General features: G+C 36.8%; 8 protein-coding genes across 8 annotated transcripts; 7 read left to right on the forward strand and 1 right to left on the reverse strand.

Moving 5' to 3' along the window:
* The first annotated feature begins 1022 nt into the window (after positions 1 to 1022).
* On the forward strand, positions 1023 to 3588 carry LOC149653726 (uncharacterized). Its single transcript, XM_089847149.1, has 3 exons — positions 1023 to 1158; positions 2061 to 2284; positions 3007 to 3588. Exons 2-3 carry the CDS (start codon positions 2089 to 2091, stop codon positions 3078 to 3080), a joined length of 270 nt encoding a protein of 89 aa, XP_089703275.1. The 5' UTR covers positions 1023 to 1158; positions 2061 to 2088; the 3' UTR covers positions 3081 to 3588.
* Positions 3589 to 4292: 704 nt separating this feature from the next.
* Positions 4293 to 7675, reverse strand: LOC149653727 (uncharacterized). Its single transcript, XM_089847034.1, has 5 exons — positions 7474 to 7675; positions 5613 to 5799; positions 5480 to 5539; positions 5038 to 5253; positions 4293 to 4975 (listed from the first exon to the last, which is right to left on the reverse strand). Exons 1-5 carry the CDS (start codon positions 7597 to 7599, stop codon positions 4293 to 4295), a joined length of 1272 nt encoding a protein of 423 aa, XP_089703160.1. The 5' UTR covers positions 7600 to 7675.
* Positions 7676 to 7999: 324 nt separating this feature from the next.
* LOC149653728 (uncharacterized) lies at positions 8000 to 11637 on the forward strand. Its single transcript, XM_089849004.1, has 4 exons — positions 8000 to 8269; positions 8335 to 8723; positions 8790 to 9059; positions 11329 to 11637. Exons 1-4 carry the CDS (start codon positions 8147 to 8149, stop codon positions 11615 to 11617), a joined length of 1071 nt encoding a protein of 356 aa, XP_089705130.1. The 5' UTR covers positions 8000 to 8146; the 3' UTR covers positions 11618 to 11637.
* Positions 11638 to 33327: 21690 nt separating this feature from the next.
* On the forward strand, positions 33328 to 34628 carry LOC149653729 (uncharacterized). The gene is made up of 4 exons (XM_089847151.1): positions 33328 to 33704; positions 33803 to 33881; positions 33942 to 34497; positions 34572 to 34628. Exons 2-3 carry the CDS (start codon positions 33829 to 33831, stop codon positions 34204 to 34206), a joined length of 318 nt encoding a protein of 105 aa, XP_089703277.1. The 5' UTR covers positions 33328 to 33704; positions 33803 to 33828; the 3' UTR covers positions 34207 to 34497; positions 34572 to 34628.
* On the forward strand, positions 34531 to 35492 carry LOC149653730 (uncharacterized). The gene is made up of 4 exons (XM_089847035.1): positions 34531 to 34736; positions 34805 to 34973; positions 35137 to 35351; positions 35484 to 35492. Exons 1-4 carry the CDS (start codon positions 34725 to 34727, stop codon positions 35490 to 35492), a joined length of 405 nt encoding a protein of 134 aa, XP_089703161.1. The 5' UTR covers positions 34531 to 34724.
* On the forward strand, positions 35338 to 36053 carry LOC149653731 (uncharacterized). The gene is made up of 2 exons (XM_089847150.1): positions 35338 to 35727; positions 35787 to 36053. Exons 1-2 carry the CDS (start codon positions 35570 to 35572, stop codon positions 35995 to 35997), a joined length of 369 nt encoding a protein of 122 aa, XP_089703276.1. The 5' UTR covers positions 35338 to 35569; the 3' UTR covers positions 35998 to 36053.
* Positions 36054 to 49480: 13427 nt separating this feature from the next.
* On the forward strand, positions 49481 to 50181 carry LOC149653732 (uncharacterized). The gene is made up of 3 exons (XM_089847037.1): positions 49481 to 49549; positions 49853 to 49925; positions 49999 to 50181. Exons 1-3 carry the CDS (start codon positions 49485 to 49487, stop codon positions 50179 to 50181), a joined length of 321 nt encoding a protein of 106 aa, XP_089703163.1. The 5' UTR covers positions 49481 to 49484.
* Positions 50182 to 52000: 1819 nt separating this feature from the next.
* On the forward strand, positions 52001 to 53796 carry LOC149653733 (uncharacterized). Its single transcript, XM_089847038.1, has 2 exons — positions 52001 to 52634; positions 52691 to 53796. Exons 1-2 carry the CDS (start codon positions 52001 to 52003, stop codon positions 53794 to 53796), a joined length of 1740 nt encoding a protein of 579 aa, XP_089703164.1.
* The last annotated feature ends 17338 nt before the right edge of the window (positions 53797 to 71134 follow it).

The following is a 71134-nucleotide window of genomic DNA, read 5'->3' on the forward strand; positions in this document are numbered from 1 at the left end:
CTATTAATCTAATTAGTTAACGGATGAGTAGCATCGTATTTTTCCCCTTGATGGGTAATTTTTCAAAAAAGGGGACCAGTTGGTTTAAATTTGAAGCTACGTTAATTGAAAAACAAGTCGATCACATGGTCAGTTTCTTCTTAAAAGCTTATTATTATACTAAGCTGAATAGCTTAAAGGGATTGTGAAAGAATTAAGGCATAGGCGGGTGGGTAAAAATTGTTTTAAATACGTCAGAGACACGTGACCGAGGAAAGGCGTGGTTCAAAGAAACTTTGGGGAATAGAATATTTCGATGTAAAAAAGGGGTAGGCAATAGGGAAATACAATGGGGTTGGTCCCTCGCTGTTTCTGCGCGCTCTCATGATGCCCCAAAACTTACAGCGCATGCGCTAAAAAGCGGTATGGAAGGCGGAGTTTTAACCCCCGTATCTTTCCCTCTTATTTACATCTCTTAGCGCAATCTCGCGAAAAACAAGGAGTAGGTGTCCAGTCCCACTTCATGTGGAGTCTTTGTTCATTGTGTCACGCGGTGCCTGTGACGTATTTCAAATTAGTTTTACCCATCCGGCCATGCCTCCTTCACAATCCCTTTAAGTCCTGATTGACTTAGACCAACGTTTACACGCCAGAATTTATCTCAACAGGTAATTAACGCAGACCTAATTAAGTAAATTGGAAATTCATCGTTAATTAGATTAAAAGGGTCGGTCTTGCAAATTTGAAATCAATTCCAGTAAGATGAAAACATCTTAAAACCCTTTTAGTCTGTGGCTAAAATTATCTTGTTGTTCTAAGACCAGCTCATTCATTCATTGTTTTGGTAATTAAGCCTTTGGGAGCATCCGCTTATTGTTACCCAACCACCATTCAACAAAAAAAAATAAAATGAAGCAAAGCAGTTCTTTAAGCACCCTAATGTTTTTCTCCTGACATATTTCTTTCTCTTAGACATCTTTAGTTCTCTAAGAGGCTTATGTTATTGTTCTAGAGGATGTCTGCGTCCTTGGGATAAGTTTTTAAAATCACTAAATCGTCTTTTGTTTTCTGTCATTTTTTGTAGGTTTCGAAATACACCGGTGAAACTAGTCCATTATCAATCATGTTAAAACAAATGTTCAATATGGAAACAACGTTCAGGTTTCAAACGTTCACGTTGTAAGTATGATTTGAAAGGTTAAAACTGAGGGCTACTCACTCACTCTCTGTTATGTTTTGCTGAATTATTACGCTGTACACCTTACAGGGAATTTTAAGAGTGACTAGCTCTTCGGTATTGAAGACCTTGATAGATGTATTAAGAAATGTGTTGTAAGACGTACATAAATTGTAGATACATCAGGGTTAATACATAATTTCAGATTCCAGGTTTACCCTGACTATTTTTGAGTAAAAGTTGTTATGAAAGTCAAAATTATATTTTAAAACATATAGTCCTATCAGGGATAGATTTAATTTTAGAAGTAGGAATGGAGAACGGTTAGTATTTACTTCAGTTATTCCGACTCATAGCACCCCCAGTATAGAGTCCCTCCCTCCAACACGTAATAACGAAAAGTTTAAATTATCTTATTGACTCACTTAAAACTATACGTTTTGATGACGTTGCTGACGGAGACGGCGAAAAATACGCAATTCCTTTTTACCTCTGTCGCTATGACCCGCCTCTTCTTTCATTCCCCCCCCCCGTTCCGTGGAAGGGGGTCCGGGACTTTGACGCGCGCCCAGATATTATTCTGTCCTCCATTCCTACTTCTAAAATTAAATCTATCCCTGGTCCTAAAATGTAACGTAGGTGTAACCTTCAACATTGAAATTTTCCTAAACCCAATAAATTTTCTACTCTAAAATCACCTTCTCTGATTTACCCCTGACCTCCTTTTACGCTGGCAACCCTGTTAAAGTATTTAAGCACATATGACAATATCAAACAAGATGCCATCATCTTCCTCTAATCTGTCAGTGTTTCACTTCATCACATCTTCATTTATTTATTTATTTATTTTTGGGGTCAGTATACTTTAATAACGACCCAACGGTTTTTTTTTTAACTTTGGTAGGACACAACTATTCCATTAGTGTATCTTTATGGAGGTCGAAGCTCCGATGGATACTGGCGGTGGGGTTGTAGGAAATGGGACTGGACCCGCTGGTCTCGACGCCTTCTTGCAAACCGGAAGGACTGGTAGAAGGAATGCCATACCAGATATCTTATCAAAGGAAGCCAAAGAGGCCGTCAGTACTGCTGATTTACCATGCTCGTTGGAAAAACTATCTTGTAATGGTAAGATAAAAATATGATTAAAGAGTATTTGATGATTCTTATACAGGGTGTTACGACCCCCGAAGTGCAGTTGGTTCTATGGTCGATTTTAGTTGAAATTGTTCTATGATCGATTTTGACCTAAGGGCCACCCGAAACAAGTTATCATTGGAGTGTTTGAAAGATGACCCCCTTACTTAACATTGCCTTTGTTTCTTGCTTAAATTTAAGGGGGTCATTCGTAAAATACTGCAACCAAAAAGTGATATCTAGTTTATTAGGGAGAAGGTATAAGATGCCTAGGTAAGTATTCGCGCGCCATAGTCCCAGTCCCCCTTTCAAAATACGAGGGAGGGGGAGGTAAAAGGAGGCCGGGCTATATCGCCTCTCCTCAGTCGTAAAATATGAATGTAATTTTCGTACTCATTCGCGTCGCGCTGGCGTGAGTTTTCAAGAACCAATGAAAGATGCTGGTTGTAATTTAGAGGCGTCGGGGATTAACTCCGTCCGGACCTACGTTTGGACTGGAGATAAAGCTGGATAATAAATGTAGCGATTTATACCTTCTCCCTAATAAACTAGATATCACTTCTTGGTATAACGATGTCCCTTAGGGCAAAGGTTCATAGAACATTTTAGACTCAAAATCGTCCATAGAACCCACTGTACTTTGTTTGGTCCTACCACATCATTTTGTTTTAGAACATAATGTATAAAAAACACGATATAATTTTCATTGCCAGATCCTTCAGAACCTCAAGGTGGCAATACCAATTCTTCCGCACCCTCTACAAGTAATTCAACAAATCAATCATAGTGTGGTATGGGGAGAGAAAAAAGTGTATAAAAACTAATCCGGTGTCCTCAAAACAAAGACATATGTCCGTCCCCCTGAAGTATAACCCACCAACAAACCGAGATATTAATGTTTGTAAATCCCAAAGTAATTAAGGATTTTCTAGTCAAGAAATATTTAACTTCTTTAGAACTTTGAACGGCAAAAGAAAAACTTGAATAATAAATAAATAAATAAATAAACAAACCCTCGCGTTTTAGTGTAGTGGAACTGTGCCAGAAAAAAAAAACGTAAACCAATAACAAAGGAAGAAAACAACAAATTACAAAAATAAACAAAACAAAACGATACACGCAACAAATGTTTGTGACGACAATAACAATGTGTGGGGCTCATTTTCAAACTACGGAACTATTTTTAGTATTTATAAAAACTGTATTGTAGTTTCTAGAAAATGAAAAATTTTAGAAAAATAGAATGGTTGAAAATTTGAAAGAATATGGAGAGTTTAAGCAATATTAAAAAAAAATTGTAGGTGGAACGCGAATATCTCTCTAGATGTTGTTGGGCAAGTTTTCCCAATGGCGAGGGTCAAAGTTCAAGATGTAAAAGGAGTTTTACCAGAGACCAAAAACGGTATTGCAGACCCGGTAAATGAAGGGAACAGTTTTTAACAGAAAAATGACATTTGCGTTTTACGTATGATTTATAGTGTTAGCTTAAACTCTCTAATTGGAAAAAGTTCTTGATTATCTGACATGTTTTTATCTGTTTTAAATATTTCAATATTTTTCCTCGAGAAAACCCTGTGAAATTATTTCCATTACATTAATTAAATTATTTATAGTTCGTTAACTCCTCTATTGTAAAACTTAGAAACTTGTATGGAAGTTACATTAACATTAACGGTGACATGACAACTGGTGTAGCTATTTTTCGTTCAATCCCCTACTTAAACGTCCAATTATCAACTTTATTATTATTATAATAGACTGTTTTCCCCGACCCGATGATAGTCTTTTCGAAACCATTTTCATCATTGTAAATATTTAAATCTATTTTCCACCCATTTTTTCGTTTTACACGTTTAGGTCATAAAATGAATAAATATTTTGACCGCCAACTGTTTCAAAATTTATTTATTTGAAATAATTTCAATAAAATTTGTTTGTTGAAAAGTTTTTTATTCAGAAAAATTAAAATTATACAAAATCACTGGAAAACACATTAACATTAAGTGGAATCTTCGTCAGAGCTACGTAACTCCTTTTTAACACGTTTATGTTTGTGTTTATGACTTCTTTTATGATGATGGTGATGTTTTTTATGTTTCTTGCGTTTAGGACTACTACTATTACTTCTAGAACGTTTTCTATGACTTTTACTGTTTTCAGGGGTTGAACTACGACTTCTATCAACTCTACTCTTTTCGAACTTTGAGTTATGACTTTCATGTGCTCTATATTGTTCAAATTTCGAACTACGACTTTCATGGGCTCTAAACTGTTGAAACTTTGAACCGTGACCTTCATGGGCTCTAAACTGTTCAAAATTTAAGCTAGAACGTTCGTTAACTCTATTTTCCTGATAATTTTTATCATCCCTGCTCCTTTCTAGTGAAGAAGTCAACTTTCTATCGTGAACCAAAGGGATTGCTTGATGTTCGATTACGTTCATGTTTGAAGTTTCTTTATCGGGACATTCTAAACTACTTGTGGATGGTTTACACTCGAGTTTAGGTTCTGTGGGTTCATTCATCGATTCCAAAAACACTGTCATATTAGAAATAACTTCTTTCATGACTTCAGTATAAGATTTTTTCGTTATATGAACGTTTTTAGCTCTGTATGATTGTCGTCTACGTTTATAGTCTCTTAGTTCCGCTAATATCTCCAATTTACTCTTAGGTTTTCCCTCTAAAAGTAGATTTAACGTTAGAAGAGTATTCCCCCATAGTTTTCCTTTGAAATTAATTAACCTTTATCTTTGTTTTGAAGTTGAAAACTAAATTGTAAGTCTTCTAAAGTTACTTCACTGATTTTTTGATTGGATTTAGCGCTTTCAACAACGTAATTGTAGATAGCCAAACGTTCAGCTTCCGTTAGATCAGTGATTGTTCGATCATTTGTTAACGGTAACTCCATATTTTGCAATATTTGTGGTTGACCCCTTATCCCCCATGGTCCCTCAATACCTAAAGTTAATTTGAATAATTTTAGTAAACCATTTAAAGTTTCAACTTTGTTAATGATATTTTCTAAAAAAAAGGATATGTATCAGTAAGGATACGATTATTGAAACGTCAAAAAGGCAAATTCTTTACTCACAAAGGCTGAAACAAAAATAATAGCTTAAACCACCCGAAATTTATTTGCTAAACTCCCCAGAATTTTTTAAAGTACTTTTACTTCATTACATACCATTCTTAAATGGTTCCTTTAAAGCTGCTTCATGTAAAATTTGGTTTTGCAAATTTTTATCTATAATATACATAGGCCTAATTAAAAATTGCATTGGGATTTTACTCTTAACGAAAACCAGATTTATTTTTACCAATTACGATTGTTGTTATATCAGGATTATTTTCATAATAAAACCTAGAGCTTGGTGGAGCTTTTTCAAGCTCTTCTTCAGTATAACCTCGTTTTCTTAACGCACATTTTTCAATGTGCTTCTCATACGATTTTTCAGGCACACTATGACCCTTGTCATAAGGACATATTTTCATACTGGAGTGTTTCTTAAGAAAAAAGAGGATAGCCTTTGCACTTTCCCGGATAGATAGATATTCTACAATCACGCTACTACACATGTATTACGTAAATGTGAATAACTAGTAACTACCCATGGTTCCATCATGGATAAAGAATGCGTGTGCGGAAATTTGTTTTCACGACCCCCAATTTGGTCACCCCACCCATGCCCCACCTCTCTAGCGACCATCACACCTTACAATAGGCTCAAAATGCGTACTTTGAGCTCCCCATTCAAATCTGCAATCGCCCAGTCCCTCACCTCAAAGGCTCTCAGTACTACATATTGACCCTGTCTCCACCCTCTCAAAACAACCTCTGCCTCGTTCATGACTTATCCATGGTAACATTGCCTCCGACTTCTCCAACTTCTTTACCCGTAATTCAAACACTCGTACCCGTGGTCACTCTCAAAAATTATTTAAGCCTAGGGCTCTAACTATTTTTCGCCAAACTCATTTTACTGCTGGCGTCATTGACGAAAGGAATTCTTTACCCCTGATCTCGTTGTTATAACCAATAAGTCCCAATTTCGACGTAAACTGTCTGATTACTTTAAGTCTACACCTGGGCTCAGTTTTTGCTAGTTCGTTCATCATACTTGCCTCCCTCCCCATAAACAGGGCCCTCCATTCCAATTGTATTTTTTACTTAATTGTTTTATTTTATAATTCCGTTATCTCTCATGGAAAACGTCTCATCAAGAAGCGATATCTATTTTACTAGGGAGAAGTTTCAAATTCGCCACATCTCCAGTCCAAATTAACGTAGGTCCGGAGTTAATCCCCGCCTCTAAATTACAACCAGCATCTCATTGGTTCTTGAAAACTCACGTCAGCGCGACGCGAATGACGAAAATTACTAATTTTCCGACTGAGGAGAGGCAAAGTAGCCATGCCTCCTTTTACGACCCCCCCTTGTATTTTGAAAGGGGGATTAGGACTATGGCGCGCCAATACTTAGTCATCCTTCACCTTCTCCCTAGTAAACTAGATATCGCTTCTTGGTCTCATATTATCGCTGCTCACGCTTAAGCCACCCAGATGTCTTTGTGGGCAATTGTCATTTACCAATAAATAAATAGGATCGGCAACTCCCTATCTCGAACGACAGCTTATTCTGTATATACTCTGTTACAACATCGGTTGTCAGCAAGCGCAAAGCCAGGTCTCTATATAACCTAGCTTTGTGCGTGCTGACAAGAGACAAAGAAAATCAGGATCTTCAGGATTTAAAATATTCACGTGTTTTTAAGCTCAGTGCACGGACCTCTAGGCCTTCCTTAGTTTTAAATACGTGTAGTAGGCTGTAGACAATTTCACAAGTATTTGAAACTAAGGCCTAGAGGTCCGTGCACTGGAGCTAAAAAAGTCGAGTATATTTTAAATCCTGAAGATCCTGATTTTCTTTGTCTCTTGTCAGCACCCACAAAGCTAGGTTACATAGTCCTACGTTTGCACGTGCTGACAACCGATGTTGTAACAGAGTATATACAGATGCTGTCGTTCGAAATAAGGAGTTGCCTATCCTATAGCGTGAAAACAAATTTCCTCACGCGCATTGTTTATCCATGCTACTACAGTCATGCATTACGTAAATTTGAATAACTACTAACAGAATTACAGAAAGATACTAAGCCTTGGCTATAAATTGACACATACCTTAATTTCCTCCTCATCAAGTCCCAGTTCAGAGATGATCATTTTAAATTCATTTTCCACATTAAAGGTGTAACTTTCGAGTTCATTAATTTCATGTAATCTGCTATCGTAAATATTTGAATCCATATTTGAAGAAATTTAATCCACATATCAAAACTTTCGCTGACTACAACTTTACTAAAGCAGAAGCAGACGGCGTCAAGGCGGTGTTGGTCTTCAAAGTCAGTTCAGTTCAGTCACCTTAAGCACAAAATTTTGGAAATTAGAAGTTATTTAATGGATACTTGTCGAATTTTAGAGATAGTTTTAAAAAATGTTCAATTTTGAGTATTTCTTGCCCGATAATTTGTTAGAAAAAGATTAAGTATTCGCTTATCACCCTTCCTGAATTTGAGCCTACGCAAGAGTGTCGCCACCTAGCCACAGTAGGCCAAATAAAAAAAGTAAAGCCAGGTCTTCTCATCTCTCATTGGTCAAAATAAAGCTAATTAAAGACCCTGGCATGTCGTCTGCTTATACCGCAGTGGGAGGAACTTAGGAAGTTGTTTTTTTATTTTTATCGGGAAAAACGATCTAATCCCGTGATTTTTATATATTTTTTTTTGAACAGAAAAGCATGTTTATCTTTAACCCATCATTATAATTAAAAGTTATAAATCATAAATTAGTTATAATGTTCAGTCATGGCCAAGAAATGAAAATTTCTGTACCCTCAGCTTCTGAAATTGAAGCTCCTTTGGGAGGTACAACTGTTGTTTATAATGTCTCAATCACTGAAGGTTCCGATAATTATATCGTAAGTTAATTAAAATATAATTAAACGTTTAGTGGATGGTGCAGAGATGGTGGTGCCTTTTTCAGGTTACAAAAACCTTCAGAGAATTTGAAGATTTACACAAAAAATTGCAAAGAAAATACCAAAATTTATCATTTCCTAGTCTTGCTAAAGTTTCTCCTGATTCAAATTCAAGATGTAAAGCGGCAGATCAGTTTCTGACCTTTGTGGCAGCTCATTGTGAAATCATATCAGTTAATTTAATCAAACAATTCCTTGGAATTGATTCAGAAGCAAATTATCAAATCACAACTACAAACCCTGACCCTGAAATTGAGGAACCTGAACCCTTATTTAAAACTGTCACCCCAAAGAAACAAGTACCCAAACCAGTTAATCCTCCACCCCAAGAAAAAGATGACTTAACCCACGAATTTGCAGCTTCCGATAAAATATTAAACCAACAACATGGCAAGTAAGTTCATCTAAACCTCATTAAATTAATTTTCTAAGCTTAATTAATGTTAATTTTTAATTAAAGAACGTCATTCTTTGATTATGAAGAAGAGGATGATGACGATGATTTGTTTAAAGTTACAACAAAACCTAAACCTCAACCTCAGAAACAGGAATCCGATTTAAAACCTAAAAAACCTGCCGCAGTTGAGCTTTTTGGATCTGAAAATCTGACAAGTTCAATTCGTGATTCAAATAAAGAAGTTAATGAGAATAAAATTATAATTCCTAATAAAGAAGAGGAGATTTTGGAATCTAAATTTGATGAAAGTGAATTGGACGAGTCAATTCTCAAGTAATTAACTTTTAAATTAATAATTAATAAATTGGGCGGAAGCGGGACGCGAGTTACATATATTGTCCACCAGATGGCGACACCGTTACCATAAATTGCTTTTTAAAATCAAATCGCGCGGGCTCGAGCTACCTATATTTTCCACCAGATGGCGACAGCATTATCGTAAATGCCTTTCTTTAGGAAATGTTTTCAAAAATTAATTCGCGCGCTTTTCAGCTACCGATATTTCCCACCAGATGGCGACACTATCATAAATGCCTTTCTTTAGGAAATATTTTCAAAAATTAAAGCGCGCGCTTTTCAGCTACCGACATTTCCCACCAGATGGCGACACTATTATCATGAATGCCTTTTAATTTCGAAAATATTTTCAAAAAAAAAAAAAAAAATAAAACTTAAAAATGAGGGTAGGAAAATAAATGTTACTATTGCTTTAAATAACATTTAACTTAAAAACTAGTGATGGGTTCAAACAGTATCAGTGCCGATATGACACTAACTTTTATCAATTCGTGGTAAATTTACCGATTTATCGGTTAATAATCGGTAAAAATCGATTAATAATTGGTAAAAAAAACGGTGGATTTGGGTTAATTTATCAGTTATCTCGCCGAATTTAAATAAACAACGATTAAAATCGGTATTGGTTCCAGTAAAATCAGTTAATTTATGATATCAGAGATCACTAGTGAAAACGTTACTCCTGTCAAAACTCACTCAAAGGGGTTAAACTTGAGGCAGATGTAGTGTGACTTTTAAAAGGGCGCCAAAAACGGGGGGGGGGGGGTCGGAGTGAGAATCTAGTCGCGTGCCATAGTAACCACCCCCCCCCCCCGGGGTTACTCTTTGCTATTTCCTTCTTTCCTTAGTAAAAGCGAAAGGGGTGATTAACCCCTTTCAAAAATGCCCCAAAATGGAGGGACTGTGTTGTTCCTTTAAGAGCCCTCTCTCTCTCTCTCTCTTTCCCTGCTGGTTCCTCTTTAACCCTGGGGGTTGATTCCGTGAAATTTTTGGCATTGATTTTTAGAATGGGAAATCTAACTCATTCCGAACGCCAGACTGTGTAGGCTAACGGGTTTTTGCCAAAAATCAAATAATCTCAGATCATAAGTTTATAAGATAAGTTAGTAACTGGTAACTGGAAAACTAGGAAAATATATGGGGAAAAAACCCTGGAAAACTAGGGAAATATATGGGGAAAAAACCCGGGAAATATATGGGGAAAAAACCCTGGAAAACTAGGGAAACATATGGGGAAAAACCCTGGAAAACTAGGGAAATATATGGGGAAAAAACCCGGGAAATATATGGGGAAAAAACCCGGGAAATATATGGGGAAAAAACCCTGGAAAACTAGGGAAACATATGGGGAAAAAACCCTGGAAAACTAGGGAAACATATGGGAAAAAAACCCTGGAAAACTAGGGAAACATATGGGGAAAAAACCCTGGAAAACTAGGGAAATATATGGGGAAAAAACCCGGGAAATATATGGGGAAAAAACCCGGGAAATATATGGGGAAAAAACCCTGGAAAACTAGGGAAACATATGGGGAAAAAACCCTGGAAAACTAGGGAAACATATGGGGAAAAAACCCTGGAAAACTAGGGAAACATATGGGGAAAAAACCCGGGAAATATATGGGGAAAAAACCCTGGAAAACTAGGGAAATATATGGGGAAAAAACCCGGGAAATATATGGGGAAAAAACCCTGGAAAACTAGGGAAACATATGGAGAAAAAACCCTGGAAAACTAGGGAAACATATGGGGAAAAAACCCTGGAAAACTAGGGAAACATATGGGGAAAAAACCCGGGAAATATATGGGGAAAAAACCCGGGAAATATATGGGGAAAAAACCCGGGAAATATATGGGGAAAAAACCCTGGAAAACTAGGGAAACATATGGGGAAAAAACCCTGGAAAACTAGGGAAACATATGGGGAAAAAACCCTGGAAAACTAGGGAAATATATGGGGGAAAAACCCCTGGAAAACTCATGGAAATCGGTTTTCCAAAGATTGTACGAAGTTGAACAATGTAGATCCACCCCACTGCACTTCGCTTCTACCACCAGCCACCCTTTTTGAAACACCCTGTACATGGTTACGTTACTAGACACACTGTAAACCTGAATTGATTCCTAAAGACCAGACCGAAAGGGGTTTTTCTTTACCCCCTTGTTAACTTATTTTTAGGGTCTTTTAGTAAACGCTTTAACAAGAACCACATATCTCCACGCCCGTCCCTTTTCTCTTTAACAGCATCGAAGATGATTTGGACGACTTGAAAAACTTAAGCCTAACACCCAAAAGGGTTCCCGTTCCTAAACAAGAATCGGGGGTCGCCGCCGATCAACAGCCCAAAATCAAGTCCAAACCCATCCCTCCTCCTAAAAAACCGTCCTTAATGAAAAAGCCACCTTTGGCGCCTAAACCAGGCACCCCCAAACCTTCTTCTGACGTCACTAAGAATTTGGACCAATTAGATATTAATAGTTATATTAACGCTGAAGAAATGGCTAACCAACAGGAAGCCAAATTGTTCGATTAAACTTAAGTTTTCTTGTTGTAATTTTTTCTATTTTTTGCTCAAGGTGTTTTTTAATTAATAATAATTAATAATTGATAATAATTAATAATTGATTAAAATAGAGTTATATCAAAATGAGCTTACCATGTTGAAGTTTAAGTTTGATGTAGATGTATTTTGAATGAATGTAAATTAATTGAACCATGAATAAAGTTAAAAAGTTATTAATTACCTACCGACTATTTAATTGGAATATTAACTGCCGTCAATTTTATTAGATTTTTTTTTAATTACCGACTATTTCGTTGAAATTTTTTTAAATACCGAATATTAAAACAATTAAATTAAATATTCGATAATTAAAAACCCCAATTACATATTAAATAATTTAATTACTTAAAATTGAATTAGATATTTTTAATAGAGAATGTATTCCTTTCTAGCTCAAAATACCTCAAATTAAAGCCCTATTCAGACAACCTAATTTGTGAGCCAGAAAAACGACAGTGCCTCACCAGAGAATCTATGGCGTTTCACCTACGTCACCTCATGACAAACTTAAGGAACATATCTTATTTACTTATGCCTATACTCATAAAACAGAAGCTTTTCCCTCAGTATATTACACACCTCAGTACATAAATTTAAGATATCCCATAATTTTTAAATCCATAACACCGTATTGACTGAAATAACCATAAAATATGTTTCAAATATTTGCGAAATTTTCTACCCACTAGAGAGAGAGAGAGACAGAAAAAAAAATTGTAGGCTACAGTCACGGCCACAAATCATCTCAGATTTGAGCACCATACCACTACGATTTTCGTTTAAGTAAATACTTCACACATGTCTGGCCCATTTCTCTCCGCAAAAACCAAACCAGGGGACCCAAACTCTTTTAAAACAAGAGACCGTTTGTCAAAAACAAAAGTCGTAATATTGAAAAATTGCGTCAAGGAAAGATATGCCACTGCGCGTCTCATTGAATTTTTCATGAAGTCTACGATACATTGGTCTACCTTGGAGGAGAGAAGTGAGACGGAGTAGAAATCTCCATACCTATAACACAGTCTCAGTACAACCCCATCTAGGAACCGGCAACGAAGTCCTCTCAGCATCCACGGAGGGCGTTTTGGTATCAGTCTGGGAAATAGCACACTTCCTCTGGTCCAAAACCAGTTTATTATTTGTTTGGACTAGTTTTTAAATTCAAGAAGTGGGGGTTACTGGTCCTCGGGAGAACAAAGGTGGGGACCAATCCGGAGACCAGTTTATTATTTTGGAGACCATGGGGGTCACTGGTCTCAAGGACTAGTTTTAAAAATATGCCCCAGACTGTTTGGTATGGTCATAGGGGTACAAAAACTTCGACAATGAACCATGTGTGTTAAAAATAGAAGCTGATTCGTGAGAACTAGCTTAGCTATTTTAAATGGCGCTAGGTGGTAGCAAGAAAGGTGGGGGGGGGGTGTGTGCACGAGGTATCGTCATCGCCGCATAGGGCCCAGGAACATTTCTACTCCATCTCATCGCCTCTCTCTCTTCTCCAAGGATCTACAGGTCTACAATATTTTGGCGATATAGATTTCTTTGTCGGTGATATTTTATAAAGGTTCGGCGTAAATTAAGACTTATACGAAAAATGGCGAGGGTGAATCAGCCAGGATAAATAAAGAATATATTTTATAAGTTTGACGTGAAACCTCTTAAAAAGTTTACTGTCTTAAAAGTATTTTGGAATATTTAGTGAGTAGTTGAATGTAATGGTAGGTCGCATCGTATGCACAGGGTGTTCTCAAAAAGTGAGGGTAGTTACAGTGGGTTAATTCAATGGGAAATAAATTTTAAGTCCAAAATGTTCTATACTTCTACGATATTTTGACCCAAGGACCACCGTTTGCAAGTTATGATAACTGGAGTGTTTTACGGATGACCCCTTAAATTTAATTAAGAAACTGAAAGACGATGATTGCTAATTTAATTATGGGGTCATCCTTAAAACACTCAAATCATATCTTGTAAGGTCAAAATGCCTTGGAATAACGTTTAAGGTAACCTTAAGTACACCGGTTGACTGACTATTTGGGCTATTGTTGTTTAAGGCTTGAATTTACCCTCAGAAATCTTGGCGCCACACAAACTAATCGAAAGGTTAATTAAAAGAAAAAGTAGGGAAACTTTGCTAAAACTTTTAATAGAAACACTCAAGCGAAGAAAGTTTCGGTTTGGTGATATCGTTTTTTCTCCTCAAAGTCAAAACCATTATTTTGCCACGAACTCAATTACCAGAATAATTGTCACAGAAGTTGAATTTTCGACTCAAAATTCCCCATAGAATCCACTGTACCATAAGTTTATAAGTAATGTTTCATAAGTTTGTCACTGGTTACAAAATGGAGCTTGTCATGAAGTGACGTAAGTCATAGATTCGAGGTAAACCGACGCCTGGTGAGACGCTGTCAAAGGCTTATTACAGACTAGATTGAAAGTCCTGCAAAATTAATTAACCGAGAATTGACTCACTTCCGTCGTTCTCCCTCGAACTAGTTATCTCGAGCTGTAAGTCTCTCAGTAGCATTACGATATCGTATAGGTAGTGTCATACTTATGGAACATATCTTATAAACTTATGCTAGTATTCATACGCCAGTTTCTTTCTGCACAATAGTCTGTACAGTGTTAAAAGCATGGCACACACCATCTTGTTGTTCCATTATACATTTTAGAATCAAATGTTTTGTTCCCCAAGCCGAGTCCTACTCCCCCCCCTAAAAGTCCATTTGCACGGAAAAAAAAAAGAACTATTTTTAGTAGAATCACTCACCTAAAACGTTGACCTCTCGGACCATGGGGTCATTCCTCTTCTGTTTAGAGGCGATAGACGCGGGGGAGGGAGAGATGGTTGGTCCACTATAGTCTGACGAGAAAATAATAGACGGATGGATACATTCAATTCCTCAATCGAGTGGAAATTCGCAAGTAGCTCTTCAGTCTTCTTGGTCTAGACTTCAAAACGTTGCCTGAATTTGAGTAAAAACTAAAACCATCTGTAAATGAAAAAAAAAAAATCAAGATTCAGTAAACATCATCATCATGTAATAACTAAATAAATGATAAATGGTTGACACTCATCACAGCATTTTGTATTTTAATAATGTCACTTCAAATTTTGTCTCACAGTATAACAATCAAGGTCAAGAGACGCTAAGCCTAATTTTGATTTACAGGACTGAACAATAGGCTTAATCATTCGGGACAATATTTTAAATTGGGCTTCCAGAGACAGTCATGACTAAAAGCCACGCACGCGTCTTCAAAAATAGCTCATGCAAAGGCAGGAAATGGCGAACTAGTTGTACCCTTTGAATGACAATATCCCCCGACCCAAAAAAAGCCGGGAATATTCGCTCTCATGGACCAAAAGGGTGGATACTTGCTTTCTGAACCCCGCCAGACCAGTGTCGAATAATTGGGCCATAGAGATTCTCTCGATTTGGTCTCCTACCATCCTCTACACAGGCTGGAAAATGAATAATCCACCGGAATAGGCCCGGATTCTAAATTGGAGTAGGGTTGAAGTTGTATCTATACTTGTTTGAAGAAAATTGACCATGAAATGGTGCGCCCAAATTCACCCCACTCAAGTACTTAAATTCATGCATGGTCTAGGCATAAAGGCCTATTTTAAATATTGTAGGTTTATATAAGACTAGTTGGTCCTAATACAGTAGGCTTAGCATAAAATTAAAATATGTAAAAAAAAAAACTAAAATATTTAAGCCTTGGTTTGCATTTTGAAATCAATTTCGCGCGCTTTTACAAATCCTAATGTCACTTGTTTTGGGAATACGGAAGAGCACGCGAGCCAAGACGCATTTCTCATAATAAGGAATCGTCAACTTAACAAAACATTTTCAAAACCGTCCGTTACTCTGCAGTGACTGCTGTGTCCACTGTCCACCTAATCTTGGAAGAGCACAATAGGTTTAAATATCAGCTTTAAGGTGCTGATTTATGGGATTCCACTTTTACGCTTAAATTATTACGCCTTGTATCGTGCATGTTTTTATTTCCAATACGGTAACCCACGCGTAACACGATCAACGTACCGCCCGCGTTTGGACAGATGGTCAATTTTTAAAGAGGGTGGATATACATATCCTTGTATAAGAAGATGCGGTCTAGACATTCATACCCCCCTTTTCCCCTATCCCCCCCCCTACGCAGGTAAATGGACACCGGCAGGACAACTGAGAGAGTCCATGGCTTGGGGCATCCCATACAGATTATTGAGGAAGCCACTAAAAAAAAGTTGAACCTACACCCCCGCGTTTTGGTATAGGTCAAAGTTTTTACCGCAAAAGTTTGAAGTTGGTTTCTGGTTTCTGACATTTGTAGTTGTATACAGGGTGGAAATCTTCGCCGGTGACCCGTATATGCTTCTTACAGGCGACAGTGAAGAAATTCAAAACCTTTCAATGGACGAAATGTTGCATTAATTCCACTGTCAGACTAGCAAACATCACAGGAGCGGGTAAGGTCACCTCCTTGGGTTATTTTCCTAGCACCAAGAAGAACCACTGCCACCACCAGAGGCAGTGCGAGTTGGCTAGCCTCTTGACGTGTTGTCACTGCTCATTTATTTTATCTACTAGCAGTAAAGCTCGTAAAAATAATCCGTGCATAACAGCTAAACTTTCGAAATTCGAAGTACTGGTCACTGGACAAGTTCTTCACCCTGTACATAGTTTCGAAGACATCTGATCGACCATATAGTTCCTTAGCACCTTGTAGGAAGCTACGGAAACGTATGGTTTTCAATGATAAACGCTGATTTTCAGGGCTAAGTTAGATTGGATGACTAAAAAAAGAGCTAGTTTCTTTTTAAAGCGTGACCATTTCCGTTTTACACGAGCTGTTTGTTTGTGGTTTTCCTCTTTTTGCAAGCAGACCATCCCTTCCGTTATTCCTTCCATGAAACCGTTATCTATTTCCTCCCCCGCGGAAGTAAGTATCTCCGATCCCAAACCATAGCTGTTTAACTCCAATCCCTAGTTTGGGCAAGCATTGAAAGATAAATTATAGCTTATTTTTACATACCAATCGATTCGTTTCGTTTCGTTTTTACCAGTCCAGTATGGTAACCGCGGCCTCCTTTTCAATACTTTATAGTAATTTCGGGTACCGTTTTTTTAACGCGATAAGTGCCTGTGTACATTTTTAACGGATGTCTAAGAGACACAAAGGCTTAGCGCGAGCAGGATGTTTTTTAATTGGGAAAATGATGAATTAGGCCTAGCTTCAAAACAAGAGATTCTGCAGTGAAGTTTGATTAATGAATGATTCTGTGGTATTATCGAATTTTGAAAGGATAGAAGCGTTTAAGTTGTTTTATACCCTCTAAAAATATCTAGTTATGATATTCGAAAGTTGGAATATTGTTAAGCCTAATTATTTCTGGTTTCAAACTCCTTTTCAAACCGCTACAAACCGATTGTTTACAAATGTTATTTTCGATCCAAAGAACAATAAAGGGGTTCGAATAACGGAACGATAACGGATCAGTCTACCGGGGGCAAAAGGGCGGTACAAATTAACCTGTCAGGTTACCAATTTGGCTACCTTATTTACTTCCCCTACTCATTTCCGTCTACGATTCTAACCCTAACCACCTTTTAAGTTATTGTGCATCGACCATCTGTATCGTATACCCCTAGACGTTTACCCTTAGGCTACTTACTGTTCGGTTAGGGTTAAAGAGCTCATGATGAATTACACCTAGGCCTAGTTTGTTCAGAATTCTGGTTTTTACTAAGCCTTGGTTGGTTCAAAAATAAAAGTATTAACAGGGTTACTAGGCCTACAATACCACGTTCTTATTGAAATAATTTTAATATTAATTCAGATTCTTTTTAAGCCTGATTTTCCCTGACCTGTGGCAACTCTGACATATAAGTCTATTCAGTCCCAGATATTCTGAAGGATTTCTTGGTCCTTTTTTGGGGGCGACTTTGGGGTAATCTTTGTCGTAAAAATGCAGCCATGAAGGTATAAAAACAGTTCGGTAACTTCTGTAACATAACGTAATGGCAACTGTACCTTAAGTAAGGTAAAGAACCAATAGTAAGACTAGCATCGATGCCACGTCTCGATTCCCATAATCTTATAAGGGTTGAAATAATGACCTTTTTTACTGTTGGACGTTTTTTTCTGGAGTAAATACACTCATTTTTAATTCGATTTTATTGAGGTTCGGATCGTGTCCAGGTAGATACTACTTTATGGTCGAATCTCTGTACTTTTTGTCCCATACTAAGGAATGCATACAGTTTATTGGAATTATTGTGAATCCATAAATATCACATGTTCATTTCTACGATAGTTTTGTGGGTATTCCGGGCTTGAGAACTTACTTTCCCTGTCAGGCCTCATAATTCTGATGACGTCTTTTTCTAACTGCCGTTTCATTGGTTGGTAGCCACGCCAGTTTCAAGGTGCAACAGGCAGCGTGTTAGATTATTTGCCAGGTAAAAGCTCTTCACACAAAATCCGGTCTAGATACGTTGAGTGAAAAAGGTTTTCACGTACACAATTATTCCAATTAACTCTATTTATTCCAGCCCATACTAAAAAGAAATCGTGACTGAGAAACTTCCCTAAAACGTTGCTAAAAACATACTTGGTTAGGACGAAAAAAAAATGGGTTTGCATTCCCAAATTGGACTGCTGATTCAATTTGACCAATCCTGACCTACCCTACCCACATCTGTTCAACTTTATAGACGTAATATTATTATACTAACTCATTCCCAAATATAAGCAAACCACTTCTTACATTTAAGGGGTATAAAAAGTTAACAGATGCAATACAAGCCAAGGCTTAAAGAGTCACCGGAAAAACAGGGCAAACCAACCAAAAATCCTTTTACCCTTGCTATAAAGAACGGGTTTTTTTTTGTGTGTGTGTGAGTGTATAGGTCCTTGAATAAAGTTCCGCTATTTCATGGACTTTAAAATTTCTCCACTAAAGAGGACCAGAAAAGACACCTAATTTTTTTTAGACCAAATTAGCATAAATTATGATTGCAGTGAGCCCCCTTCTCAGTGTCTATCTATAAACAGTAATCACTTTCAAAATAATTAATTTCGAAATTATGACCTTGAAATACCAGAAAAAAATATAATATAGATTCTAATTTATAACATCACCCTGTGCGCTTAACATTAAACACCTTCTTGGGTTATTTTCCCTCACGCCAAGAAGCGCCGCTAGAGGCAGTGCGAGTCGGTTAGCATCCCCCCGCGTGCAGTCATGAACTCGGGTTAATTCCATCGGGTGGTGCCTCTTGGTTGGCGTCAGGGAAATAACCTAAGAGGGTGATCTCCCCATGGAACAGTCTATTGATTTTTTTGTATCGACAAGTTCTGCTAGTTTTCCCGTCCTCTATGGTATTTACAAGGTCCGTGGATATTTTGTAAAAAGGACCCATCTTCGAACTACAGCCACAGATACGCAACCATAACATTGTTTCCAACTGAACTTTTAGGGTTGTGAAAAGAGGTCACGGTATGGTCATTTTAGTCAATGTCCGTTCCGTTTACAATAAAAAGCACCCCTTCACCCTCTATTGGTCGCTTGAATGAATCGTCTGCGTTGATTTTTAAATATCAACCAGGTGGGTTAAAAATTTCAGGGGAGATGATATTTCTTCGGGGTTAAAAAAGGGTAATAGTTCTGGTAACCCTCGGTGGTTTTATGAAAGACTAGAGGTCATTACTAAGGGTCAACGCTTCATCTATTATACCACCTAGACGCGCGACTCATGCCATGCCATGCCATGCTATGCTATGCTACTAACTCGTGGCATGGCCGGGGCTATTGGCGGGGAAAAAAAGGGCACGCGACATGGTTCGCTTATACAAGGCTAACTAAACGTGCAAAGATTGGAAAGGAAATTTTGCTTTTCAAATTGAAAGGATGAATTATACGAGGGACGGGTCACTCTTGAATTGGTTAGACTGTGTTGTAAATAAGTTAAATTATTCAATAGGGATAACAGTCTTTTAAACAAGCTAGACGCGGTTAAAAACAAGCTAAACGCGGTTAAAAAACAAGCTAGACGCGGTTAAAAACAAGCCAAACGCGGTTAAAAACAAGCCAAACGCGGTTATAAACAAGCCAAACGCGGTTATAAACAAGCCAAACGCGGTTATAAACAAGCCAAACGCGGTTATAAACAAGCCAAACGCGGTTAAAAACAAGCCAAACGCGGTTAAAAAAACAAGCCAAACGCGGTTAAAAAAACAAGCCAAACGCGGTTAAAAACAAGCCAAAAACGGTTAAAAACAACCTAAACATAATGAAATCAATTTAAATTTAGAAGTTATAATTATCAGAATATAAACATAAAATAGGAAGAGTGGTATGCCCCTCGGTTGTCTGGCGATATGCTCTTGAAAAGTCAGAGAAGCGAATGAGGTCTGAAAATGAAACCAGCTTTTTGGGTGAAAACCATTCATCCCAGAAAGGAAATAACGGATTTTTGAAAAGAGAGGATTGAAAAATAGAACGAAAATCAAACGGGAAACGGGTTCAATTACAACACCACTCACTCTCAAAGGCAAATGCCCTTTCTAACATTTAATAATTTTTTTAAACGTTGAAAAAAATTCTGATTTAAGAAATGGTAGCGAGTGTTCCATAAAGGGTATGGATATTATCGTGTTTTACGGATGACCCCTTTAATTAAATTTGCAATCACTGTATTTCAGTTTCGTACTTAAATTTAAGGGGTCATCCCTAAAACCCTAGCATCGTAAATTGCTTAGAGTGTCCCTTGTGGGGAATAAATCGGCATAGAAATACGTAACATTTTCGACTCAAAATTGATGATTTCCTATAGAACCATCCCATTCATGTCCTACAATTACCCCCTTTTTTGGAAAACCTTGTTTAAAAATATCAAAATCTTATGCAAGCCTAAATTAAACGCTACTATTACTTTAAATAAATTAATCGGGACTATCCCTTTATGTTCATCACCATTAGAGTACCCACCATGACTCATTCAATTGTAAAAAAAAAGGGAGCGATGTAGTTGGGACGTTCTCTCACTTAGAAAAAGGGTTTCGAGCAGACCAATAACCATTCGTAAAGCTACGTAGGCTCTATTCCAATTTGTCCGAACCTTTAATTCGGCGTCTAGATGACTTTTACCTCTGACCCCCGGCTACAATACCCTTTTGTCATATAAAAGAGAACCAAATGGTGAAAAACGTCATGGATTTAGTCATTTTAAGTATGAAAGGGTTATAAGCGTGGGTGGTCAGGGTGGCTAAATTGAAATTGCGAAGAGGGAAAGGATATAGGGGATTGATTGCTAGGGGACAAGTATTATTGATCGGACATTGGTCACTGGCTTAACTGAAATAGGGTGCGGTTGACCCACCAAGTAAGGTATTTTTTGTTTTCGAGCCGTATGTTTAAGTGATGTGCATATATTTTTTTTATTTGAAAGATCTTAATGAATATTAGAACTATGTTTCTATTGGACGACTGAAAGATTTCTTTCAACACTAATCATTCTCAGATTCACAGTTAATCCATTACAGATTACGTGTAATGATTTTAAGCACCGTCAAGGGCATGGCTTTTAAAGTTACGTTAAGTGACTGGGCCCTCGTGATTTAAAAAGAGTTCAGTAACATAACCTACTTGGGCTTATTTAAATGGGTTTGATAGGCCATTTAAGTAAGGGTCATCCATAAAACACTGCAATAATAACTAATTTATGGTGGCCCTCAGGACACAATGTCATAAAAACCCCTACCACCCTTTTTGGAACAATCTGAAGCGTTTTGTTGGACGGCCATCTTGGAAAATGGCGGCTGGGAATGTAAAAACCTTACATAAGGAATAACGTTTTAACGGCAACCTTAAGTACACCGGTTGACTGACTATTTGGGCTGTTGTTCCTTTAGGCTTGAATTTACCCTCAGAAATCTTGGCGCCAGTAATCGAAACGCTCATTAAGAGAAAAAGTAACTTTTAATAGAAACAGGCAAGAAAAAAAAGTTTCGGTTTAGTGATATCGAATCTATTATTTTGCCACGAACTCTATTACTAGAATAATTGGCCTAAGTTGAACTAACTTTCTTGACAAACCGACCAAACAAAATGGTAATTTAATTGTATGTTGTGCATGCCTGCTTCTAATAGAATTCCATCTTAGAATGGGTAACTGTTCCAGTGGATAACGTATTCTCTTCCATGCTTAACCTTTTCAAGACAAACTCTTCTAATCTTGGTTTTTTTAATTACCAGGAATATTGACCACCTTCTCTGGGTTTAAGACTTAATTGCGTCAAGCTTCAAGATTTCTTAAATAGCCACTTCACGCTTATGGCTCCAACAGTTTAGGAAAACGAAGAGTGGATTACAAAAGGTGCAGTTAACGTGGTGGATCAGGAAGCATATTGATCAATGTCCGTCTTGGGGGTAATTGCGAGAAATACCGAGATTCTAAAATACTATTCATTGGCGAGTACAAAATTTTCTTCAAATTCTGTTAAATTATTCTCCCTATAAGTACTATTAATAATCTCGTTACTACTTAACAATCGAAAAATCTATCAGCAACTCTTTACAGTCTTTGAAGATAGCGAATTGTGGATGCTAAAATTTAACTGGACACCAAAATGGAATTTCTTGGAAATAATCGATATTTTAAATACAGGTATAGAATTTGCTTTTTCAGATAGAAAATTTTTTTAACCTTGAGTTTAAAAAACGAGTCAATCAATATAGGTTCGCAAATGAGACTGAAGTTAACTACACTATAACTATAGTGAGTTTATAAATATTCATAAGCGTTGTTGAAGCGAGACTTCAACAGTGTCTTGGAATTTTCTCGATGACGATTAATTGCCCTTTCATTTCTTGTCAGGGATGGATTTGGAGAAAAATCAAAGGGAGCAAGTACGGAATCATGGGGGAATATTTAAAACGATCCCTGAACATGAAGTAAATTTTATATTTGGAATTCTATTAGACTATTAATTGGGCGAGTAGAGATATGAGTCGGCAAGTTCGTAAATTACCACGGTAAAAATATAAAATATCATAAAATACTGTAATTTTTGTTCTTCCAAAATTTTACTCGGTAAATTACCATTTTAAAAAATTACGGTAATTTAACCATCTTTAAAAATTACGGTAATTTAACCATCTTTAAAAATTACGGTAATTTAACCATCTTTAAAAATTACGGTAATTTAACCATCTTTAAAAATTACGGTAATTTAACCATCTTTAAAAATTACGGTCATTTAACCATCTTTTAAAATGACGGTAATTTAACCATCTTTTAAAATGACGGTAATTTAACCATCTTTTAAAATGACGGTAATTTAACCATCTTTTAAAATGACGGTAATTTAACCATCTTTAAAAATGACGGTAATTTAACCATCTTTTAAAATGACGGTAATTTAACCATCTTTAAAAATTGCGGTAATTTACCATTTTTAAAAATTACGGTAGTTTCACATCTCTAGGGGCGAGCAAGAAAGGGTAGCCTTAAGGCGCTAATTAATCTTCGCTCGCTAGTGGGACAAAATTTGTCCGCGAAAAGTGGTAAATTCAACGAATATCAATCAGCTTATGAACACTTATGAGATTATGTAAAGGTAATACGGTAATTCATTTTGTCAGAATTTTGCCTATTCATTTGCAGGGTCAAGTGGCATCTTTTTCCAGTTATTGACTTACATAAAATATATAGTGCACCTACGAATAAATTTTTTAAAGTAAATATATGAAACGCTTTGACTGATTAAATGATTTACAAAATTTGAATAGTTAAAAATCCTTACGGTGGTTTTAGAATGTTCACATCTTCACGCTAGACCTGCCACGCTCATTTTTCGATGGCCGACTGGAATATTTCACTCCATCTTCTCCCTGTGGAACGACCGACAAGATTATCCTTTCGGCGGCCCCGAAGAGAGTCTCGTCCACTTCCTTGTCCTTCTTAAACATGGACACTCCAGTAAATTTCGCTAAATTAATATTCCATTAACTATACCCAATTCATTGAATTACATTTTCGGTTCGATTAGGTGGTGATTTTAATTGTGTCCACTTTGGTCCTTCTGTCACTTTTGCTTGTCGTTCACTCCATCGTAACCAACAAATACAAATCGGTGTCCACCAAGAAAGTTGTCAAGAAACTGGCCCGAGAAACCCTGGAAAATGTCTGGGAGAACGCTTCGCTCTTGTGCGCCGAACGTAAGCAATTAAGTGTTTCGTATGAGGGCTTCAATTCCAAGGATTATGCCACCACAACGAAGCATGGCTGGCGCTTTAATTACACACGATAAAGCGAACTGGATAATTTTGTTCCCTACAGCGATTCCCTCCGTTTTGCCCCACATTACTTGTCGTCTGCTGGCTTCGTCGTGGCTGATCGGAGTGACATACATTCTGTTCTTCTTGGGTTGCTATTTGCGGACAGAGTTCACGACGGAAAGCTACAATCGCATCGACACCCTCTCGGACTTGATCAAATCGGGAATTCCACCTGCAATGCTCGAGGAAACTTACCAACACCTCCGAGTGTCGGTGAGTATCTTTCTCAATGTTAAGTTTCTCAATTCTTCTGACGTCATTAGTGCGTAACTACAGGCGGCCCAGGACCAGGCTGTTAAGAAATGGTTAGGCGCATTCGATAAGAAGAAACTTGGCGACGATTTAGTATTTAGTATCTCGGATGGTTTTATTCCCATTACTTCCGGGAATAAGGCAGCGATCACAACTGTCAAATTTCTGAATATTTTCTTTCAACACTTGATGAACTCCAAATCCGGTTGGAAAAGGCTAGACGAGATGATAGGACAACTTTATTTTTCGCAACAAGAAGTTGGCTTCGACTACCTGCACACCATGTTCAACACGTCTTGGGTAAGAAGCAGTCCCCAAGTGCACGAGTCCGTCCAACTGAGGTCGGTAATGAATTTTATGGGAAAATTATGAACGGGTTTTGACCACTGTTCCATTGCAGCATGGCACCCTTATTCGAAACGAAAGTTTTCACATATCTGGACTTTAAGATCCAATACAGGATTGAACAGCTCACTTGGAAGAAACCGTTGAAAAGCGTGACTGACTTGGACCTGAGTAGCGTCTGCGTTCCTTTCTACTTTCTCCTCATGTTGTTGTCGGGAACAGTAGCCGTCGTCATAACTGAAGTACTCTTCTACTAACTAACTTAAGAGATGAAAATTAAATACGTCACGAATAAAAATGGTATTCCTCGAAGATACACAAATTTACTCTGTTCTTCAAAATGACTCCACGTCACGACACTTCAAATCTTCTCTTTTAACTTATAGTAGTAATTAGTTAAGCACTTGTGATTTTAATATGTTTTCACTAGAGTATTAACGCAAGTACCTTTCTAATCGAGACTAAATTATCTCGCATTAATAAAAAAATATCTAGTTACGATTTTCAAGTCGAAATGTTATCATTGATTTTAACACCCAAAAGACTGCTGTTAATTAAAAGCGAAAACGTTTCGAAAAACGAAGATAAGAATTCACACGAGTGAAGTTTACTTGAACAGACATTGAATTTTCTTCTTTTAATATAAAGATTTTATATTACCAAAGCATTGTATAAAACTTGACTTCAATTAAACTTAATCAAACATATTTATTCCAACCACATCTCAAATCGTCCTTAAAACAATTCATCGCTAAATTCATGGGAATTTTACGTCAATATTCCCGAGTTATAGAACCTAAGCTAACCTAACCTTAACTTCAAAATAGTTAGATGTAGACCACTAATCAACTTTGTTTTATGTGTAATAAACTTAAACGATATTGATATATTACCTGTGGCTATATTTCGTCAGTTGCTTCAAAATGGTCGCTTACACCATTACATAAATGTATGTAAAACCTATTATTTTTCCACAAACTCTATTACAAGAATAATTACCTAGAGTTTATATAACCTTGTTGAAAACCCGACCAAATGTAATATTTTAAAAACATATGTAAAGCGAGCCTGTATTTCAGAATTCAGTCTTAGAAAGGGTAAATATTCCCGTACAAAACCCATTCGCTTCCATGCTTTAAACTTTTTAAAAGTATAACTGTTCTAGTCTGGATTTTATTTCTAATTAAAAATATTGATTAGAAAAATGCATTATTCATAATTTTTATTTCAGTTACCCTGGCAACAGAAACACTAGCGAGAGTGTTTGGTTAACAAAAATTAGCAATTAAAATGATATTTTAGATTCATTATGAAAACTCGATCTTTTCGGTACGAAACTTGGCATACTTAAACGTAAAACGGTACTCGAAGGAGTGTAGCAAATTTTCTTAAAATTTAACAAAATTATTATGGCTTGAAAATTTGAGAGATTTTACGTTAACAGGATTGTCGTACTTTTCATCTTCGTCTTTCGGATTTTACAAGCTATGCTTTAAGTGGAGTCCAAAATGCCGCTGAACGAAATGGAATTTCTTGGAAATAATCGATATTTCAAATACAGGTATAGAATTGGTAATTTTTAAATAGTAAATATATCCTTGATTACACGTCAAATATTATAGGTTCGCCAATGAGACTGAAATTGAATACGTGACACTTGCGGTGAGTTTATAATCATTCGTTTGCATTGTTGAAGTGAGATTGAAGAATGTGTGGGATTTAAAATCGATTTTCTCGAACATTTGCACTTTTATTTCTTGTCAGGAATGGCATTTCAGAGAAAGCAAAAGGGCCCAGAATGAAATGATGAGGGATTATTTGAAACGATCTCTAAACATGAAGTAAATTCCATATTTGAAACTCTATTAGACGGCTATTGATTGGGGCGAGCCAGAAAGAATCGCATTAACGCGTGAAATTAATCCTCGTTCGCTCGCTCACTCGTTTGACAAAATTGGTCTACGAAATGTGGAAAACTCGATTGCAATCGAACCGACGGGTGAACCCGTTAAGTTGAGGTCAGAATTTACACAAAAATTCACGAAAAATTCATTAATTGTAATCTTATTATCTCTCAGAAACTAATATCATTCAGATTATGAATACTCGTAAGATTATATTAAGTTCATATTTTAATTAATTTTGTCGCTTTATTTACAGAGTCAAGTGGACTCATGTTTCAATTGAAGAATTAAATACATTATATACCAACCCTACGCATAAATTGTTAACTGTAACTGATTAAAACGCTTATAGTTAATTACGTAATTAAGTATAAATATTTAATCTTTACGATGGTTTTAGAAATTTCATATCTTCACAGTGGACACGCCACGCTCACTTTTCGATGGCCGACTGGAATATTTCACTCCGTCTTCTCCCCATGAAACGGCCAACACCATTATCTTTTCGGCGCCCCCGAAGAGAGTCTTGTCCACTTCCTTCTCCTTCTTAAATATGGACACTCGAGTAAATTTCGATCAATAAACATACCATTCACCACATAATTCATTAATTTCCTTCCTTTAATCAATTAGGTGGTGATTTTAATTGTGTCCACTGTGGTACTTCTCTCGCTTTTGGCCGTCGTTCACTCCATCGTAACCAACAAATACAAATTGATGCCCATCAAGAAAGTGGTCAAAAAAAATGGCCCGAGAAACCCTGGAAAATGTTTGGGAGAACGCGTCGCTCTTCTGCGCCGAACGTAAGCCATTAAGCGCACCCCCAAATAGTTGATAACACTTCACCCGCGCGTGAGCCGGTTTAGTATGAGGGATCCAATAACCAAAGACTATGTCCCGATAAAGAAAGATGGCTGGCGCTTTAGTCACTCATGGGATAATTATGTTCCCTCCGTAGCGATTCCCTCCATTTTGCGCCACATTACTTGTCGTCAGCTGGCGTCGTCGTAGCTGATCGGAGTGACTTTCATTCTGTTCTACTTGGGTTGTTTCTTGCGGACGGAGTTCACGACGGAAACCTACAATTACATCGACACTCTCTCGGACTTGATCAAATCGGGAATTGCACCTATAATGATGCCGGAAACATACAATCACCTCCAAGTTTTGGTGAATATCCATCTGTATGTTAAGTTTACCAATTCTTCTGACGTCATTGTTGCGTATCTACAGGCAACCCATGACCCGGCTGTTAAGAAATGGCTAAGCGGATTCGCTAAGACGAAAATATTGGAAGAAACTGAAGAAACTTTGGAAAACGATTTCGAACCCGTTAATTCCGGGAAAACAACTATGATAGCAACGGTCGAAATGCTGCTTTCCGTGCTACCGTATTTAAGGATGAGCCGGGACCTAGGCAATTTCAAAGATCAACTTAAACATTTCGTCATCAAGAGCAAAGGCGGACTTTACTTTTCGCAAGAAGACGTCGCGTTCGACTACGTACACACCACGTTCAACACCTCTTGGGTGAGAAGCAGTCCGCAACTGCACGAGTCTGTCCAACTGAGGTCGGTAACAAATTGTATGGTAAAATGAAAAGCGGGTTTGACGAATGATCTATTGCAGCATGGCACCCATTTTCGAAACGAAAGTTTTCAAATGCCTGGACCTTGAATTGCATTACAGAATTGAACAGCTCAAGTGGGAGAAACCGTTCAAAAGCGCGACTGATTTGGACCTGAGTAGCGTCTGCGTTCCTTTCTACTTTCTTCTCATGCTGTTGTCGGGAACAGTAGCCGTTGTCATAACCGAAATTATTTTCTATTATTTAACATGAACTCGTAAAATTAAATACGTCACCACACCAAATCTAAATTTTCTCTATAATACACAAACTTTGAATTTACTTTTCAAGAAACGAAATTAATGCTACTACTCTTGAACTAATATGGGGGAATTATACACTTATGACACGAATGCAATTATATAATTTCTCACTTTCGTGTGAATTTAAATGAAATTTAATTAAATATAGGCCTATGGATGTATGCTTTTCGTTTCATCAAGAAACCTTGCGATAGAATAGTTTGATACGTGTTACGATGTGAGTCGGTTTAAATGCTTAGCATTTTTTTTTTTCAAAGTTAACCACGGTAGCATTTAGTATAAACAGTTTAATTATCATTTATTCCCGATTTAAAAAAAAGATCGTTAACTCAATTATTTGAGTGACCGTCTCTTTAGTAAAACATACCGCGACTTTTTATTGGTTTTCCTAAAATTTTCTAATTCTTCATAAAATTAACCTTTTTACTAGAAATTTAATCCAAATACCAAGTTTTCAAAAACATGTTATATTAAACTAATTGCTTTAAAATAATTTGTAAACACATAATAAAAAAAATTATTATTGTTATTAATAAATTCTCAACGGGGGTAGACGATATCCCCGCCTTTATTATCAAGGGATGCAGGGATATTCTTCTCCCTTTGTTCAATCACATATTCAATCTATCTATACAAAAGCGCTGTTTCCCTGCCCTTTGGAAAAAAACCGTCGTGGTGCCGATCTATAAGAGCGGGTCGTCTACCGATCCCAAAAACTACCGCCCAATTTCTTTACTGTGTGTCATGGCCAAAGTTTTCGACATGATCATGCATGGATGTATGCGGGGATGGTTCGACGCTTTTTCCAATGAATGCCAACATGGGTTTTCCTCTGGAAAGAGCGTTGATACCAACCACGCTGCATTTATGGATATGGTGGCCCCGGAGGTTTTGAGTAGAGGGCAGGTGGATGCCATTTACCTGGATCTCGCTAAGGCGTTTGATAGAGTTTCCCACAAGTTTTTGCGAGAGAAATTGCATGCTATGGGTATGGATGGGAATTTGTTGTACTGGGTGGTGGATTATTTGAGCTCCCGAGTCAATGTGGTTAAATGCAATGGCACATTGACCGATGTGACCTACCCAATTCTCTGCGGCGTTCCTCAAGGATCGTCCCTGGGCCCATTACTCTTTAACATTTACATTTACGATTTGCAATTCGCCATAAAACATTCCAAATTATTTCAATTCGCGGACGATAATAAATTATGCAGATGTATCAACTCAAAATCTGACAGCGCGCTATTGCAGCTTGACCTTGACTCCATAGATGACTGGTGCACTAAAAACAACCTTCCCATAAATCCAGCTAAATCGGTCCACGTGACCTTCACTAGACGGATTTGCCGCAAAGTATTAACCACTTACAAACTTGGCGGGTCTACTATTCCGCGCAAAAATTTAGTAAAAGATCTAGGCGTAATTTTTGATCAGCAACTCTATTTTTCTGAGCATATACATAGCTGTGTGAACCGCTGTCGGCGCACCCTAGCGGTGTCCTACAAATTGACCAAAAAGCTTAACTCTTTAAAGCATTTTCGACTTCTTTACTTAAGCCTAGTGAGGTCCCGAGTATTATTTGGCTGGATAGCTTGGGGGGGATGCAGTGCCTACCTGCGTGTAAAAATAGAGGGCGTTCAACGAAAATTCGTTGAGTACTGTTTTAGAAATTTTTTGCCAAACATTAATTATAATTACGAAGACATCCTTATTATGCTCGGCATTCCCACTATTAACTACTTATGTAATGTTTTAGACTTCAAATTTATATTTAAATTAGTACATAATTATATCCCTCTTTCGGCCCTTCTGGCTAAGTTAAACTTTAACATCCCACGATTATTCAGACATAACCCGGACACTTTTTACGTTAAAGGAGCTAGTTTAATTCCAATCAATAGGATGCAAAGATCGTGCAATCTATTAAGTGAAAAATTCGACCTTTTCAATGCTCGTCTTCAGGATATAAATTGATTTTTACAATGTTTTGAGATTCATTATAACATCATTTGTATAAATTCTTTATAACATCATTTGTATAAATTGTATAATAATTGTCAATTACCATAAGTCCATGTGTGCTTTATCTAATACAATTCCGTTTTTTTTTTCATTTGACTATACTGTTCGGAATGTGCATGATCTCGTGTGTGTAAAAACATTTTTCATTGCACAATAAACAACACTTTCAATTCAATTCAATAAACTAAGTGTATTTGAAACCAAAAGCTAATTTGAAACGAAATATATTTGTTGTTGCCAATAATTTGTATTTAAGTTTTGTTGTCAAATAAAATAAAGTTTAGTCCACAACGAATTTAAAATAATTCGCGTTAATTGTTTATCAGTTTGAAAAAATGTTACTAACAAGTTTACGTTAAACCAGAGCTGTGCTAATTAGTTAGCTAATTGAATTTCTAATTAATTAGCAACATTTACTAATTGAAAATGGTAATTGAATTTTAATTACCTTAGTGCTAATTGAGAAGTAATTCTAATTAATTAGTATGAATCGGAAAGGTAATTATCTAATTAAAATTTAATTAGATTTAGGATTAACTAATTAAAATTTAATTAGATTTAGGATTAACTAATTAGCCAATTGGATTTTCAATTAATCTTTTACGGCAATTTGTTGTAAAAAAATCGAGGAATTAACTCTTGATTCATCTATTTGAATATGAAAAAGCCTTATTATATCGATGAGGAAACCTTAGTGCTACCAGAAGTGGTATGAGACTAGAAGTGAAGGGCTCTAGCATTGGTAATAGATCCTGGCACTAGTGAACAAATTTGAGGATTTTATGCCGCTTCCATCGCGCCTACACTACTGAGAAAAAAATTGGTCGAGTACCAAAAACATTTCCTACCCCATTCCCCTCAACCTAAAGCAGCCGAACACCGGCGCGGCTCCTTGAATCTAGTTCGGCCGTCTACCACCGCGAGCGTCTCACGTTTTGGAGGGAAAATTCTGAAACCGCCACTAGAGGGCCAACCGTGTGTGTTTTATCAAGTCTTTTCACTAATGCCGAGTGAAGAATTTGGTTAGCTCAATACTTCAAGTATCATACCACTTCTGGTGCTACTACTCAGGAGTCCATTATAGGAACTTTGGCAAGAAAATGAAGAAATGAGACAAATTTTAACATGACAGAAGGCTCGAGGCTTGTCCCATTTTTCGAGAATAATTCATGGCTTCCGTACCCGTTTTTCAACGGCATTAAAACATTAAACTTTGCATTACCAAAGTACTAAATCCATGGACACTTTTAAACTTTTATGTTTACTTATGGTTTCTTTTTTACCTTAATTAGAAAATAGTAATTCTAATTAATTAGTTTGATAAATAAATGTCTAATTTCTAATTGAATTGAATTAGTTTCTGTGTCTAATTGCTAATTGGCTAATTGGCTAATTAATTATTTCATAAATACTTCCCTAATTGCTAATTAGCTAATTAATTAGTTCATAAATATTTCCCTAATTGCTAATTCTAATTCAATTAGTTGTCAGCTAATTAGCACAGCTCTGCGTTAAACTTCCAAACCGCAAAGGGAACTAAAAATTCCGTTTAAGTTTTTTTTTTTTTTTGAACTTCACCAAAAACAGTGTATCTTTTTGAATTCAATATAGTTGATTGAAGTTTAGCTCGATTTCTTTCAACCCTGAGTCAATCAATATTGAAGTAAGATAAGGGACTAGAAGTATCGAGCTAACCAAATTCTTCACTTGGCGAAACTGAATATTCTTGATAACACACCAACGGTTGGCCCTCTGGTAGCAGTTTCTGAATTTACCCTCCAAAACGTGAGACGATCGTAGTCCCTTATTTTACTTCTGATATTACAGGTCATAAAATTCACCCTTATGTAAATACATAATCGCAAGATCGACTTGTTAATTCCCGAGAAGTGCTTCGAAGGAAATTAACTGAAGTGTTGAATAAAAAAAAGTAAGCCTAAATTAAACGCTACTATTCCTTTAAATAAATAAATTAATCAAGAATTACTCCTTTATGGTCATCACCATTATAGCACTACCGACCATGACTCATTCAATTGAAAATAAAAGCGGGATGTATGTATAGTTGGGACGTTCTCACTTAGAACAAGATGATCCAAGGGCTCATAATAGTAGCCACATCGTATTTTCTCTCGACGTTCAAAAATGACGAACGAACAATTTGATACTACTACTACTACTACTACTACAGGGCCAGTCAAACTAAGAGCCCCATCATAGATATCCATCATACGATGTGACTAAAAAGGGTTTCGAGCAGACCAACAACCATTCGTAAAGCTAGCTACGCACGCTCTGTTCCAATTTGTCCGAACCTTTAATTCGGTGCCTAGATGACTTTTACCTCTGATCCCCGGCTACAGTACCCTTTTGTCACATAAAGGAGAACCAAACGGTGAATAACCATTTTAAGTATGAAAGAGTTATAAGCGTGGGCGGCCAGGGTGGCTAAATTGAAATTGCATCGAGGGGATTGATTGGAAGGGGACAAGTATTAGTGATCGGACATTGGTCACTCGCTTAACTTGAGGGTGCGGGTGGCACACCAACCAAGATATTTATTTGTTTTCGAGCTATATGCTTAAATCTTATGCATATATTGTTTAATATCGGAATTGATTATATCTACAATATTTAAAAAAGATATCAATAGCTAACAGTGGTTAGCAATATCTATGAATCAGATGACGTTTGGGTATATATATCGTCCATCGAACCCATTGAAAATACTTCATTTGCCCTAAAACCCAAACTCTGAATAGGCGATTTTAAAAATGACGTTTCAGAGGTGCGCGCGCAGAAATTAGGGAGGGAAAAATTGCCTTCCATCTCTGCTTTTTCCCCGGCTACATATTTTGTATAGGGGACTTTTTGAAAAGACCTATTGTTTTAAAAGAAAAATTTTAAACAGGCTAATACCGGGTGCCTTTAGTAAATTCCAGCTTAAAATGGGTAAATATTCCAGTATTCCAGTGGATAACGTATTCTCTTTCACGCTTAACCTATCCGAGACTTACTCAAGATTCAAATCTTGGTTTTTTCAATTACCTGGAATATTGACCACCTTCTCCGAGTTTAATATTAAATTTCGTCAAGCTTCAAGACTTCTTTAAATTGCCCCTTCACGCTTATAGCTCAAACAGTTTAAGAAAGAGCTAGAGAGTGGTCAACAGAAGGGTGCGGCTATCGTGGTGGATCAAGAGGCATTGCCCAATGTTCGTCTTGGGAGTAATTGCGAGAAATACCCAGATTACGAAATACTATTAAATGGCGAGTACAAAATGTACTTATAATTCTGTTAAATTATTCTACTAACAACCTCGATACTAATTATCAATCGAAAATCAAATTGCAACACTTCTTTAATATTTCGAATTGCAGATGCAAGAATTTAGCTGGATCCCAAAATGGCGCTGAACAAAATGGAATTTCTTGGAAATAATCGATATTTTAAATACAGGTATTTAATTTTCATTTTCAAATAGTAAATGTTATTTATGCTTGATAAATTGATCAATAGGTTCGCCAATGAGACTGAAATTACCTACGGGACACCTCCTGTGAGTTTAAAATCATTTGTTCGCATTGATGAAGCAAGACTTAAGTGTTTCGGAATTAAGATCGATTTTCAGATTTTTCTCGAACGTTTGCACTTTCATTTCTTGTTAGGAATGGCAATTCAGAGAAAGCATGAAGGCCCAGAACAAAATGATGGCAGAATATTTAAAACTATCTCTGAACATGAAGTAAATTTCGTATTTGAAACTATATTAGACGACTATTAATTGGGGAGATGAGCGAGAAACAATGGCCTCAACGAGATAAGTGGCCGGTGAAACCGATTAGTAGTGATTTAGACAAAAATAAAAGTCCTACGAGGAAAACTTTAAAAAAAGGGAAGAATTATAATTGTAATCTTACCAAACCCTCAGACACTAACCAATATCTCTATGAACATTTACAAGATTATGTTAAGGTAATATTTTAGTTCATTTTGTCGATTAATTTTCAGGGTCGAGTGGCACCCTGTTTCCCCTCTTCAATTATATACTCAGCCTATACACAAGATTTTCAAAGTAAGTGATTAAAACGATTTGATTTATTTACCAAATTACGAAGCATAAATATTTAATCCTTACGATGGCTTTAGAGAGTTCATATCTTCACGATTGACACGCTGCGCTCATTTTTCGATAAAAGACTAGAATATTTCACTCCGTCTTCTCCCTATGGAACGAGCGACACGATTATCCTATCGGCGCCCCCGAAGAGAATCACGTCCACTTCCTTTTCCTTCTTAAATATGGACACTCCAGTGAATTTCGCTCAATTAACATTCCATACACAATCCAATTCATTGAATTCCATTCTTGGTTTTATTAGGTGATGATTTTAATTGTGTCTACTGTGGTCATTCTCTCAATTTTGCTCGTCGTTCACTCCATCGTAACCAACAAATACAAATCGATGCCCTCCAAGAAAGTGGTCAAGAAAATGGCCCGAGAAACCCTGGAAAATGTTTGGGAGAACGCGTCGCTCTTCTGTCTCGAACGTAAGCGATTAAGCCCTCGCTAATATTTAATAACAATTAACTCTTGAGCGAACCTGTTTCGTATGAGGGATTCAATAACCAAAGATTATGTCCCGATAAAGAAAGATGGCTGGCGCTTAAATCACTCTTGGTAAAGCGAACTGGATAATTTTGTTCCCTACAGCGATTGCCACCATTTTGCCCCACATTACTTGTCGTCTGCTGGCTGCGTCGTGGCTGATCGGAGTGACTTTCATTCTGTTCTACTTGGGTTGTTATTTGCGGACGGAGTTCACGACGGAAAGCTACAATCGCGTCGACACCCTCTCGGACTTGATCAAATCGGGAATTCCGACAGGAATGGCCAAGGATACATACAAACGCCTCCTCCAAGTTTCGGTGAATATCCTTCTGTTAAGTTTCACAATTCTTCTGACGTCATTTTTCCATATCTACAGGCAGACCAGGACCCGGCTGTTAAGGAATGGCTAGGCGAACTAGATTGGAATAAATGTTGGGTCAATTTTGTAGATAGCTTAGCAAAGAATTTCATTCCCATTGTTTCCGGGCAAAAAGCTGCAATCACAACGGTTGAATTTTTGAATATTTTCTTCGAAATGATTATGAGATCCAAATCTGGCAGGAAAAAGTTATACGCGATTAAAGGAGGACTTTATTTTTCGCAAAAAAAAGTTATCTCCGACTACGTACACACCATGTTCAACACCTCTTGGGTGAGAAGCAGTCCGCAACTGCACGAGTCCCTCCAACTGAGGTCGGTAACGAATTTTATGGTAAAATTATGAACGGGTTTTAATGAATGTTCTGTTGCAGCATGGCACCCTTATTCGAAACGAAAGTTTTCAATTATCTGAACTTTGATCTCGATTACACGGTTGAACAGCTCAAGTGGGAGAAACCGTTGAAAAGCGTGACTGATTTGGACCTGAGTAGCGTCTGCGTTCCTTTATACTTTCTTCTCATGCTGCTGTCAGGAACAGTAGCCGTCGTCATAACCGAAATTATCTTCTATTATTTAACATGAACTCGAAAAATTAAATACGTCACCACACCAGATCTAACACAAACTTCAAATTTACTTCGAAATGTATAGTTCACCAACGAAATCACCGCGTGTTTCGATCTACTCTTGAACTTATTGAGGGTAATTATGACACGAATGCGATTAAATATTTACTCTCTCTCGTGTGAATTTAAATAAAATTTATAAAACTTGGAAAGTATGTTGATCTATGGTTTTCGTTTCATCAAGAAACTTGCCGATAGGATAGTTTTTCGTCATTTTTAGGGAGTTTCAACTAGTGTTGAAAACGTACAGTTGTGGTTTCCATTTGAAAGTTGAAAAGAATTGCGAAAAATCAATATTGAATTTCTTGTAAATAAGCGATAAAATATAAATTTTTTTTTTCATATCTAAAATGTTATCAACGATTTAAAAAATTAAAATAGATGCATCAGAAGCTTAATTACGATTAAACACTTTCGCGCGAGTAAAGTTAGTTACAAATATTGTATTTTCAAAGTTTAAAATCGTAATAACGGCTTGAAAGCATTCGATAATGCCCTGACCTATAATAATTATTCAAACCACAATTTTAATCGTCCTTAAAACTATTCATCGTTTAAATTCATGGGACTTTCTTGTCAATAACCTCGAGTTATAGAAATTAACTTAACCCAAGCTTCAAAACAATTAACTACCAATTATTTAGATGAAGACCACAAATCAAATTTGACTTATGTATAATAAACTAAAATGATATTGATATTTCATCGGGGGGGGGGCTATAATTTGCCCCCTGGCTTCAAAATTCTCGCTTACACCATTACTGTAAAATTTCCAATTCCGTCTGTAATCTTATTGTGGGTAAAATAAAAAGTTAACTTGACGCGGGATATTTTTGCAGTCGACAATCATTTTTCCTTTATTAAACCTTATTGTCCATTTAGGTACTCATTAACACTTTGAAAAGGTTTTCGGGGAATTATTTATGTTAAAATCAAATATGCACATAATTAAGTCAACACATAAGTGCATCTACCACATCCACAATCACTTGTAAATGAGGGAACTACAAGGTGGTCAAGTCAAAATTTTACAATTCTATTCTACAATATTTTTCGTCTGCTACATGTACTTAGAGAACAATTAATCGTTTCGAAAGGAATATTTTGAAAAACGAGTAATATTCGTTTAAACGAATACTCTATTCGGATTTCGAATAGGAGATCTGATAAAACCGAGGGGGTAGACACTTGAGAACTCAGGTGTAAAATATGTCTTGAACTCAATGCACTGTCAAAGCTGAACTCTTTTGAACTCGGGTGTACACAGAGATCCAAAGTGTCTACCCCCACGGATAAAACGTTTAATACAAACACGCGTGCGACGATGTTTTGGCTCCTTCAAGTCTCGAATTGAATAATAAAGCCATAGGAAAATATTATATAGCTTCCTATAAGTATGAAACGTACTACATTTTCATACTACAGCATTTGTTTCCAGATTTGACGCGCTTACGCTTTTACGCCCCCTGCGGGACGTTTTAGAACTACGAGTAAAAGGGGGGGGGCGAAACCGCCACCAAACGTCTTACCTCCTACCAGTTTAGTGGCTAGCATTGGTCGTCCAAATCAAAATAATTCCAAGCTAGTTTTTCGCGTCATCTATTAATTTATTATGATAATATTGTCAAGCACTTTATCACTTATAATTATCATAATAACAAGTTCAAGACCTTTAACGATTTAATTAAAATATGAATTTTTCTAAACAAATATTTAATTTTTATTAACGTTAAAAAATCTCTCTAAAGGTGGCAATGGAAACTTTTAACAAATTTCAACGGAAGAAACTGCTGTTTACATGGCTTAAATGGAGAGATTCATACTTATATTATTTTCTTATGATAAAGCCAAAACTCTATTACGAGAATAATAAATAACTTAGTTGAAATAGAACCTGTTCTCTTCCAAACGAAATATTTCCAAAATTCAATTGTTCTACTCTGGTCTTTATTTTTAATAAAAATCGTTTAGATAGCTTAATTATCTTCATTTCCGTTACCCTGGCAACCGAAATATTAGCAGGTGTGTTTTGTTTGGCACAAATAGCTGTAAAAATGATATTTTAAATTGATTGGGCAAACTCTGTTCAGCACGACGCCAAAACGGTACTCGAAGGAGAGTAGCAAATTGTCTTTAAATTTAATAAAATGATTATGACTTGAATAATTTGAGAGATTTGAAGTTAATAAGATGGTTTCACTTCACGTCGTCGCCTTTCGGATTTTACACGTTATGATTTAAATGGAGCCCAAAATGGCGCTGAACGAAATGGAGTTTCTCGGAAATAATCGATATTTTAAATACAGGTATTTAATTTGCATTTTGAAATACTTATCCTTGATATATTGATCAATAGGTTCGCCAATGAGACTGAAATTAAATACGGCATACTTCCGGTGAGTTTACAATCATTCGTTCGCGTTATCGAAGAGAGACTTGAACAATCTCTCGGAATTGAGATTGATTTTCTTGATGACAATTGCACTTTCATTTCTTGTCAGCTTTGGTGGAGTACTACGAGCAAACGGAACCAGTTAAAAATGATGGCGGATTATTTAAAACGATCCCTGAACATAAAGTAAATTCCATATTTGAAAATGTATTAGACGACTATTAACTGGGGCGAGCGAGAAAGAATCGCCTTCACGCGATAAATTAATCCTCGTTAGTTTGACAAAATTGATACGCGGAAAGTGGCGGGTGAAAACAATTAGTAGTGATTTAGACAAATACGGGGAAAACTTAAAAAAGGGGAAGAATTGTAATCGTACCGAATCCTCAGAAACCAATATCTTTATGAACATTCATAAGATTATGTTAAGGTCATATTTTAATTCATCTTGTCGATTAATTTTCAGGGTCGATGAGTTTTACGGTACTCCCCCTTTTGATTTATATACTCTTGAACCTACACACAGAAATTTGAAAGTGAGTGATTAAAACGCTTTGATTTATTAATAAATTACGAAGCATAAATAGTTAATTTTTACGATGGTTTTAGAAATTGCATATCTTCACGTGTAACACTGCAAGTTCATTTTTCGAGGGCCGACTGGAATATTTCACTCCGTCTTCTCCCTACGGAGCGACCACCTGGTTTATCGTGTCCGCCCCCCCGAAGAGAGTCACGTCCACTTCCTTGTCCTTCTTAAATATGGACACTCCAGTAAATTTCGATCAATAAACATTCCATTCACCGCCAATTCATTAATTTACATTCTCGGTTCAATTAGGTGCTGCTTTTAACTGTGTTCACTTTGGTCCTTCTGTCACTTTTGCTCGTTGTTCACTCCATCGTAACCAACAAATACAAATCGTTGCCCACCAAGAAAGTGGTCAAGAAAATGGCCCGAGACACCCTGGAAAATGTTTGGGAGAACGCGTCGCTCTTCTGTCTCGAACGTAAGCGATCAAGCGCACGTTAACATTTAATAACAATTAACTCTTGAGGGAACATGTTTCGTATGAGGGATTCAATTACCAAAGACTATGTTCCCGTAACGAAAAATGTCTAGCACTTTCATCGGTAAAGCGAACTGGATAATTCTTTTCCTTACAGCGATTCCCTCCGTTTTGCCCCACATTACTTGTCGTCTGCTCGCTTCGTCGTGGCTGATCGGAGTGACTTTCATTCTGTTCTACTTGGGTTGTTATTTGCGGACGGAGTTCACGACGGAAAGCTACAATCGCATCGACACCCTCTCGGACTTGATGAAATCGGGAATTCCACCATTACTGTTGCCGGAAACATACGGACACCTGCGAGCTTTGGTGAATATCCTTCTGTATGTTAAATCTCTCAATTCTTCTGACGTCATGGTTGCGTATTTACAGGCAGCCCACGACACGGCTGTTAAGAAATGGCTAATCGCATTCTTAAAGATGAAAGTATATGAAGAAATTGGCGATACTTTGGAAGAATATTTCGAACCCGTCCGTTCCGGGAAAAAAACTTTCATAACTACGGTCGAAATGCTGTTTTCCATGGAACCATATTTAAGGGAAAGCAAGGGCATAAACAATTTCGAAAAGAACGTCAAAAATTTCGTAGAGGTCATGAAGAACAAAGGAGGACTTTACTTTTCGCAAGAAGACATCACGTTCGACTACGTACACACCATTTTCAACACCTCTTGGGTGAGAAGCATCCCCCAACTGCACGAGTCCGTCCAACTGAGGTCGGTATCAATTGTATGGTAAAATTATGAACGGGTTTTGAGTAATGTTCTATTACAGCATGGCACCCATTTTCGAAACGAAAGTTTTCAAATTCCTGGACTTGGAGCTCGATTACAGGGTTGAACACCTCAAGTGGGAGAAACCGTTGAAAAGCGTGACTGCTTTGGACCTGAGTAGCGTCTGCGTTCCTTTCTACTTTCTCCTCATGTTGTTGTCGGGAACAGTAGCCGTCGTCATAACCGAAATTATCTTCTATTTTTTTAGTAGTAGAAACTAAGCACTTGTGATTTGAAAAGTTTTTCACTCGAGAGTGAACGCAAATAGCTTTCTAATCGACACTAAATTGTAGCGCAGTAACTAAAGCTGCGAAATATACATAGAGTTACGCTTTTCAAGTCGAAATGCCAATGATGATATAACCGCCCGAAAGATTGCTATTAATTGCAAAGGAAAACTTGCTTTCGAAAAACCAAGATAAGAGTTCACACGAGTGAAATTTACTTGAACAGACATTGAATTTTCTTCTTTTAATATAAAGATTTTATTTTACCATAGCATTGTACAAAACTTGAGATCAATTAAACTTAATCAAATACATTTATTCCAATCACATTTCTAATCGCCCTTAAAACAATTAATGGGAATTTCGTGTCAATATTCCCGAGTTATAGAACTTAACCTAACCTTAACTTCAAAACAATTAACTACCAAATATTTAGATGTACCTAGAACACAAATCAAATTTGTTTCATATATAATAAACTTAAACGATAATGATATTTAATCTCGGGCTATATTCTGCCCCATGCTTCAAAATGGTCTCCTTGTGTAAATGGTATCAATCCTCCTTGTCACGGAGGCGTATTTAAAACGATCCCTCAACATGAAGTGCTATATTTCGCGACATGCTTCAAAATGGTCGCTTACACCATTACTGTTAAATTTCAAAATCCGTCGGTAACTTTCTTCTTGGGCAAAATCAAATGTTAATTTGACGTGAGATATTTCTGCAGCCGCCAATAATTATTTATTATTTAAACCTTTTTGTCTATTAACAATGTATGGCACAGGCGTCAGTTCAAAACGTATTTCATGATCGTTGGCATTTCTAAAACCTTGGTGATATCGAGTTTTCTTCTCAAAGTTTTGTATGAAACCAGGGTTAATAACCCCCCCCCCCTTGATGAAACACTTAAAAGGTAGGGTGAAAGGTAAAATAAAGTGTTTTTAAACTGATTCTTCTACTAATTATAAGACCAATCTCCTTAGGAAATATCTCCGAATGATTTTAAAATTCAAATAAGTTTGAGACTTCATTATAGATAATAATAATAATAATAATAATAATAATAATAATAATAATAAAAGCTTTGTCTAGGAAGGGATTTCCACACTAAGGCTGGGGCTTATTCACAGGCGGGTCCCCTTTACAATGCATAGAGGGGTGCAGGTGGCTAGCCCCTATGCCACAGCTAACCTACAGCGCCCTATACTAACTATTACCGTTAACCTCTGCAAGTTTTGATGGAAAGGAGAAACCGGGTTAGACCGCGGAGGAAAACTCCTTTTACCAAGCGGGAGAGAACTTGCAAACTCTACGCGGAAGGATTTGTTCCCAGATTTTCACCCGTTGCGGGATCGAACCCGGGATCCTCTTGCTGCGAGGCGAAAGCGCTAATCGCTACGCCACCCCATAATAAATTAACACCTTCGACCAATCGCGTAACGCCCCTCCCTGCCTTCTTAATGCATACAAAATTTAACTAGCGCCATGATTATCACAACGCGCGCAAATTTTATAAAATAACGCTTCAAATCTCATTCGACATGGAGAGTGCCAAGTGAATTTTGTTAACGGGTAAACGGAGGTGCTAATTTCAAATAGGCATAGTCCATGAGTTTTGAAACTAATTTGAATTTTAAAATCATTCGGAGCTGGTACTTTTCACTGCGCAGATTTACCTTATAATTAGTAGAAGAATCGATAAAAATCGATTCATTTTCCTTTTCGCCCTCCCTTTAAAACAGGATATAATTGAAACCAAAACTTAATTAATTTTCCCCGAACTGTATTGCGAGAACAATTGCCTCGTGTTAAAAAGACCTCGTTAGGCAGAGTAATGGTATTTAAACGGTATGTAACGCGAGTCTGTTTCCATTCTGGACTTTATATAAAAATTGAAATTGTTTTATATAAATTTATTATTCAACATTCTCATTTCAGTTACCGTGGCAACTGAAACATTAGCAAACAAAATAAACCTAGCAGTTAAAATTATACTTCAGTTTCGTTACGCAAACTCTGTCCTTTGGCATATCTTACAAACCACATCGGTACTCAAAGGAGATTACTAAATTGTCTTAAAATTATAATAAATTGTTGGATTGTTGTACTTTGTATCTTCGCCTTTCAGATTTAATACGTTATGATTTAAGTGGACCCCAACATGGCGCTGAACAAAATGGAATTTCGGGGAAATAATCGATATTTGAAATAGAGGTATATAATTTGCATTTTCAAATCGGAAATTTTATTGATGCCTGATTTTAAAAAAGCGTCAATTGGGTAGTGATTTTAGACTAAAAGAAGAACACTTTAATCATAATCTTAACAAGAAGGCAGGGCGTTACGCGATTAGTTTGATTTGCTAATTTCAATTAATAATCAAAGAAATCTCAACGTAATTTGAATTTTAAAATCATTCGGAGGTATAATTTCCCGTATGTTTCATTATGCAGAATGGCTTTATAATTATAGTAGAAGAATCGATAAAATAAATCCATTGATTTTACTTTTCACCCTCCCTCGATCAAAACCGCGTAATAATTAAAGCCAAAACTTATTATTTTGTCACGAACTGTAACTTACGAGAACACTTTCCTCGAGTTTGTTGAAAAACCGACCTGAAAAACACGAGCCTGTCTATAGCAGAATTCTATAGACCCGTTCCCTTCTACGCCTAAGCTTTCCAAGAGCAGGGTTCTCAGCGCTTAGTGCACGAAAAATAATAGGTATTATAGTTCTGAAACCCCAAAATTATAGGATATTTATAGGTCCAAAAATGATCAATTTATGGGTTCAAACGTATAATATGTAAATTTTATACGTTTAAAATTACGAATTTATGGAGTTTTAGAGGAAGTATATTATATATTCGAGAGTAGACTACAACTTTTAAACATATTAATAAAAATATGATCAATAGTTGATTAATCAACTTTGGACGAGTAGTTAAAAGTGTAGTGCTCAACTAAATTATTTACCATGAAATTTTTATAGTTAACTACCTTACATTTTTTTTTTAATTATTTAAAATGTCAGGTACTTTCGAATTTGGACTAGTTCAGGGTTACCACGAAATTTTAAGATTCAAATTCCGTGACTTTTTCAGATTTTGTCCGACTTTTATTACGATTTTCCCAGACATATTTACGCCCAATTGTCATTATAGAGAGCTTTCAGATGGGATAGTAGTACGTCACACCCTCCCAAGTCGTACCGCTGTTCTAGTAGCCATATTGGTTGGCCTCAGCTTCATTCCCACTTTAAACCCACCAATATGGCAGCGTAAATTATGTCAAGAGACTAAGCTCCTCCTCCAACTGAAAGCTCTCTATTTCAAATAACTAAACAATTGCATTTAAACTTTTGAATATTTAACTTAAAACATTGGTCAAACGTGATCTCGCTAAAACGGCGTTTAAAACGTCACCTCCTCAGAAAAATAATCAAAAATTTTGGATTGTTTTTGAACTTACATATCCAAAATATAGGTATTATATTATAAATTTAAGAATCATAGGTTTTTACAGGACCATCTCGGAATTATAGGTTTTTATAGGTATTATAGGTACTCTGGGAGCCCTGCAAGAGTAACTCTTTTAATCTTGGAGTTATTAAAATACCAGGAATATTGACCACCTTCTCTGGGTTTAAGACGACACGCAAAGGATTAATACAACTCCAATTAACTTCTAAATTGAGTCAAGCTTCGAGATTTCTTTCAATTACGCACTTACGCTTTTAGCTACAAAAGCTCAGGAACCATGTGGGGTATAGCGGGAAATACCCAGATTCCAAAATACCATTCAACGCCGAATACAAAATATTCTTATCATTCTGTTAAATTATTCTCCCTAAGCACTATTAACAATCTCATTAATAATTAACAATCGAAAGTCTATCAGAAACAATTTACAGTCTTTGAAGATTTCGGATTGTAGATGCTAGAATTTACCTGGGCTCCAAAATGGCGCTGAACGAAATGGAATTTCTGGGAAATAATCGATATTTCAAATACAGGTATAGAATTTGCATTTTCAAAATAGTATATGTTATTTATCCTTGATAAATTGATCAATAGGTTCGCCAACGAGACTGAAATTAACTACGCGACACATAGAGTGAGTTTATAATCACTCGTTCGCGTTATTGAAGCGAGACTTGAAAAATCTCTCGGAATTAAGATTGATTTTCTTGATGACAATTTCACTTTTATTTCTTATCAGGAAAAATTGAACGTAAAAAGCAAAGCAACCCAGTTCGAAATGATGGCGGATTATTTAAAAAGATCCCTGAACATGAAGTAAATTCCATACTTTGTACTTTATTAAACGACTATTAATTGGGGGCGATTGAGAAAGAATCGCCTTAAGGAGCTCGTTTGACTTTTACATAATGGTTCTGAGAAAACTGAAAAACTTCGAGTTTTTCAGTTTTTTCAACATATGAAGAATTCTTTAATTGTAATCTCAACAATCTCTCAGAAACAAATATAATTCAGTTTATGAACACTCGTGAGGTCATGTTAAGGTCATTATATAATTCATTTTGCCGATTCAATTACACAGGGCCAAGTGGGAACAAGTTGCCAATTCTGTAAGTAATTTTACGCCTAATATTAAAACGCTTTGATTAAATATCGAATAACTTAGTATAAATATTAAATCCTTATGATGGTTTTAGAAAAGTCACATCTTCACGTTAAATACGCCACGCTCCTTTTTTGATAAACGAATCAAATATTACACTCCGTCTTCTCCCTATGGAACGAGCGAAACGATTATCCTTTCGGGTGCTCCGAAGAGAGTCTTGTCCACTTCATTGTCCTTCTTAAACATGGACACTCCAGTAAATTTCGCTCCATAAACATTCCATACACCATCCAATTCATTAATTTCCATTCTCGGTTCAATTAGGTGGTGATGCTAATTGGGTTCACTTTGGTCATTCTGTCACTTTTGCTCGTCGTTCACTCCATCGTACCTAACAAATACAAATCAGTGCCCACCAAGAAAGTTGTCAAGAAAATGGCCCGAGAAATCCTGGAAAATGTCTGGGAGAACGCGTCGCTGTTATGCCTCGAACGTAAGCGATTAAGCGCACCCCAAACAGTTGATAACAATTCACCCGCGCGAGAGCCAGTTTCGCATGAAGGATTCAATTACCAAAGATTATGTCTTCAAAGCAAAAGATTGCTGGCGCTTTAATCAGACATAAAGACTGGATAACTTTGTTCCCCCACAGCGATTCCCTCCGTTTTGCCCCACATTACTTGTCGTCTGCTGGCTGCGTCGTGGCTGATCGGAGTGACTTTCATTCTGTTCTACTTGGGTTGCTTCTTGCGGACGGAGTTCACGATAGAAAGTTACAATTACATCGACACTCTCGCGGACTTGGTCAAATCGGGAATTCCAACAGGAATGCTCCCGGACACATACAAACGCCTCCGATTTTTGGTGAATATTCTTCTGTATGTTAAATTTCTCAATTCTTCTGACGTCATTGCTTAGTATCTACAGGCAGCCCAGGACCCCTCTGTTAAGGAATGGCTAGGCGAACTAGATAAGGATAAATTTTTCGGCAATTTAAAAGATAGCATAAGAGAAGCTTTCATTCCCATTGTTTCCGGGCAAAAAGCTGCAATCATAGATGTTGCATTTTTTAATTCTGTCTTCGAACACTTTATGAGACCCGAAAAAGGTAGGAAAATATTATACGCGATGAAAGCGGGACTTTATTTTTCGGAAGGAGACGTCGCGTTCGACTACCTTCACTCCATGTTCAACACCTCTTGGGCGAGAAGCAGTCCCCATCTGCACGAGTCCGTCCAACTGAGGTTGGTAATGAATTTTATGGTAAAATTATGAAGGGGATTTGACGAATGTTCTGTTGCAGCATGGCACCCTTATTCGAAACGAGAGTTTTCAAATTCCTGGACTTTGAGCTCGATTACACGATTGAACAGCTGAAGTGGGAGAAACCGTTGGAAAGCGTGACTGATTTGGACCTAAGGAGCGTCTGCGTTCCTTTCTACTTTCTTCTCATGTTGTTGTCGGGAACAGTAGGCATCGCCATCACCGAAATAATCTTCTATTATTTAACATGAACTCTTAAAATTCAATACGTCACCACACCAAATCTAACACAAACTTCAAATTTACTTAGAAATATATATAGTTCACCAACGAAATCACTGCGTGTTGCGATTTGCTCTTGAACTTATTGAGGGTATTTATGCACTTATGATACGAATGCGATTACATATTTACTCACTCTCGTGTGAATTTAAATAAAATTAATTAAACTTGGAAAGTATGTTGATCAATGGTTTTCGTTTCATCAAGAAACTATAGCCAATAGAATAGTTTGTCGTCATTTTTATGACAATTTTAACTATTGTTGAAAAATAACAGTTGTTAATTCCGTTTGAAAGTTGAAAAGAATCGCGAAAATTAAAATTTTATTTCTTGTAAATAAGCGATAAAATATATTTTTTTTCAAATCTAAAATGTTATCAACGATTAAAAAAATATAAATAGATGCATCAGAAGCTTAATTACGATTAAACACTTTTCGCACGAGTAAAGTTAGTTAAAAATATTGTATTTTCAAAGATTAATTTGTATTAAGGGCTTAAAAGCATTCGATAAAGCCCTGACCAATAATAATTATTCAAACCACAATTCTTATCGTCCTTAAAACTATTCATGGTTTAAATTCATGGGATTTTCTTGTCAATATCTTCGAGTTATAGAATTTAACCTAGCCTGAGCTTCAAAACAATTAACTACCAATTACTTAGATGAAGACCACAAATCAACTTTGCTTTATGTATGGGGTGGCGTAGCGGCTAGCGCTTTCGCCTCGCAGCAAGAGGATCCCGGGTTCGATCCCGGACTGTGGCACCGGGTGAAAATCTGCGAACAAATCCTTCCGCGTAGAGTTTGCAAGTTCTCTCCCCGCTTGTTAAAAGGAGTTTTCCTCCGCGGTCTTACCCGGTTTCTCCTTTCCATCAAAACTTGCTGAGGTTAACAGTAATAGTTAGTATAGGGCGCTGTAAGTTAGCTGTGGCATAGGGGCTAGCCATCACCCCTCTATGCAATGTAAAGGGACCCACCTGTAAACAAGCCACAGGCTTAGTGTGGAAATCCCTTCATAGTCAAAGCTTAGATTATTATTATTATTATTATTATTATTAATAAACTGAACCGATATTGATGTTTTATCTGGGGCGATAATTTGCTCCCTTGCTACAAAATGCTCGTTTACAACATTAATGTTAAATTTAAAATTCCTTCTGTAATTTTATTGTGGGTAAAATACAAAGCTAATTTGACGCGAGATATTTTTGCAGTTGTCCATTTATTCATTAACACTTTGAAAAGGTTTTCGTGGAATTATTTGTATGTTAAAATCAAATATGCTATAATTAAGTCAAGCCATAAGTGCATCTACCACATCCACAACCATTTGCAAATGAGCGAAATACTTCGAAGATAATTGCAGCAATTTAAAAAAACAGTACTTGAGAAACAGATCAAAGGTCAAGTTAAATCGGTTAACTAGACTGATCGGGGATGCAGTTGACCCTCCAAGCGAGATATCTGTTTGTTATCGGGACATGCTTTCATTAAATGAAAATATATTTTTAATTTGAAATTGAGAAATAGAGTGTGTCATAGAAGTTACATTTTCTACTCAAAATTGGTTTCCCATAGAACGGCTTTACTTCGGTTCTGCCTCTCTGAATGTTTTGTAATCCGGCCAGCCATCTTGGAAAATTTCGGCTGGGAATGTAAAACCTTTTTTAAGGATAAACGTATCATCGCCAACTTTAAGTACACCTGTTGACAATTTGGGCCGCTGTTATTTTTGGTTTGAATTTAATCTCAGAAATATTTTCGTTACAAAATGTTACCAGAATAATAAATAAATATCGACCAAACGTAATGGTATGTAACGCGACCCTGCATATATCAGAATTCAGTCTTAGAAATGGTAAGTATTGCCGTACAAAACCTTTTCTCTTCCAAACTAAATATTTTCATGTTCAGCTATTCTAGTCTTGACTTTATATAAAAAATAAATTAATTATTCAGCAGTTTCATTTCAGTTACCCTGGCAACAGAAACATTAGCGAGAGTGTTTTGTTTACAAAAATCTCTGTTAAGATAATATTTTAGATTCATTAGGCAAACTCTGTTCGGTACGAGACTCGACATATCTTACACGCCAAACAGGGTATTCAAAGGAGCGTAGTAAATTGTCTTAAAATTTAAAAAAAAATGACTATGGCTTGAAAATTTGAGAGATTTGAAGTTTTAAAAGATTGTCGTACTTATCTTCGAACTTCGGATTTTACAAGCTATGCTTTAAGTGGAGCCCAAAATGACGCTGAACGAAATGGAATTTCTTGGAAATAATCGATATTTCAAATACAGGTATAGAATTTAAATTTTCAAATCATAAATGTTATTTATCCTCGATTTTCAAGAATGCCTCATTTATTATAGGTTCGCAAATGAGACTAAAATTGAGTACGCAGTAATTGAAGTGAGTTTATACAACCATTCATTCTCATTGTTGATGTCTCGGAATTAAGATAGATTTTCTATATGACGATTTTATATAGAGTTTTAAGTAAATCGACCCAGCGTTACTTCACCTCAGTTCCCCACTTACATCAAACGCGCGGAAATAATAGAAAGCTATTCCTTCCCCCTTCCCGCAAGGGCCCTCTGAGACACTCTTTCTTCCGTCGAACCATTCCCATTTGGAACTCCCTCCCTAATGACCTAGTCTCCCAGACATCAATAATTCATTTTAAAACTGGAGTTAAGAAATTTTTGGGCATTTGAATTCTGACATTATCTATCCTACATTTGGAGCTGTAAGGCTATACAAGCCCTAGCTCGGCAACTTCGTTGGAGCAAAAAAAAAAAAAAAATTGTATTTCCAATTCTTGTCAGAAATGGGAAAAAATGAAAAGCAAACTAATCTGGTTCAAAATTATGGCGGATTATTTAAAACGATCCCTGAACATGAAGTAAATTTCATATTTGGAACATCATTAAAAGATTATTAATTGGGGCGAGTGAGAAAGAATCGCCTTAACGCGATGAAATAATCCTCGTTAGTTGACAAAATTGGTCTGCGAAATGTGGAAAACTTAAAATGTAATCGAACCGACGGGTGAACCCGTTAAGTTGCGATTTTAGGCAAAAATATACGAAAAATACTTAAATTGTAATCTCAACTATCTCTCAGAAACGAATATCATTCAGTTTATAAAAACTTATGACATTATATCAAGGTCATATTTTAATTCATTTTGTCGCTTTATTTACAGAGTCAAGTGGACTCCTGTTCCAGCTTCTATAATAAATTCATTATATATGGAACCTACGAATGAATTCTACACTGTAACTGATTAAAACGCTTTAGTTAATTACGTAACTAAGAAGTATAAATACTAAATCCTTGCGATGGTTTTAGAGGACTCGTATCTTCACGGTGGACACGCCACGCTCACTTTTCGATGGCCGACTGGAATATTTCACTCCGTCTTCTCCCTATGGAGCGACCAAGACGATAATCCTTTCAGCGCCCCCGAAGAGAGTCACGTCCACTTCCATGTCCTTCTTAAACATGGACACTCCAGTAAATTTCCCTCAATAAACAGTCCATTCACCACACAAGTCATTAATTTCCATTCTCGGTTCAATTAGGTGTTAATTTAAATTGTGTTCACTTTGGTTCTTCTGTCCCTTTTGCTCGTCGTTCACTCCATAGTAACCAACAAATACAAATCGATGCCCATTAAGAAACTTGTCAAGAAAATGGCTCGAGAAACCCTGGAAAATGTCTGGGAGAACGCGTCGCTCTTCTGCCTCGAACGTAAGCGATTAAGCGCACCCCAAACAGCTGATAACAATTCACCAGTTTTCTATGAGGAACTCAATTGCCAAAGATTATGTCCCCATAACGAAAGATGGCTGGCGCTTTAATCACTCATGGTAAAGCCAACTGGATAATTTTGTTCCCTACAGCGTTTCCCTCCGTTTTGCCCCACATTACTTGTCGTCTGCTGGCTTCGTCGTGGCTGATAGGAGTGACTTTCATTCTGTTCTACTTGGGTTGTTATTTGCAAACGGAGTTCACGACGGAAAGCTACAATCGCATCGACACCCTCTCGGACTTGATCAAATCGGGAATTCCACCATTAATGTTCCCGGACACATACGACCAGCTCCAAGTTTCGGTGAATATCCATCTGTGTGTTAAGTTTACCAATTCTTCTGACATCATTTTCGCGTATCTACAGGCAACCCATGACCCGGCTGTTAAGGAATGGCTAAGCGGATTCGATAAAATGAAAATATTGGAAGAACTTTCAGTTACTTTACCCGGGGCCCTCCATAAAGAAATGTATTTTTAAAGTGGCGTTAAAGCTTTTGATATAAAATTTAGCATTTTTTGGCATAAAAAATGCAAAATGGTTTTATTAAATAGAGACCGAATTAAGGTTCATCTTAGTCTTTATTTTTCCTGGTTACGATATTTTTTATTTTACCTTCGTCTGTGGAAATGTGAGGGGATTTTATAAAACGTTCTAACATAATTCTTGAGATTGATTATTAAAAGAATCGATAAAAGTAACTTCATTTTCTCTTCACCCTACCTTTTAAGGAAGCTGATAATATTTGCGCTAACATAAGGACGCTTTGGCTAGAGAGTTTGAGACATCAACCAAGAGACCAAACTAGACGCTCAGAACTTCAGTTTAGTTAAGATAAAATTTCAGAACAACATGTACACATTATAAATAAAATTGATAAGCGAACGTGTTATAATTATCACGCCAAACTTGAAAGTTATAGCACACTCTTCTTGGTTAGGTTCTTAAACTCTCTATTAGGAAGGTAAATAGCGAACAAAATTAAAAATTACTTACTTGGTAAATTAAGTCGTCATGATTTACGTCAGAGAACGATGGATCCAATAATATAGATTCTTTTACATTAGAAAGTGTCGGCTGGTCAGCGCTTATTTTCAATTTTCTTTTGCTACTTCCATAGCAAATTAAGCAAAGAATATTTGAACTCATTTTCTACATGAAACGGAAGCACCCGGTTATGCGAAAACCGATTTAACCGAATGGTATTGAAAGTTCCCTGTTGATATTTCGGGAGTAATAGAGTACTTGTCTCTCCCCAACTACTTTTCAAGTAGAAAGGGGTAAGAAACGTATTCCCCCCTTGGATGACAGTAAAGGTGTCGGTGCATAGAACCTACACTCCACAGGAATGGAAAGTGGGGTTTTTTGTCCCTCACGTCGCTACGTTCCATGTTCGGTTCCATGTATTGATTTTTTTTCTTGAGGAGCGGAGTGTGTGCTGGTGGACAGTCTAGTTTTAACATTCAAATTTATAGGCACTTAAATATAGAGACTTCCTGTTTTACCCTTATAAAATTTATATATAATAATCGCTTAGTGATGAGTTCGCTTAGCCAATATAAATGCTCAAAATGTGTCTTCTTTACAAGTAAATTTACCCTTTTAATTGCCCACGTAAAAAATATACATGGACATGGACCGAATTTCTCCTTAACTTGCGAAATAAATAATTGCGGAAAATGTTTCAAGAATGTTGAAAGTTATAGAAAGCACGTCTATAGACACCACAGAAATCTAATTACGGAAGAAAGTGCCCGATCAAATATCGAAACCAGCTCTTCAGAAAGCCTAGCTAATGAAATCTTGGGCAACGATGCAGATGGAGGTTTTATTGACGTAGACGAGCAGTTAGAATTTAATCTGAAACCTCTGGAATTAAGAGAAACTATAGTAAAACTTATTTTGAAATATAGAGAAAAACATTTCTTGCCTAAAAGTGTGACTGAAAATTTGACAAATGATCTGTTTGATTTGTGCATTAATATTCTTGAAGCCCAGTACTCAAAGATTAAGGCTATACTTCAAGCAAATAACATTAAACTTGACGAAGATCAATTGTTTAAGTCAACAAAAGAAGTCAGTGAAGTATTTTCCAGCGTTAATACTAGTTATAAATTGTCTTCGTATTGCATCACGGCATTGAATATGGTTCAGCCTCAGCAATTTTCATTTTGTGAGAGCGTCAACAGAAAAAACCTAGTGTTTTCCACTACGTGCCAATTTTGAAAGTTTTGGAAGGAATCTACAGTAAAGAAGAAGAGCCACAACGACACATCAATGTTAATCACATTCCAATAAATTTAATTGCTCATTTTAATCAAGGGGAAATAGCAAAGGATATCATAAAAAAGAACAACTCTGATGTGGAAACTATCCAACTTCAATTATACGTAGATGAATTTGAAGTTGTCAATCCAATTGGCTCCAAAAGAGGAAAACAAAAGGTTATCGGGTGCTATTTTTCGGTTTTAAACCGCAAAAATCAATATAGAACCAAACTAAGCGATATTCACTTGGTCTTCCTTGCAAAATCGAAAGACGTCGATGAATTTGGATGGCATGAAACGTTTCGTCCGCTTTTGTTTGATTTGGAAAATCAGGCAACAAACGGGATTTATAATAAGTGTAAAAATAAAAATATGCGTGGATTTATGAGTATATTTTCAGGTGATAATTTAGGATTGCATAAGTTTGCCGGTTTCAATGCGAGTTTCAACTCGGGCAGAATTTGCCGATTCTCCATGACGGACAGAAATGATATAGGAGATTTTTTATCAGAATCTGAGGTAGAACTTCGTAGTTTACAAAGACACCTTTATCATTTGGAATGCTTGGCTTTAGATGAAAAAGAGGGTTCCATTTACGGGGTACGATCGGAAAGCCCTCTGCTTAAACTTAGTTATTTTGATTTAACAAGACAGCTCCCAGTAGACATAATGCACGATTTACAAGAAGGGGTCATTAGTAAAATACTTAAACTCCTTCTATCGGAAATGATGAATTCGGGCGGCCTTTCTCTTGAAATTTTAAATCGAAAGCTGTGTGATTTTCCTTACGGAAAATCCGAAAAAAACAGGCCTCAAACTCAGATTAGAAATGCTATCTTGGGTAATGGACAACTAAAGGGCACAGCCACGGAATTGTTCTGTCTTTTCAGACTATTGCCCCTGATTTTTATAGACTACATATCTAACGATAATCCATACTGGGGGATATATATAGAACTTAGGCAAATTTGCGATTATTTATTCTCCCCTTCTATACCGAAAGAGCATTTGACTCTGCTTGAGCAGTATATCAGAAGATTCACTAAGAAGAAAAAGAAACGTTACTAAAGAAAATTACTCGTTCACTACGCCTGGGAACGAACATAAAGATCCAACGTCAGGGTAAAGCCTTTGCATAGTTTCATTAGTTTAAGTATTACTTTTTATAATTTTAAAAATATACTTTGACTTGAACTTACAAAATTTTATCATGGTAAAGTCAGTGAGAAAAACAGTAATGGACTATATCGAAATCGAGATGTATGATCATTAAACAATAATGACAAGTGTTTCCCAACATTGCCACTAAGCGCTCTTTTTTTCCCGATTATGGTAGTGCAGGTTTTAAAAATGCAATATAATCTTAAATAAAATCAAGATTGAAGGAAAAGAACTGTTTTAGTAGATAAAGCTAAGGATAAGTGAACAAAATAGAATGACTTAAGTCCAGATATTAAAAATTTTCACTATAGAGATATTTTTAAACAATATCAATTATTTGAAAATTTGGAAATCTTCGATTTTTTTCACCAAATTTCCATTTTTCCAAATTAATTATTCATGTAATTTTTAAATTATTGTTGAAGCATTGCTATAAATCAAACAAAAGTGACATCGTTTACATTTAGCGTCAGCATAACAATTGTAGTTCTTGGTAGAAAAGTTTGACGATTGGGGATAGGATAAGGGCTTTAAGACGTCTATTTAATCTATTGTTCGATTTAAATAGTCTTGATAATTGAAATTGTTCGATTTAAATAGTCTTGATAATTGAAATTAAGTCCAACAATGAAAGAGATACACGGCCCGCCGTTTATCCGTGTCCACTTATTTGTTTCGCTACTCTCTAGTGTATTCATCAATCCAATTATAACCGTTCTCGAATTCCTCAAGCTGACGCCAAAGTTAATTAAACCACAACTTTTATAAAATTTTAAAATAGATTTTTATATCATTTTGAATTGTCGACACAAATAGTGGGAGGTAATGCAAACATATCCGAATAAGCCAGTCGTGGAACAAAATACAATGGAAAGGGTATAATATGAATTTTTTGATGCGAACTTTTCTAATATTAAGAACTGAAGATCAACTTAATACTCTGCCCTATCATGTTTGTTTTCAAAAATAGTGCATAATTTTATGATTACAATAATTCGTGCAAATGCAATTTTGGTTAAAAAAAATTAGACAGGCAATTTTTCTAAAATAACTTATTGAAATTTTTAATATCTGGGTCTTCAGTCATTACATTTTTTCTTATCTTTTGCTTTTTCTAGTCTTAGCCCAAAAGATCTTTATTTCTATACACACACTGTTTTTTTACGCCAAAAAAAATTAATTGAAAATTGTTGTTCTTGAACTCACATTTTTCACCAACATTCCGAGAAGACCAGTACCATTTCCTGGACCATAAATTTTACCAAAATCCACTATGTTTTCTGTTAGTTTACCGGTATAGCTAAAAACATTTAGAAAAACGTAGGTGAATTTATTGAGTGTTTCTAAATCAATCATGAAGCGTTTTTAAAAATATTTTAAATCTATGTGTCACTTTGACTTCATTTTCTTCAAAGTTTCATCGGCGATGACGGTGTAGTGACCTTCCATTTTCAAAGGGTTTAAATTGTAGTACAAACCATACAACGGAATCTGAAATTAGAGTCTTTAATAAAACCAAGAAATTGGCACTATTATTCGCTTATAATAAATGGCTAACATCTACGATTTATGAGAGTTTAAAAAAAAATTAGTCCTATAACGCCTTGTTTCAATGCAAAGTACCAATGAACGGGCCATATTTCAATATTTATTTTAACCAAAACAAGCGGCTTAGTCTTACCACACTCATCTTACTTCAGAGGTGTTTGGACTAACTAAAAATTATTCTTACCTCAGTAGCACAATATCTAATGGTCTCCATTGCTTCCAAATCTGGTATAAGAAAAGAAACTGGCTTAGTTTAAAGGAAAAAAGTCAGAGATAAATATATCTAATAAGGTCTCAAATATTTATGGTCCATTTAGAATTTTATACGAAACTTGCATCTTTAAAGTAAAGTCTTATTACCTAATCTTATTACACAAAACTATGGAAAATAAGCTAGGCAGTTTTAAGATTTACTGATCAACACTTGTCATTGTCAGTTGGTATCGGTGCAGTCGCATCTAATCACTCGATTTCAAATCAACAATAGCGAATTTCGTAATTGGCTACAGAATCTAGGTAATAATGACTCAGCACCCCATCTCTTCGAAGCGTTTAAACATTTAAAAATAATGCAAATCTATTTCCAAAGTTGCGTAATAGGCATTCAACCCTTACAGAAGAAATTCACAAATAATGAGCAGAGCGAGAAAAATTTCATTTCCTCTTAAAGATACTTTGAATTATTTAGGTTATATCCGTAGGTAGACCTGTATTTTCTCAGAAAAATTATCTTAAAATAAAACATAAAATTATTTCTCTATTGGCGCAATAAACAATCTAGTTTTGATTTTTCTCTTAGTTGAAAATGATTAATTTTTACTTATCAATGCAGAAAATTCACATGGTAAATATAATGCCATATTAAATTGACTGTGTTAAATCTGGCAATTGCGAACTTTTTTAAAAAAATCTATATTAAATGAGGTGTGACTTCGTATACGGGGCCGTGGCAAGCGTATTCTCAAAATATTGACTGAAACATTAAGTTCCAACAGCACGAATGCAAAGAAACTACCATGAAAACCATTCCCTATTGAAATTCAATCAATAAATTTCCTTTTTCATTTAAGGGAAACAAATGTTAGACTCCCCTTGTACAAAACCGCGTGGAAAGGTCCTTAAAACAAGATGCCCAGACAGGCCATATTAAAAGCCACAACGTTCTTGCTTTTCCGCTGGCTCCATGGTACGAGAAGGGAATTCATTCGAAATTGATAAATTCTATATATATAAAACGTGGATTAGGGCTTGGCGGGTTTAAACCCCGGCTCCTACAAGAAAAACATTTGTTCATTCTGTTATGTCATACCGCGACACCTATGACTAGTAAAGACAACTAAATAGCGGGAAGCTCGAATTTTATAAGTATAAACTCTCAAGTCACTCGATATTCAGTCACCAAGCAATCCAGCAGCAGTCACTTGCTAAAAGAGCAGATAGAAACAAATTTCAAATTTTTCTTATGTGCGTGAATTTTTTTTCTTCTAGCACAGCAATCGAATCCGGCATCTCAGGGTCCGAGCCTGACGCCAGCTAACTCTACGTGTTAATTTGCGTAAATAAGAACCAAGAGCAGAGAGAGTATGCGCAGGAGAGAGGCGTAATGATCTCTTTCCTTTTCCCGACGTGTGGTAGCTGAATATTGTATCCGGTAAGTGCTGGCCAGGAGCGGAAGACCAGAGTGATAGTAAAGACTTCCCCTTCCATGAGGTGTTTTTTCCGGCAATTTACTTTTTTGCTCTCACTTAGTATGATATTAAAAACATATAATCAGCCTCATCGTACTCAAGGTGAAATTAACGTATCAATTTAAAACATCTTAAAGTTAAGGGGTAGTAAACCTTTTTCTAGTACGACGAAAAAACACCATATGACACTGATTTTAATAACAATGGTCTTAGTTTTTGTGGGGGTGAAAATAGATTTAGCATGAATTTTTCCCATGATGTTGAGTTTAAATATGATTCTCCGGGTTGCTTAATATAATTTTTGCTCTTTCGGTGATACCCCTGAAAAGCAAACCCTCTTAAATGTACCCCATTCCTCAGAATAGAAACTGCCGCCGGGAAGAGGGTATTTTTTTAGCTGAGAAATGCTGTAGTGACGGTAGGGCGGGCCAGGGGCGTCGATCATGTTGGGGCAGTGGGGGCCTGAGCCCCCACGGGAAAAAATGAGAGGGGGCTCAGCCCCCTCTGGGAAGCTGCGTTTAATTTGAGTTCCACTGTGAGTCGGCATAGACTGGTCCCCCACGCTCACTCTTTTTACCCTATAAGGAAAATATAAATGGCCTTTTGTTGTTGAAATAATTGACTTATTTTAGTCTATTTCACTATTTACGATTAGGTCTGTATTTATATCAATAGAAAATATATATCCTAAATTCCCCATAAACATTTTCTACTATATATGGATGTAGGAAGATTATATTCAGAACGGAGGTGCGCAAATGTTTTCGGGCTGAATCTTTTAATACCAACCACTTGGCATCGCTTAGAAACGCCAATCAGTGACTGCAAATAGGAGGTTGGAGCGACGGAATTCTCCAGGTGATGATCCGCCTCCAGCCAAACAGACTCTTTTTATATTGCATGGAGCCCAGCGGTCCTATATTTTCTGTCCCATATTATCTTAAAATTTCATGAAAGTTCCTATTATATCCTATACTCTTGACTTAGTCTTATATCCTATGCTCTTGACTTAGTCTTATATCAGATGCTCTTGACTTAGTCTTATATCCTATGCTCTTGACTTAGTCTTATATCCTATGCTCTTGACTTAGTCTTATATCCTATACTCTTGACATAGTCGGAGTTTACGTATAGTTAATTGCCAATTTGTCAAAACTTAACTCTTTCATCAAGATAAAATTTAAAGACAGCGAAATTGCGAAGCTCGCTTCGCTCGCTCTGGAATTTGTACACATAGTATTTTCATTAAGTTTTTTTTCGAAGTAAAATCTGATTATTTTTTTTTGAGACTTTTTTACACAGTTCAGAACCAAAATACTAGGTTTATATAAGAGGATTTTTAGTACTATATTTCCCATAAAACACCCTTTTTCTAGCACAAAATCCCATATTTCATATTTTCCTATAAGGAATTAAAAATTTTGGCTTAGCTCCCTGGTGTTGCCTTGGGCCCCAGCCCCCCCTGGGTAAAAAAAATGATCAACGCCCCTGGGGCGGGCGAAGATCTACAGTCGATAAGACACTTAAAATCGACTTTATAGTCTTGCAAGCGACCCAGATAATATCGTGCACTACGGTGACAATACGCCATTTTAAAAAGTCCCCTAACAAAATGTGTAGTGGGCGTACAGAAATGAAGGCCCACAAAACTTTCTGTTCACCTTTTATTTCGGAAAACAATCTGAATACTCTTTTGATAGATTACCTCAGTATCAAAGAGTTTATAAAGAAGAGGTGTAAAAGTTAACAGCTTTGGCAAAGCATTATAGGAGTTTTTTATAAAAATTATTTTAATTCCAATATCCGGAGGCAGAGAAGATGCGCGTGCCTATTGGGTGAATAAAATTTAAAAAGCGAGAACTTTCATACGAGCCTTCTACTCCTCTACTTAATAAACTCTTAGTTAACAAGGAATGATTTTTCATAGTATTAGTTTACGACCTCTTTTGCCTGAAAATGGCTTGTGGCTTAAGCGTCGTAATGCTACAGTCCTCGCCATTTTAAAATACTCATTAAAATAGGCCTACTAATTATTTTAATCAATATAAATAAGACTATTAACCAAATAAAAATAATGGTTCAAATTATTTTTAAAGACATTTCAAATCACCAGTCTACAATATTCTTTTTAATAATATTGAAAGTTCAGTCTGGTGATTGAAAATTCCAGCAACTACAGTTGTATTCAAACTTTCTTACTAAAAACAGCGATTTTTGCCAGGCTGGAGCCCACACCAACTCAGAAAGCACAATAGAAAAAGACCAAATATATCAGTTCAGACTAAGAGGTAAAAATTGGTTATGAAATTCAGAATCCCAGCCTGAGATATTTCAATACGAGGTTGCTTGTAGCGACATCTTCGAGTTAACGCCAGAAACAGTGTTCTAAAATACATTTCTTATCGTAATTTAAAAACAACTAAACTTGAAAATCTCAAATTATACCATAAATTACGTCTAACCAAAACCCTGTAAAATTGTTTATCGCGTCTAGCACCAATGTATTGCGGATGTTGGTAACCAACCGCCTACCAATGGTGATAGAAGTTACAAACCACCTACCAACCGCAACCAATGTTGATTTAACTTACCAACCGCCAACCAATCGTGATTTATCTTACCAACCGCCTAGCAATTGTGATTAACCTTACCAACCGCCTACCAATGTTGATTTAACTTACCAACCGACTACCAATGGTGAATTAATTTACGACCCGCGTACGTATGGTGAATTAATTTACGATCCGCGTACGTATGGTGAATTAAGTTGCTATCGGCCTACCAATGTTGAATTAAGTTCCTGCATGTTAGCGGAAGCCAAATTGGAAATCTGATTGTAATTTAAATTTTTTGGGGAAGTATTTCAGGCGAATGTAGTTTGCTTTATCAATTTTTTTGCCATAAATGATAACTGGGAGGATGGGCGATAGTTGCAGCGATATTTATCAACGCCTTTTTTTAAAGATTGCAACCACCCAACTATCATAATCCTCTCACAATCTCTGTTTACCGACACGTTTATACATGCCATTTTATATTTAATGTATAATAAGTAGTTTTATCGAAGCAGGGCCTTATTTGTACTTACCCTGAAATTAGAGAGCTTGAATATTTTCAAACATATTTTTTATGCAGAGTCGACCCCAGTAATTTTTACCAGTACATTTCTCCAACGCTGTACGAGCCAGGAGGAAGAATAAAAAAGTGACAAATAAAAATATCCAAACCTAAAAATAGAATTAGTGAAATTTCATTAATGCTGAAGAAACTACGTCCTAATCAAATGAACCATAATAGATGATCTCTAATTTCAAGCTCGTTTTGGTAGGATTGCACTTTACGTGACCCACCCAACTAACAATGGTTTCTAGTTAATTCGACCCTGAGGAGTCCGAAAAAAATAGTTAAAAAATTATTTGGCCGCCGCAAGTTGGTTAAAAAATTTTTTGAAAATTTTAAAATCCATGCACTTACCGCCATTGAAGCCGCTATCCGCTTAACGCATTCTGCACTCAATCTTGCAAAATAAGCCGGGGGGGACTGTGAAAAACTGCTGGACTCGCGCCGGAGTTTTATAGCTATGGATTTTTTTAAGCTTACGGAAACCGTTCATTTCTGATAAAAGGAGGGAAATATAAATGCGAGAAAAACTGAAATGTTTTGGTAAAATCGTTGAATTTTTTGGGAATTCAATAATTGATAACGGTAAATTTTGAAAAAAGCCGTCAAATTATTCGGGATTTTTTTTAATTCACTCAACATTATTTTTGGGAAAATGTGTCAAATCCTTGGTAAATATGATTTTTTGTAAAAAAAAATTGAAATAAAAGGCGTAGAGAAAAGGTGTCAAAATATAGGGAAATTGGCAAATGTCAACGTCAATATTTCAGAAAAGGAATCTAGTTTTTTTGCAACTATATTTTGGGAAAGGCGACAAATTATTGAGAAAGAACCAAATGTCAACATCAATATTTTGGAAAAGGCGTCAATTTATTTCAACAATATTTCGGAAAAGGCGGCAAATTATTGGGCAGTTAGCAAATGTCAACATCAATATATATGAGGGGTAAATTTATTTCAACTTTATTTTGGAAAAGGCGTCAATTTATTTCAACTATATTTTGTAAAAGGCGTCAATTTATTTCAACTATATTTTGGAAAAGGCGTCAATTTATTTCAACTATATTTTGGAAAAGGCGTCAATTTATTTCAACTTTATTTTGGAAAAGGCGTCAATTTATTTCAACTTTATTTTGGAAAAGGCGTCAATTTATTTCAACTATATTTTGGAAAAGGCGTCAATTTATTTCAACTATATTTTGGAAAAGGCGTCAATTTATTTCAACTATATTTCGGAAAAGGCGTCAATTTATTTCAACTATATTTTGGAAAAGGCGTCAATTTATTTCAACTATATTTTGGAAAAGGCGTCAATTTATTTCAACTATATTTTGAAAAAGGCGTCAATTTATTTCAACTATATTTTGGAAAAGGCGTCAATTTATTTCAACTATATTTTGGAAAAGGCGTCAATTTATTTCAACTATATTTCGGAAAAGGCGTCAATTTATTTCAACTATATTTTGAAAAAGGCGTCAATTTATTTCAACTATATTTTGGAAAAGGCGTCAATTTATTTCAACTATATTTCGGAAAAGGCGTCAATTTATTTCAACTATATTTTGGAAAAGGCGTCAATTTATTTCAACTATATTTTGAAAAAGGCGTCAATTTATGCAGTAATTTGTGGCACTTAGCGTTACCCGAGAAACACCACTTGGAGGTGGCCACACGTCGTTTCTCATGGGGAGTTTTTGTATGGCAGGACCCCTTGCCTACTGCCGGCAACAATGTCCTGGGTAGTCTTCACTCGGCAAGCCCTCTTGCCTGCTGCCGGCTTCGTTACCCTGCGGAGTTTTGAATTACTCCGCAGGGCAACGAAGCCGGCAGCAGGCAAAAAGGCTTGCCGAATGAAGACTACCCAGGACATTGAAGCCCTTTTGTCTACTACCTGCATCACTCATCGCTGACTTCAAAAGTGTTTTCAGCGTTTTGCCCTGCAACAAGGAACGCCGGCTCTGTTTCTGGATTCAGAGTACTTAACTCTTCCTCCGACACGCCAATTTCAATTAGCTCAAGGCCTTTTCTTCCTGGACCAGGGTAGCATTCCTTGACGTCCTCCAAGAACCGACGGAAGTTGGTTCCTGGAGGAAGCCAACTGCCATCTTGGTCCTTGAAAAACAAGCACCTGTACCAATAGGTCGCCATGTAACTGTTCAATGCCCTGTCAGTTCTATATGACTTAATGCTGTCCTTCAAATGCCTGTTCCTATTTTCTATGTTATTGGTATGAGCTCGTGAATCCTCAGAATTCACAAACTCATACTTATGAAGGACAGTCAGATGCTCCTGAAATCCCATCAAAGTACAATTCATGTACATTGGGGCACCGTCCGAAACTATAACGGACCCAGGGGCTATGTACTTAGACATTTGCGTCCATAAAACGGCCCTGGACTTATTTTTGACCCTTAAAAAGAGACCATCTTTTGTATCTCTGCAGTAAATGCCAAAGATACAGATGGCCTCTCCAGCCAATTGAGCCCCACTATGGTATTTTCGACAGTGTAAATACGTTTCGTCCACCTCTACGAACAATCCTGGTCCTCCTATCTGAACCTTGTCAGCCCTGTTCGAGATTACAATCTCAGCTACCTCGCGGCACATGGAAAAATAGTCCACGACGGTATGGGCGGAACATTCACTGTGGGTAACAGCGTCAGACACGCTCATGTTGCACACCCACAGGAATACCAAAAAGAGATTGTCAGTGACCGACAAGTTTTGATTGTAGAACCAGGTGTTCTTTGAGGGGACGAAAGCCTTTACACATTCGCTTACCAAGTACTCTGGTACTTTTCTTTTTTTCGCCTTTAAAGCTTTTCGCTTATTGTCGCGAGATTTGGCGGCTGAACAGCGGATTAAATATCCAAATCGCCTTTGAGCATCCTGAACGCCCACAAGATACCCATTTATCTCCCCATCTTCAGACCTGTTCCCGCATTCACAAACTATCTTTCGTTCATTGAACGAATCAAGTCGCGGGACAAGATCCAAAGAAAGTACCAGAGTAATGGCGTCCTTCTCTGACCTCGCCTTAAGAGCATCATCCATACACGGGAAAAATCCTCCCCAATTCCTCAGTGAAACCCTTTTAAAAAAATGCTCCACATTCCCAAAATTAGGGTTTTCAAAAATATCTCTCTCCAAATTAGCCTCGGCCATTGAAAAATATCTCCTTGACTCCCAAATATATCCAATATCACAGCAAAAATAAATGCCTTAAAAAAGCCTCCTGAAAAAAAAACGTGTCTTAACGCGTTCGTTTCCAACGAGTCTCTGCTCCATGCGAAGGACGTTGTCATAGCAACCAGCCTGGCGGGAAGAGCCTAAAGTCCGGGGGCGGAAAATTGGCGCCAATTTTACAGGGGGGGGGACGTCAAAGTTCTTCCAACATCTGTTTTCACAAAGTGTTTATTAGAAAGTATTCAGTGCTTTGGAATTATTTTAGTTACAAGAATCGTTGCAAGAATACGAGAAGGTAAAATTATGGCTTTCAAAAACAATCGTGTTGCGGCCATGAGACGCTTATTAAATGGAATGGATGTGACTAATTTTAGTAGCGTTCCGGACCACATTGTTTGTGCATTTTTTGACGAATGCACGTATTTGAAACGAATGCAGGTTGTAGCATTTTGCATATTGAATGGCATATCCGAGTATAATGCATGGCGGTTAATACGCTGGAGAGATTGTTCTAGGGAAGACAAACGTAAGGTAGCGGAGCTTTTCGTTTATATGAAAAAATCGGAAAATTGTGGGAGGTTTTATTCCTACGAGATCCATTCTGGGCTTATAAGATATTTGGATGGTGCTACTAGGTATTTTGGTTCTCGAATTGAGTAACTTTTTTTAAACTGTCTACTCAATTTTTATCAAGATGATAAAAAATTTGAATATGAAGCATTCATTTAGGGCAGTGGATATGGGCAGTAGGATAAGGGGGCCTGCCATAAAAAACTCCCCACGAGAAACGACGTGTGGCCACCTCCACGTGGTGTTTCTTGGGTAACGCTAAGAGCCACACATTAATGCTTACCATTTTTAAATTTCAGTGCATACTTTCAAATTGTATTGAGTCCATCCCCAGTGAACCACTTTCCAAAATATCATTTATCAAATTCAGGAATAATTTGACACCTTTTCCAAAATATCATCCTTCACACTTATCAAACTCCCGAATAATTTGACACCTTTTCCAAAATATCATCCTTCACACTTATCAAACTCCCGAATAATTTGACACCTTTTCCAAAATATCATCCTTCACACTTATCAAACTCCCGAGTAATTTGACACCTTTTCCAAAATATCGTCCTTCACATTTATCAAATTCCCGAATAATTTGACACCTTTTCCAAAATATCGTCCTTCACATTTATCAAATTCCCGAATAATTTGACACCTTTTCCAAAATATCATCCTTCACACTTATCAAACTCCCGAGTAATTTGACAACTTTTCCAAAATATCGTCCTTCACATTTATCAAATTCCCGAATAATTTGACACCTTTTCCAAAATATCATCCTTCACATTTATCAAACACCCAAATAATTTGACACCTTTTCCAAAATAACGTCCTTCAGATTTATCAAATTCAGATTAATTTGACACCTTTTTCCATGATATAGTCCTTCAGACTTATCAAATTCAGATTAATTTGACACCTTTTTCCATGATATCGTCCTTCACATTTATCAAATTCCCGAATAATTTGACACCTTTTCCAAAATATTGTCCTTCAGATTTATCAAATTCAAGAATAATTTGACGGCATTTACCAAAATTTGCCGTTATCAATTATCGAATTCCCCAAAAATTCAACGATTTTCCCAAAACATAGCAGTTTTTCTCGCATTATATTTCCGTCCTTTTATCAGAAATGAACAGTTTCAGTAAGCTTAAAAAATTCCATAGCTATATCTCCGGCGCGAGTACGTCAATGTTTCCGGCGCGAGTACGTCAATTTTTCAGTCCCCCCCGGCTTATTTTGCAAGATTGAGTGCAGAATGCGTTAAGGGGATAGCGGCTTCAATGGCGGTAAGTGCATGGATTTTAAAATTTTCAAAAATTTTTTTAACCAACTTGCGGCGGCCAAATAATTTTTTAACTATTTTTTTCGGACTCCTCAGGGTCGAATTAACTAGAAACCATTGTTAGTTGGGTGGGTCACGTAAAGTGCAATCCTACCCTCGTTTTTTGAAAAAAAAAAGTTTAATTTATAGCTTTCACTAAAGATTTGGTGTCGTCATTCTGATCCAGGCTAATCCTTATCTCCTTAACTGCCAGATCGAATACTGAAATAGGATAGAAATTATATTGTTCAATAGGCGTATCTCATTATAAAAAAGCCTTTTGCAATTTGGTTTTGTTTTGATAATTCACGAACAGATTAAGAGTAGGTAAATCTGATCATCGATGAAAGAAAAATATTTATTTTTGTCGGTATTTTATTTTGTGAGTGAGGAAAGTCAAGAAAAAGTTGTTTTCTGGACGTATTTGTCGGCGTGAAATCAGCGGACCGCGTTTCAGGTTTGGTGCAAACGTTTTCGCCATTTCGGAAAAACATTTTATTTCTCTATTTTACTCTACTTAAGTCCAATAAATTTTTATTGCACATTATTCCTTCATCTGCCTAGTTCGTCGTTCATTGAACAGAGACACCAATTTCTGAGCATTGAATTCGAACATAGTCTGTTATCTTTGTCTATCTCACATAGACATCAATGTGTATGAAGTGGCTCCTAACACCACCATCTTGTGGTCCTTGTCTTGTTCTATCCCACATAGACACCAATCTGTACTTCTAACACCACCATCTCCTGGTCTATGCCTTCACACATAGACACAAATCATTACGTATTGGCTTCTAACACTACCATCTTTCGTCCTTTATTTTTATCTTTCTCATATAGATATTAATTTCTATTTATTGACATCTATCAACCTTATCTTCTGGTCTATGATTTTGTGTACGCCACAGACACCAATCTGTATTTATTGGTTTCTACCACATTTTCAAGCAAAAGCACGTTTTATTTATCATTTAATGGAAATCGGCCGCGTTTAAAGCCCTAAATTTTCAAATATGCAATTTAAGAAAAATGCGCAACATGAATTGTATTTAGTGCACTATTTAGGGTAAAAGGATTTTGCATAATCCGTTAGAAACTAATACAATATATCATGAATTATGAATATTGCTTAGGACGCCCATACAGCATTTGAATTTTAAATTTTCTATGGAACCAGTAATATTTACCGTATTGTATTAAAAATCACGCGTATTCTTTCTAAAGTTTGTATGGTATGAGTAATTTTATCATTTGTTAATTAAAACAGTAGAGTAGTCGATTTAGGAGAAATGCCAAATTCAGTTTTTTTTTATTTCAATTAGAGAAAAGAAGGTTAGTTTTTTTTAATATATGAAATCAAAAACGAAAGCGACATTATAAGAACTTAATTAAATGTTGAACGTCTTTGGATCATAATACCAATAGTTTCGTCTTACGAAAACAAGTGAGTCAAACAATTAATTTGATTTAAAAAGGAATGGTAAGTATTTTATCTTTTGTTCGGTGTTTCAGACTACAGGTAAGAGAAACAAATAAAGTTGGGTTCCGTGAAAATGCCAACATATCGTGATGTCAAAGGTGAAATGATTCTCGTTATTATTGTTTGGGTTAGGGAAGCAAGTGATTAAATAAAATGTTTACGACTAGAAATTTGGAAGTCTAATGACCAAATTATTCACTAAGGAGTAGGTCTATATTTAGAAAGAACGAAGGTTATTCAGCTTGTTGTTTATCTGGAAATCGTTTTGTAGAAGGGTAAACCCTGAGTGAAAATATATGTGACAGCTCGTCGTCGAAAGGAGAGAACTATCCTAAAGTATAAATTTAAGTTCGAAACCGTTTCCTTCCACTTTCATCATGGATATCAATATATTTATTTAATCATAAGTCCAAGGAATCAGAGAAAGTGGAGAGAACGATTCAACGATTTAAGCTTCGTTAGACCATTATAGTAACTTAAATATATAGGACTATTAAGGCTTAAGTATTTCGACACGAGTCATTGATTGTGTAGTTAGTCTTTCTCTCGAATCGGAGAGGTAATATTTTAGTTTTCTCAACTTCTTTTATTTAAATTTGCAATCCGCACTAATGAATTGTAGTCAAGCCAACGCGCGTATAATATTTCGTAATCGAAGTGATTATCTTTGCTTACCGTGGAATCAAATATTGAAATCGTGGCGACGAGGTATGCGTGAGAAGAAATTGGCTTCCCGGAACTTAAATATATCCAATTATCTTCAGTTACGACAGGAGTGAAGTCGAGGTATTTAAAATTTTCGTACATGATGGGTTGCAGATTAAAAGCAAAATCCGATTCCTAGATTAATAAATTGATAAATTGTATTTCTAACAAATCTAAGGTCGTCTGCCTTTGCCTTCTGCTTAATCTAAGGGAAAGGTACCTCTCATAGATAAGACATTATACTGGCTTTAATAAATTAGGATGGTTTTTTGATTGCATGTAACGTTTATCATACTGTGTTTGCTGCTTTGAAAAAATTCCACAAATTTAAATTCCGCACTCCTAGTGTCTTGATGTAAAAAGTAAATTTTCTAAGGGTGGCTTGAGAATTTATAAAATAAATCTGACCTTTTGGTGAAAGTGATTAAATTTTCTCGAACAGATAACGTAAAGGTTTTTTCAAAGTGAGGGAAAAAGAAACGTTAATTAAGAAAATTATTCGTTCGTTACGTCTGGGGACGAACTTAAAGATGCAACGTCCGGGTAAAGACTTTGCATAGGACTTGGACTTACGACGTTTTATTAAGGGAAAAGTCATGTATTAAAACATTTAATGGTCTTACGCCGTTTAAAAATTCATCGATTTGGTATGGTATGATCATTATACAGTAATCACCCGCCTTTCCCAACATTTCCACTGAGCGCTCCTATTTCCCCCGATTTTAGTAAGTGCTGGTTATAAAGTGCAATACAATCTTAAAATTAAGATTGGGAAAACAGAACTGTTTTCGTAGAAAAAGCTAAAGATAATTGAGCAAAATGGAATGGCTGAAGTCCAGAAATTAAGAATTTTCACAATAGAGACATTTTTAAAAAACATTAATTATCCTAAAATTTGCTTATCTTAGATTTTTTCACCATTTACTTCCAGCATATCGATTGTAGTAATACTGAATTCTTAAAACTACTGTTCTTTGGTTTTTGTTCTTTTTGGTCTCCAGCGTCGTCTGCTAGATCAACTGCTAGACGGTTGACATAAGTCTTAAAGAAGGCATAATAACTGAGGTGAACACTACATTTCCCCTTTTCTTATAGAGGGAGCTTTCGAGGTAAATACAAAATGGTGACAAAAATATATAACACTGAGGTAGAGTGTAGGGCGTAACTCCAGTTACATTTCCGAGATGAGTCGACGTGGTTTGATTATTTGTGAGCGTAGATTATACCGTGACGGAACCGCGATGGAGGGCGTTGACGTAGGTATGGTATTGTCAGCGACTTCATTGCTTCCTGGTTGTGGGTCATGGGCGGCGTCATCAGGTGTTGGGCTCGAGCGTGGGGAGGCGCGTGGGGAATCGTTGTTGAGCTGACAAGTTGACATCTCAGGTGCAGATAAAACGCGTTTGTAAAAGGAGGAATTGCGCGTTATTTCGTGTCCATTACGGTCAGCGGTGAGACGTGATCCGTGGACGGCTGTGATCGTATATGGTCAGGGATTGAAAGGAGGATCCAGCTTGCGCAGTTGCGGTTTCTTGACTAGAACGGTGTCACATACATTCCAGGTCGGTTGGTGAACCTTAGGTCGACTATCATGATACAGCTTCATCTTACTCTTCGCTACAGTATCCGTTTCTCGTAAGACCTTGTCGAAAATAACGTCCGGTTGGCAACTTGTAGTGCTTGAGGGTAGTTTTCTCCTGAGTGGACGTCCGAACATGAGTTCAGAGGGCGGAACTCCAGTGATGCAATGAGGAGTGAGGCGGTAACTGGTTAGGAAGGAGGTAAGCTGATCCTGCCACCGCGTGCCATTTATAGACGCTATTCGTAGCAACTTAGCTACCATTACCATTTGCTTGGGGCCACAAGGGTGTGATCTTCTTATGTTTTATTCCCAGACCGGTAAGATAATCGGTGAAACCTCGAGAATTAAACGGCGACCGTTGTCAAACTTGATGACTTTTGGCAAGCTAAAAATAGAGAAGACTCGAGAAAGCACCTTCAGGTTTGCGTCTAGGGCCGTAGTGGTAACAATCTCGGCTAGTGGAAATCGTGTATATTCATCCATGAGAACTAGAAGGTAATGCCCATTATCAAATGGACCTAAATGATCCACTGCAAGATGAGTGCATGGACCGTCCGGTAGGGGTGTTATCTTCAATGGTTCTTTCGTGTATTTTGGCGAAACGCTTAGGCAGGGTAAACACGAGTGTACAACCCTTTCGACCATGGAATCCATTCGCGAGAACCAAACTTTGGTTCGAAGCAGCTGTTTGGTCTTGACCATTCCCAAATGCCCCTCGTGAGCAATGGCGATAACTCTAGCTTGAAGTGACTGCGGTAAACATAGCTTGCGTTGCTTGAGAACGACTTTGTCCGAGACGGTGAGTTCATGTTCAACTTGCTGGAGAACAGCCATGCTATCTGCGTTAACATCAGGGGAAGAGGTAAGTCCCATCGATTTCTCTGTATACACCGGATAGCATGTTGAATGGTCGGATCAGTTGCCGAAGCGTTGACTAGTTGATCTTGGGTGATTGCTCGATGTATCGCATGGTGTAGTATCATGTGCATTTTCGTTTCAGTAGCCGGGGACACGCATGACGTTGTGGAATCCAGCATCGGATGTCTCGAAAGGTAGTCTGCGGGGTTTCGCTTGCCAGGCTGATATTCCAGACGGAAATCATAGGGAGCGAGTCGAAGATTCCAACACTTAATGCGAGGAGACGTTTTTGCCTTTTGCTGGCCCAGCAGCGTCAATAGTGGCACGTGATCAAGGCGAACTGAAAGACGTCAAGGTGAGGTTAACCGTTGATACGTCCATCCAACCAGTTGCTCAACCACATCGGAGAATTCCCTTCCACCTTTGATAGGCTCTCGAAGAAGAGATTAGACAGTTATGCAGTGATGATATCATAGAACCTGTCACCGGACCTACTCCATGGGTCTCTCCCGTTGTTTTGGTTGTGAAAAATATGCATGAAGCAACCGCTACCACCACACACAAACCCAGCATTCGAGTCTGTGTTGACATGCGCGTGCCCAATATCGCTAGAGTTCGAGAACGTCATATCATGCCGACTATAGACGACGTTATATATAGGCTCAATGGGTCGACAGTGTTCTCAAAGTTGGATTTGAGCAAGGGTTACCATCAACTTGAGTTGGATGAAGACTCACGCCCTATCACCACTTTTACCACTCACAAGGGCTAATACCGCTATAAGAAGCTTAGCTTTGGAGTTAGCTCCGCGGCGGAAATCTTTCATCATACCCTCCGATGTTTGCTCCAGGATATTGAAGGATCACTCAACGCGTCCGATGATATCCTAATCTTCGGGAACTGTCACGCAACTCATGATGCCACACTTAACAAAGTTCTCAAGCGTCTGAAGGAAAACGGTCTCATACTAAACATGTCAAAATGTGCATTCAGTCAAACCAGACTAGAATTCTATCGCCATGTCTTCTCAAGCTCTGGCGTGAGCGTCAATCCGGCAAAGATACTCACTCTGCAAAATATCCAGACCCCAACCACGAATCTGGAAGTCAGGAGTATATTGGGGCTTGCCACCTACTGTGGACGCTTTATACCAAACTTTTCCGACTTTACTGAACCGTTACGTCATC

The sequence above is a fragment of the Phalangium opilio genome, unplaced genomic scaffold (genome assembly GCF_054372755.1).
Source record: "Phalangium opilio isolate 3A_F unplaced genomic scaffold, DU_Popi_V2 ptg000082l_1, whole genome shotgun sequence".
In the NCBI taxonomy this organism is placed as follows: Eukaryota; Metazoa; Arthropoda; class Arachnida; order Opiliones; family Phalangiidae; genus Phalangium; species Phalangium opilio.

Coding starts and splice junctions, on each gene's coding strand:
- LOC149653730 (XM_089847035.1), top strand. Junction 34,974..35,136: donor GTCGCTCTTCTGTCTCGAAC/GTAAGCGATTAA, acceptor TGTTCCCTACAG/CGATTGCCACCATTTTGCCC.
- LOC149653729 (XM_089847151.1), top strand. CDS start 33,829: ATGGCGCTGAACAAAATGGAATTTCTTGGAAATAATCGATATTTTAAA. Junction 33,882..33,941: donor AATCGATATTTTAAATACAG/GTATTTAATTTT, acceptor ATTGATCAATAG/GTTCGCCAATGAGACTGAAA.
- LOC149653732 (XM_089847037.1), top strand. CDS start 49,485: ATGAAAAGCAAACTAATCTGGTTCAAAATTATGGCGGATTATTTAAAA. Junction 49,550..49,852: donor AAACGATCCCTGAACATGAA/GTAAATTTCATA, acceptor CTTTATTTACAG/AGTCAAGTGGACTCCTGTTC. Junction 49,926..49,998: donor CTACGAATGAATTCTACACT/GTAACTGATTAA, acceptor CGATGGTTTTAG/AGGACTCGTATCTTCACGGT.
- LOC149653726 (XM_089847149.1), top strand. CDS start 2,089: ATGGAGGTCGAAGCTCCGATGGATACTGGCGGTGGGGTTGTAGGAAAT. Junction 2,285..3,006: donor GGAAAAACTATCTTGTAATG/GTAAGATAAAAA, acceptor TTTCATTGCCAG/ATCCTTCAGAACCTCAAGGT.
- LOC149653728 (XM_089849004.1), top strand. CDS start 8,147: ATGTTCAGTCATGGCCAAGAAATGAAAATTTCTGTACCCTCAGCTTCT. Junction 8,270..8,334: donor AAGGTTCCGATAATTATATC/GTAAGTTAATTA, acceptor TGCCTTTTTCAG/GTTACAAAAACCTTCAGAGA. Junction 9,060..11,328: donor TTGGACGAGTCAATTCTCAA/GTAATTAACTTT, acceptor TCTCTTTAACAG/CATCGAAGATGATTTGGACG.
- LOC149653733 (XM_089847038.1), top strand. CDS start 52,001: ATGAGTTCGCTTAGCCAATATAAATGCTCAAAATGTGTCTTCTTTACA. Junction 52,635..52,690: donor GCCTCAGCAATTTTCATTTT/GTGAGAGCGTCA, acceptor CAATTTTGAAAG/TTTTGGAAGGAATCTACAGT.
- LOC149653731 (XM_089847150.1), top strand. CDS start 35,570: ATGATTATGAGATCCAAATCTGGCAGGAAAAAGTTATACGCGATTAAA. Junction 35,728..35,786: donor CACGAGTCCCTCCAACTGAG/GTCGGTAACGAA, acceptor GTTCTGTTGCAG/CATGGCACCCTTATTCGAAA.
- LOC149653727 (XM_089847034.1), bottom strand. CDS start 7,599: ATGGATTCAAATATTTACGATAGCAGATTACATGAAATTAATGAACTC. Junction 5,254..5,479: donor AAAGGAACCATTTAAGAATG/GTATGTAATGAA, acceptor AATTAACTTTAG/GTATTGAGGGACCATGGGGG. Junction 4,976..5,037: donor ACTTCAAAACAAAGATAAAG/GTTAATTAATTT, acceptor ATCTACTTTTAG/AGGGAAAACCTAAGAGTAAA.